The sequence below is a fragment of the Hydra vulgaris genome, chromosome 13 (assembly GCF_038396675.1).
Source record: "Hydra vulgaris chromosome 13, alternate assembly HydraT2T_AEP".
Taxonomy (NCBI): Eukaryota; Metazoa; Cnidaria; class Hydrozoa; order Anthoathecata; family Hydridae; genus Hydra; species Hydra vulgaris.
This window is the reverse complement of record NC_088932.1, coordinates 19,331,305-19,403,393: the sequence shown is the minus strand read 5'-3', so window position 1 is coordinate 19,403,393 and position 72,089 is coordinate 19,331,305. Positions and strand designations below refer to the sequence as shown.

The window sequence follows — 72,089 nt, the reverse complement described above, 5'->3', positions numbered from 1 at the left end:
AATGGTTCCCAAATATTACATGAAAAGCAATTGTGAACCTGGCACTTAAAAGTAGTGAAATTTTATAAAAGTTTAAAAATTACAAATCATATATTATAAAAACATCTTAAAAAAAATTCAGAAAAAAAAATCAACTTTTTTTTTAAATGTTAAAAAAAAAAGTTTTTATGCAATAAAATCTAAAATTATAATATTTATATAAAATAATTACTTCGTTTAAAATGTATATAAACTTTTGCTTCCTGTAAAAATAAATTTTAATAATATTAGGAACCTGATAAATATTCAAGAGACAGTTGGGACCCCTAAAAATATTTTTGAATTAACATTTTTTCAATTCAGTTTTATTTTACTATGTAGAAGAAAATCAGGGGTGTAACACAAGAAACTTCTAAAAAAAGTAGTTTTTACCCCATCCTAATATATATATATATATTGCCCCATCTTAATATATATATATCAAACTCTGAAAATATAACCAAATCAAATAAAATACGCACTTTTAACGAAACCAAAATAAAACAATTAAAAAACCAATTATCACTCCTACAGTGGAAGCATACTAACATTAATGATAAAGCAGACAAAATTTACGATAATTTTTTTGAAACATTTTATACCGTGTATGACGCTAATTTTTCTGTCATTGTAAAAACGTTTAATCCAAAAAATATAAGTTACCCATAGGTGACGATGGGATTTAAAAAACCATCAAAAATAAAACAGAAGCTTTATATAAAATATCTTAAAACAAATTCATCTACAAATGAAAAAATATATAGAGAGTACAAATACCTATTTAAAAAAGTTCGTAAAAACTTGAAAAAAATTACTACTCAAGACTCATAGATAAATTTAAAAATAACTCAAAACGCACTTGGCAAATAATGAATGAAATTAGTGGTAGACAAAAAAGATGCTCAGGTTATCTTCCCCAAACAATTAAAGTTGATAACAAACATATATGCGAATCAAGAGCTATAGCTCATGAATTTAATAAATTCTTTGTTGACATCGGTCCCAAACTAGTAAACAAAATTCCTTATACAAATGCTACATTTAGAAATTTTTTAGTACATGTGGATAATTGCACTAGTACCAACAAATCATCTTCTGAACTATCTTCTCAAGAGTTTGAAAAAGCTTTCAAAACTCTTTAAAAAAATAAATCAACCGGAGCAGATAACATAAACGGTAATATAGTCATAGAATGTTTTGAATACTTAAAAGATATTCTATTTAAGGTCTATGGAGCAATATACGCCAAGGAGTTTTTCATGAACAACTAAAAATTGTTAAGGTTACTCCAATTTTAAAAGAAGGTGATCAAACAAATATCAATAATTATTGCCCTATCACTGTCCTCTCCACATTTTCAAAAATACTAGAGCGTATTATGTACAATAGATTATACAATTATCTTCATTCTTATAATTTTTTATACAACTATCAATTCGGCTTTAAAAGAAATAATTCCATAGAACATGCAGTTATCCAATGTGTACGTGAAATCTTTAATTCTTTTAAAAAGTCTAAATATACATAAGGTGTTTTCATTGACCTTTCGAAAGCATTCAATACTGTCGATCATGAAATTTTAATACAAAAGCTAAAATATTATAATAAATAATAAATAATATAATAAATTGCAAATTTATAAAAAGATTCAAAAGTTATCCAACCGTAAACAATTTGTTTTCAGCAATAATGATCATCCAAATAAATTTCTAAATATTTTATGTGGCGTTCCACAAGGTTCCATTTTGGGACCACTATTGCTCTTGATTTATATAAACGATCTAAATAAAGCTTCCAATTTAATAAGTATCATGTTTGCTGATGACACTAACTTATTCTTTTCCGATAATAACATTTACAAACTCTTCTATACTATGAATGATGAACTTAAAAGTATACCCAAATTGTTTAATTGCAACAAACTAACTCTTAACATTAAAAAAACAAATTGGGTTCTTTTCCACCCAGTCTCTAAAAAAGCTTATTTACCCCAAAGTTTGCCTAAAATTTTTATTGATGATGTTGAAATTAAAAGACATAATGCAACAAAGTTCTTAGGTGTTTTTCTTTATAAAAACATCACATGGAAAACGCATATCGACTATATTAGTACAAAAATTTCTAAAAATATGGGAATTTTATATAAAACCAGAACATATTTATGTAAAAAAAGTCAACTTTACTATTCTTTAATTCATAGTTATTTAAATTATGCTAATGTTGCATGTGGAAGCACTGAAAAAAGTTAAAATGCCTTTATCGCCATCAGAAACATGCAATCTGTTTAATAAACTTTGTGGATCGATACACTCATTCCAAACCACTTTTTATTGAAATGAAAGTTCTCAATATTTATGAGCTTAATGTTTTTAATGTTTTGTGCTTTATAAATATGTGGAAAAATGGTATATCTTTACCCGTTTTTGAAGATCTCTTTTGTTTGAAACCAATAAATAAATATACACTTCGAAACAATAACTTTATAGATGAGCCCTTTTGTCGAACCAAGTTTAATCAGTTTTGTATTGCATATCGTGCATCTTTGCATGTCTCGTGTCTATCGTGTGTCTTTGCACGTTATCTCTGGAATAAAATTGTTTTGTCCAATTTCGACATACATTTTACTTTTCCCATTTTCAAATATAAACTAAAAAATTTAATTATCTTAATGGATGATGTAGTCAGGTTTTTTTAATTCTAATTTTATATTTTCTTTATAACTATTATTATTAATTACGTTTTATTTAGTTGATTATGTTTTGATGTAGTTTATATACACATGCTTGTAAAAGGTTCTGATGATTAGATCAGTACTATCTTTTTTCAGAAACCTTGTTTGTGTTTGTGAAAGTAATTTATTTACTACGACAACAAATATAAACTAAAGTAAATATATACAGTATTGGACAAAACATTTGCAACCAACATCGAACAATGCTAAAAAGTGTTCCTAATTTTACATGTCTTAAAAACGAAACGAACTATACTACTACAGCAAACAGTTCAGGAGTCTGGAGTCATAGCATGCCGTGACATGAGCAATCAGCTGACAGGTGACAGCACACAGGCAGAATTTCGTTGACAAGTGCCATTTTGCAGCGAACAAAACAAGTGCAACTTTTTTAGTTTGTTTCATTTTCTTAAGTCTGGTCCGTGTCAACGTCACGGAAGTTTTTTAATAATTAAAGGAAGTATCCAGAAGTTTCCAGAAGTATCCAGAAGCATGCAGAAGCTTGCAGAAGTTTCCAGAAGAAGCATCTGGAAGCATCCAGTAGCATCCAGAAATATCCAGAAACATTCAGAAGCATCCAGACGCATCCAGAAGCTTCCAGAAGCATCGAAAAGAAGCATCTAGGATCTTCCAGAACAGGTTCACACACGTTCATTTTACTATATAAGAGACATGTAAATCGACATGTAATTCAGTCAGTATATGGAAGTCAATCTGTCAGTATTATCAAGACAGTTTATCAAAGTGTTTTATCGAAGAACATCAATACAAGAAGTGAAATACAACAAGTGTTTCATTACATCAATACAGTCCACATCCAACCAAGACGTTGTGTTCCACAGAGCATTATTGTATCATCACAAGGTAAATGTAACACGGTAAGCCTTGAGAAGCGTGATTATTTATTTTTGTTACTTTTATGACTTTAAGTGCAAAAATGGTTCCCGACAGCCTTGGATTGGAACTAAGAAAGAAAATTATTGGCGATTACGTAAGTGGAATGTCACAAAAAAGTATTTGTGATAAATATCGTGCCGTGTACGTTGACCGGCCGGAAAACGCCTCAATTTACGTTACTGCCATAAGACCGTGAAGCATGGCGGAGGCAATGTAATGGTCTGGGGGTGTTTTTCTGCTAACGGTCTAGGTCAAACACATCGAAAAGATGGAATAATGGACCGTTTCATGTATAAAAATATCCTGAAAGATGTTATGTTACCTCATGCTGAATGGAACATGCCAACAAAATGGATTTTTCAGCAAGACAACGATCCGAAACACACTGCAAAAGTAGTCAAGCAGTGGTTTTAAGACAACCATCTATCGGTGATGGATTGGCCGCCTCAATCTCCAGATCTCAACCCTATCGAGAACCTGTGGGAGATCGTCAACTGCAGAATTAATCGTGAAGGTGTTTGTAATAAGGATCAACTGTTCGAACAAATCCAAAAGGCCTGGGCAGCGATTCCACAAAGTTTCATTGATCACCTGATTGAATCTATGTCTCGAAGAGGCAAGGCTGTGATCAACAGCAAAAGATTCGCCTCGGAATATTGATAGCGAAATACAGTTTGGTCAACATTTTGTCGAGTTGCACTTGTTTTGTCCAGAAAGAAATCAACTTTTTTCATAGTTATTTCTCTAAATTGAAACAATGCAGCACTTTTATATAAAGAAACAAAATTAGCATTATTTGGTTGCACTCGTTTTGTCCGATACTGTATATATATATATAGTATATATATTTATAAATATTTCTATATATACATATATATATATATATATATATATATATATATATATATATATATATATATATATATATATATATATATATATATATATATTTATATATATATATATATGTATATATATTATATATATATATATATATGTATATATATATATATATATATACATATATATATATATATATATATATATATATATATATATATATATATATATATATGTATATATATATATATATATATATATATATATATATGTATATATATAAATATGTATATATATATGTATATATAAATATATATATATATATATATATATATATATATATATATATATATATATATATATATACATATATATATAAAATTTATTTCGTAAAATAAATAGTATTAAATTAAACGCGATAAAAAAAAAGAATAAATATAATTATAACACAAAAATTTTAAAATATTTCCTGCTTCGTATCAACATTTTTAAACTTTATTGTCTTTCTTATTAACCTCGTACTGAACAAGTCTTTGTTCTATAACTATAAAATTTATTAATTAGTTAATTATGCACTTAAAAAAAAGTAGTGTCATTTATATTTATAAAAAAATAGGAACAAAAATCCTGAACAAAAATATCCTTACATAGACACGGTTTAAGGATCAAAGTTCACATTTTTCCTGCATTCTAAAATAAAAAAACTGAAATGACCTTGTTACAAAAAAAATAAAGCGAATGCATGAGTCAAAGTTAATACTTCGGTATAGAAGACTATGTTAGCGGGGATAATAAAAAATCTTTCTATTATTCAAAATGTTAAAATGGTACTTAATCACAAATGTTATTATATTTTACAAAAAGACGTGTCGAACCAAATTTTGTGAAATTATAGTCGAACCAAATTTTGTGAAATTATAATTCACTTTGTAATTATTTCAACTTTATGGTTGAAATAATTACAAAGTAATTAATAAATGGATAAAAAAATTGTACTAGCTGATTGCTAAATAGAATTCAATACATCGTTTTTAACATCGTTTTTAACAAATTCGGAAATAAATAGAATTCAATACATCGTTTTTAACATCGTTTTTAACAAATTCGGAAAAAAACTCATCAGCTGTATCAGAAAATGTGTACTAAGAACTCCGATTCAACCAAAAAAGACCAAAGTTATGAAGTCATTAAAAAATGAGTACAAACCATCATAGTTTTGGTTGTTATGATTTACTATAAAGTTTTACCAAAAACAATAAAATTGACATCATTGATGATAACATCAATGATGTCGATTTCATTATTTTCGATAAAATTCTTATCATCAATGATGTCGATTCCATTGTTTTCAATAAAATTCATTTATTAATTTAAGTTATTTAATTCACAAAAATGCTATTTTAAAAATTTTTATTTTGTCACAAAAACTATTTATAAAAAAAATGACGTCAAATTTCTTTCCAATAGTATGACAATATAATAGTATAGTATGACCATATTTTTTTATTTTCTTAAATAAATTGTTTGTAAGTTATTAATTAATGCGCTTAGTTTTTGTAATACAATAATACAAAATTTAACAGACAAGAAACAAATACAAAAAAACTCAGATTCTTGGTTCTAGAGCATTCATCTTAAAATCAACACCAATCTCAAGATCATTTTTACTAGTCCACGGTGTTTTTGAACCTCTTAAACAAAGGATAGTTGAGCGAAGTATCTCAAAAGATAACTTCGTTCTTAACACGTCATAACAGTTATTTTTCGTTTTGTTTTTCCGATAGTTTCTCGGCTAGTCTTCTAACAAACTTATGACATTCTTTACCCATACCTTCATTTGTACCAAACACTTGTGGTGTCAAACTGCCATATTCGACTTCACGAACTCGTTCGCCATATTCTCTTTTTTTTTCCTTTTAGTTTTTCTGAATCTAGCAGTTATATCCAGAATTTTTGTTGCTCATGGAATTGGCATGCGTAACTTTTACGTCAAAAAATGCTGTCTGTCCATTTTGCCAAAAACCGTTTGGTTCAATATACAAACGAGCTTGGTTACTTTTATTTGCTGTATGGAAATGAAAATTCTCATCTTTAAGCGGTATGAGGTGTGGTTCGGATTGAACATTTATGCACACTCTTTTTAGCAATGCAGTGAACAATTTTCTTATGTTATCATGGCGACTTGAAATGAAGCCACCTTTCTAACACGACAAAGCATGAGTTACATTGAAAAGTTCTCCGCATTCACAATTATTGTACCACTCATTCATTCATTGCCACATAAACTATGCGAATGGGGCTTGGGGTAGTGTTAATAAAAGTAAATTAGAACCTCTTCATCGCCAACAGAAACATGCTGCACGTCTTATTAATTTTAAAGACCGTCTTTCACATGCTTAGCCTCTTTTTATTGAAATGAATATTTTAAACATATTTCAACTAAATATTTTTAATGTACTGAGTTTTATGTTTAAATATAAAACTCGTACAGCCCCGGTTTCTTTTCACAATTTATATTCCTTAAAAGAAAAAAATATATATAATTTAAGAAATGATAATTTCCTTCTTCAACCAGTTTTCAAAACCAATTTATTCAAGTTTTGTATTTCTTTTCGAGGGGCGTTCTTATGGAACAATATAGTTTTGAAACATTTTAATTTTTCTCACGACTGGGACTTTTTCGCATTCAAAAGGTAATTAAAAAACATTATTCTCTATATCGAAAACATACTTACATATTATTAAATTTAGTTGTTTTGATTTATTTATAATGTTTTTACGAATTCTTATATAAAAAATATTTATTTGACTATATACATTATATATACGCGTTCTTATTTTATATGCAACAAAATTTGTAATTTTTTATTTATATGCATTTTCTTTCATTTATTTTATTGTAATAGTTATTGTGAAGAAATAAAAGAACAAAAAAAAAAAAAAAAAAAAAAAAAATTACGAGGGATATTTTTTAAGTCAAAATTACATCTTAAGCAAAGTGCATCTCGAAATTCTTCTTTGTTTAAAACAAAACCTTGGTTTTCTAGGGGTAAGACGTTTAACTAAGTGCTTGCACATTCGCTTCTTATTTGCTGTTTGTTTCTTAACATAGAATCAGGTTGGATTGAATCAACTGCGGTTATTTTCTCGGTGCCTTGCTTAAGTCTAGATGATATTTTTTCAAGATCTTCTAGAAAATTTCCGGTAGAGTTTTTTGTTTTTAAAATTTTGTCTTGATCTATAATTTGCTGTACAAGATTTTTAGTTAATTTCACAGATGATAAAAACTGGTACGGCGCTTCTTCAACTAGTATAGGTATACCCAATCCTCCATCTCGAGGAGTTAATGTAAAAAGTTTTCTAATGTGATCCTCAAAGAACGTATCTTTTCGAAAAAGAGTTGGCAACAACAAATGACTAAGTATATTGTCTACGGGCGCCAGATATTATTTGAATTTTGAAAAAGTTCTTAGAAAATAAGTAAATTTTGAACGAAATCTTTTTGTGAACTTAATAAAAGCGGCCAGTGGTTGCGACTCTGCTACTTGAAGTTGTTTTAACTCGCTTAACCATTTTGCTACTTTCTCATTGCAATAGTTGTCCTTAAAATTTTGCGAACCTGTTACTGAACCCAAATGTTGTTGACCCTCTGTAGTTATGTTGACCAATTTACCAAATACTATGCCTGCATTCTCTGCTAATAAGGGGAATTTTACAATTAAGCAGCATTTAAATTGGTTTACGTAGTAGCCACATTTACATCCATCATTAATAAGGTGTTGATACCAGCTATGTAAGTTTGTGCCTTCTTGGGATGATATTACTTTATCCCCAGCCACAAAAAGCCTTGACGGATTTTTATTAAGTAAATTGAAATTAATGGACAAATGATTTGGATGTTGTGTAAGGCGAATTATCGATTCATAAAACTAAAAGCATTCCTTGCGTTAATCAAAAGTATTGCATCTGTTTGCACATTGTCGAATATTTCCTTCATGGCATGTACAGCAGCTTCGGCTCCTACTCAATGTCCAGCACATGTTTGTAATGGCCCAGCTGCCTCTTTTATCTCACTGTTGAAACTCCAACTAATTAATTTACCTATAATATGCCTTAGTACTTCTCCTACTCTAATTGGTTTAATACCTGGATTTTTATCTAGAGGAATTAATCGACATGCAGTGAAAGCTTTTAGGAATGTTGGTTCATATGGTTTGGTTAGTAAGTTTTATGTCATCTTAGCAAATTTTTTTTGGAGTTCTTTACCTTCTTTGATGATGTTTTTAGAACATAAGATGCGACGATAAATGTCGGAATCCATTCCTGATGGTCCAGGAGATCCTTTAGTTGCAAATGCTGCTTTCATAGCTGGTTGCTCATCAATGCAATCGAAGAAAAATTTTGGGATTAAATCAATCGGATCAAAACAGTAAGTTATAATCTTCTACTCGCGAGGGTTCGGGGTGTTTGCTTTTTAAGGTCTTTTAATGTGTTGTCCGATAGTGCACAGTGGGCCAGAATTCACTTTTACTGGACAGAATTTATTGCTAACTTAATATTAGGGCTATATTGACTTAAATCAAGATGAGTAATAATATGATGTCTGCACTTCTTATGAAGGCGTTATTTTTTAATTCGTTGCTATGGATACCAAATTTCGGATAGCAAAAATCTAGTTTTGGCATTTGCAGATATTTTTACGAGTGCTATATTCACCAAATTTTAAATATGTAACAATATGAGGTCGCGCTTTTAAAAAAAGTAATTTATTTTTTATTTATTGCTATGGATACCTAATTTTGCTTACCAACAACTATTTTTTATTAGTTGCATATGCTTTATTTGTGCTATGTACACTATTTTGCATGTGTTTTATGAGATCCTCGCTTTGATCCTCGCTCGTGGAAAACGAAACTTGTTTAAGTTTATTATGATTAACTAGTGTTATTATACGTGCTGTTACACGTTGCTAGATAAACTAGTTTTCCTGTAAAAAAAATTATATTCAAGCATAATTAATTAGTTTTTCTAATTTGCAGAATTTACGAGCGTCTTGAGAACTTTATAAGCTTGTATGGGTTTATTGTTCTTATGCATTCATAATCACCAAAAAGCTTTAACAGTGCATGCTATAAGTAGTACAAGCTTCGCAAACAATAACTCATAAGAATATGAAACTGACAAAGTTGCAACTTTTCTTTTCTTTGTTTTAAATGATGATTCTTTAAATGATAATGTATATATATTATTGTTCAGTAATATATATATATATATATATATATATATATATATATATATATATATATATATATATTTTTATATATATATATATATATATATATATATATATATATATATATATATATATATATATATATATATATATATATTATTGTTCAGTAATACGTTTATTAAGAGTAAGGCAGTATAACATATTTTCCGCGTTTTTTTAAATTTTGTGCAAAAAAAAATTTTTGAGCGCAATCACAGATTTTTTGTTAATTAAAAGAGTTCAAACGTAAAAGAAAACCAAAGTGGCGCCTAGTGGCAGCCAGATTTATGAAATTATTAAAGCAAACATATATAAGCTTTAAAATATCTGAGTATAAAAGCAAGATGTAGCAATAAAAAATATATTTGTCAATTAAAATCAAAAGTTAGACAACAAAATATATTAGGCATATTTAAAATTGTTATAATTGTGTTAATTAGTTACCAATTTTAGTCTAACAACTTTTAAAATCCAGATAATTTATAGAGTTATAATAAAATATTTTGAAAAGCACAATGTTTTATGTAAATATTATTTATTTCCATCGCTTTTTTAAACAACATTTTTCTCTTTGCAACTTTTTTTGTTCTAATTTACATTCGCGTCTACTTCAACCTCATCATTAGTATATTCATTAAAACTTTAAGTGTATATGCACGGTTTTAATTTGTTTTATAATATCTATATAATGGTTTAAAACCATTTAGTCATCAAAATTTGGACTTTGGTTTTTATACTTTTGTCCAGTCACTGGCCCACTGTGTAGTGGTAGTATACCGGATGATGCCTCTTTTTCTAAAAATTTCAGCGCTGCAGTGATTTTGCCTTCCATAATTAATTTGGTAAATATTCTGGATATATTATCCATAGATCTTTTATTTTTGGAGTTTACAAATTTTTTTGTATACTTCGAACCTCTTTTAACAGTAAACCATGCGCTTAGTTACTGTTTAATGTGCTTAATTACAATTGTTAGCTATTCTCTCCCGTAACCTTTTTAGCTAAACGGTGAACTTTTAACCTCTTTTAGCTTCTTTAACTAAACGATCTAAAGCTTTTAATAGTAGTTTTAATTGTGGTTAAGCAAGTTGATAATAATCGTCGCCGAAATAAAAGAAATGGAGATAGGCGAGAGGAAATTAATCATCTACAAAATGTAGGAAATGCTGCTTGGCGAGCTGAGATTAATTTGAACCCTATATAATACACATATTACCCTCAAATTAATTTGAGGGTAATATGGTCGGCGAGTTAATGATAACCGTCGTCGAAATGAAAGAAATGGAGATGGGCGAAATTAAATTAATAATGAAATTAATCTACAAAGTATACAAAATGCAGCTAAATAAGGAAGAATAGACTGTATAGCAAAATGTAATAGTATTCCAAATTTAAATTTTTTAAGAGAATTGAACCAGATCTGTCCACATTGTGGTGCTAAAAATTTTCCTGATGAAACACATTTTTTATTTTGCCTTAATGAAAAAGTAATTTTACCCCCATTTTTACTACTTCAACAAGCATTATGAGATTTATTTACAAGTAGTTATATAGATCATAATTTTAAATACGAATTTTTTAAAATATATATTAGAAATTATAATGAGTGTCTTTTCTTTGCTTCATTTACAGCTAATGCTGTTCACTTTAGGAATCATGGACCACCATGTTTTAAAATATGCGGTCAAGTCTTTTTATTGTGTAGATAGTCTTAGGCCAGATCCAGATATTCCCCCAACATATTACCAACTGTATATCTATGATCCACTTGCAGCAGTAAATTTTAGAATGCAACAACATGACAATGATCTTTGCATACGTGATACCAAATTTGGATTCTTATTGAATTCAAATTTGCCCTGCATAAAAGTTGGAGTATTTAGCTAAAAATATCCTAAAGAATAGCAGAGCTAGGCTGTTATACTAGCCGGCTATTTTTTTTATAAATAAAGTTCTATTAAAAAAAATGGTATGAAGCAAAATTGCCTCCCTTGTTAGCCAAGCGGTGTACTTAGCCGAGGTGTGACAGCAGGTGGATAGCCGGATAAAGGTGTTATTGTTGTATATCTAGGTTCTATTGTCTAGCCTTTCATAATTGTATAGAAAAAACATATATGTTAATATTTAGTGTAATGTAATGTGGTTATACTAATATGCCATGCTATTTGCTATTGTTCTGCTTTATTGTCGTACTTTGTTATAATGTTTTATGTCAATAGACAGCTTGATTTGCCTTTCCGTTAGTGTCTATCGTTAAGAACGATTATAGGTAGTTTCATTAATCTACCTAACTACTTTTAATCAGTTTTAAAAGCCAAGACAATATTTAATATTGCTATAATCCGACTGTTTTCATTTCTAATTCTTTTTTTTATTTTATAGTGTTATGAATAACTTTGCTCTTTAAATGAGATATTATAGTTGGTTTTTCATTAAAGAAGTTGACTTTAAAATTGGTTCCAAAAATTTATTGAATTTTTTTTTTTTTTAAATCTATTTTATTTGAGATTTTTCACTTTTTTTTTTTTTTTTTTTCTTATAATGTCTACTATGGAATTACGTTATTTTTTTAATTCATGATAAATTGTCGTCCCTATCGGTAATAAATATTTTTAGATATATAAATTTAAGATTTTCTCTTTTTAAAAATTTGTTAAAAGGTTTTTTGAAAAAACAAGTTTAAAGATATATTTTTTGAGATGCATCTGTTTTCTAACCTTTTAAGCCCATAACCTACACAAAATTTAAAGAAAATTTTGATTAAAACTAATGATTTTAACGCAAAATTAAAGCGAAGGCAAGGCAAAATATACTACTTTTTGCTAATTGTTTTCCGCTATAGTAAAATATGATTCGGATAAATGCTGAAATAAAAATATGATTGGCATACGTTAACAGCTCTAAAGTAGGTTGATATATTCGCTTGCTGTTGTTTTTTTTTTGAATTTCTTCCGCATTATAAAATAAAATAAAAGTAAATAATAGAACAGAACCAAGTTGAAAAGCTTACAGTTGAAAAAAACACCCACACATAAAAACAAAGACTTTGATGATACAGGCCAAAAAATTTAAGTCAACTTTTGTATTTATCAACTTCGCTATGCTATATGCATAGCGAAGTTGATATATACAAATATATTTTTATATTATTATAATCGGACTTTCTAGTTTATTTAACGTATAATATTATTGACAATAAGATTTATAATATAATACGGGGAGGACTTCAAAAAGATTGTAACAGCGTTATTACGAAGCCCTTAATAATAAAAACATTAAAATACCTTATGAAATAAATATATACCTAAAATATATAACATTAAATATATCATAAATTAAATACTGTACAGGGCTATTCCACGTTGTACAAAAAGTTTAATATAAATTTCAAATCCTAGAAAATAAAAAACTAAATGTATCATTCAAAAGTTAAAGGTTTGTAGTTTCTAAGAATAAGTAACATGTAGAACTGGTTTGTAGTTTCTAAAAATATGTAACATGTAGAATTGGTTTGTAGTTTCTAAAAACGCGTAACATGTAGAACTGGTTTGTAGTTTCTAAAAACATGTAACATGTAACTGGTTTTCGAAGAATTTTAGGATTTGATGCTTAAACTTTAAACAAAATTTTTTAGACTTCAATATTAAATTATTTTTCTAGTTAATCATTTTGAAACCTTCTTTTTTTTTTAATACTTTTTTAAATTTCTATGCAGATTTGTCTCACCCAAAATATAGATGGGGCTCTTGCTTTTCAAATTGAAAACTTATTATAATAATTAGATACTCTTTTATTTAGAAATTTCTATTTAGTCTTCTTTAAGTTTGTCACACTGTGACATGTCACGCCATGACACTAATAGTAACATTTTACATTCTAGCGTAAGAATATTTATTTATTTATTTTAAATGAATATTTATAAATTACTTGTAACTAAAATAGGACAATAAATATCAATAGATATTTAAATTTAAATATTTTTAGTTTTTGTGTTATGCGTCTTAAGTTTATGTCACGTTGTGACGACACGGCGTGACATTTTTTTAAATTAAGTTTTTTAAAGACTAATTTTTATAAAAATGTTACGCAACAACATGTTGGTTTAACGTTTGGAGTATTTTTATTGCTTTTTATTTGTGGATAAGTTTTGAAACCTCCGTTAATATAACTAACATTATTTTTTTTTTATTAAACTTGTAGGTGTACCTGTAAATATGTGGACATATTTCACTAACACCATTGTAATCTAGTTTTTCTTAAATTTTGTCGCGCCATTGCTGAAGTTATTCTGAATGTTTATTGTTTATACAATTCTTATAAAAACTAAACTTTCACAAACAAATTGTTTATTTCTTCGTTGAAAGTAATGAAAATGCCTCTGACACATGCTGAACGCCAGAGAAAGTATAGAGAAAGACAAATGCAAAAATTTGGTCCGGATTTTATAAAGGAAAAGGACTCGATGCGGAAAAAAGAAAAACGAAATTCTAATGTTGAATTAGCACGTTTAAAAGAAAAGTTAAGAATAAAAATAAGCAGAGTTTCTTCATCTAAAATAACATCTAACATCTCTCCTGCTTACAAATTATCTTGTACACTTGGTAAAGCTGTTAAAAGCAATACGTGCTCTCCCAACTTCTCCTCTTAAAAAATAAACTGTTGTTAAACAACTTGCAATTCAGTTTAACAAAGATTTACCAGATATGCAACCAACACATGGACCTAATGCTCTTAATGATGAAACGAAGCTAAGCGTCATTAGTTTTTCTTTAACAAGATGGTATATCCCGTCAGGCACCTGGAGTAAGAGATACAATTGTTTTAAGAAGTAATAAAGAAAAAAAGAAAATGCAAAAAAGGTATTTAACGATGAATATAAGTGAAGCATATCAAATATTTAAAAAACGAACACACTGATTTTTCAATCATTAAATCCAAGTTTGCTAGTTTCAGACCAGGCCATATACTTTTATTAAGCTTAATGCCTAGAAATGTTTGTTCAAGTCAAAAACATGAAAACATTATCCTGTCACTCAAAGCATTACATTTTATCGATTTAAAAATTCCCCTTTATTCGCATGCTTTACCAAATACTTTAGCGTGTGACGAGAAGAATGATAAGTGTTGGAATAATCTTTGTGAAGCTTGTAAGGGCGGAAAGTTATTTCTCAAAACATACCAATTAGATGAAAAAAACCACGATAAAGAAATTACCTGGTACCTTTGGGAGAAAGTTACGCAACTTAATGGAACTAAGTACTTCGAAAAAGCAATAAAAAAAGACAAAGCCATAATTTTGTATAAGAATTTTTTGCAAAATGCTCCCCAAATTTCTTTTGCATTATTTTATAAAAAGAAAACAATCAATGAGTTAAAAAAACCAAAAAAAAGTTTTAAAAAGCAATCTTGATTCAGTTTTGTTACAAGTTGACTTTGCAGAAAACTTCTCAACTTTCTGGCAGGATGAAGTTCAGTCAGCACATTGGAACAAAAAATTGGTAACATTATTTACTGCTGTTAGCTGGCATGGTGACTCTTGTAAGTCTGCCGTTATTATTTCTGATGATTTGAACCATTCAAGAAGTTCAGTTATTTATCTTATTGACTTGTTAATAACTAACCTTATTAGAAAGGATGTAAAATACTTGCAAGTTTGGTCTTATGGTCCTAGCAGTCAATTTAAAAATTGTTACATAGTAGCTTCAATTCCATGGCTTGAAAGCAAGCACAAAATTAAAATTTTCTGGAATTACTTTGCAACCTCTCATGGTAAGGACCATGCGATGGTATAGGAGCAACCATAAAAAGATTAGCAACACAAAAAATTGATCGAAGAGAAGCTTTGATTAATGACGCAACAGCATTTTATAAAGCCGTCAGAGATGAAAGTCAAGTAAACGTTTTCATGGTTGCTACTGAAAAAATTAAAACTGCTTTTGATGGCGCAGAACTTGGAAACATCATTAATAATGCTTGTAAAACGCCTGGAATATTTAGTGCCCATTGTTTAAAACAGTTTAATGATAAAATGGAAATGAAACCTTATTCAAGTGCATCATACTTAATTAACTAGATAAAATTTAATAAAAAAACGTAGTTGAATTTTACAAGACTTTTTTTGAAATTATTGTAAATAAACTGTTTTGTTAAACGTTGTTGTTATACCAATCTTACAAAAGTCCGAATAAATTGGTTTTTTTTTGTTTCAACTGTCTTTTTGATAATGTTATTGTCTTAATATTCAAAGATTTTGTACTGGTCACACCGTGACGTCACGGTGTGACTTTAACTCCGTTGATATATTTATGTGGTGTCCCCATTTAAATTCATAAAACATTTTAAAAATTTTATGAAACTATTATAACACCTTTTAAGTATCCAAGACATAACAAAAAAATATTTCAAAATATCTACAAGAGCTGAACTACTGTCATTTCTTCTAATGACGGAAAATGCAAGGTAATTTTTGTCACGTCGTGACGCAACCTTTTAATGCGTATACCTAAAAGTCCATAAAATATTAAAACTAAATAATTTTGTTTTTAGAAACTGTAATGTATATGAAAATTTTTTAATATCTTTAATTTTTAAATTTTTAATTTTGAATGCGCTAAAATCTGATGTTTTTCCCAAAAAAAAAGTCAAATGTCACGCCGTAACAACGTGGAATAAGCCTACATACTTCAATAGTGAAACTTGAAGTTAGTGAATCCAATTTTTACTGAAAAATGATGTCAGGAATTTTCGGAATTACATGAAATGAAATTTGGAATTCCGATAAAATTCCAGAATTTCAAAAAAAAATTTGTTAGAAAAAAAAAGTTTTTAAGTACTTCAAATTAATTAATATTTAATTTTTTTTAAGTATCTCAGTAAAACAAAACAAATTCAATTTTTTTCTGAAGGAGTTTCGCCAAATAGGGTTCAGTTTACTTTCTATTTTTTTCTGAAGCAGTTTTGGCAAGGAGGGTTCAAGTTCAGATTCTAATTCAGGATCAGACTCAGAATTCGTTGAATTGATTTTCGGAGAAGTTTTATTATTAAAACGTTGGGACAGGGTTAGATTAAAGTTTTTCCATTTTAGAATGAACATAAATACTCTTATGAATTTTTTTCTCTTAATCTCCATAATGCAGATACTGTAAAGCATCAGATAAAATAGTTCTTTTTTAGTTAATTTAGATTAATAGCTCTTTTCTCCATGCAAAGTCAATTTTGTTACCCTCGCCTAAATTTTGTTTCATAAAAGTAAATGCGTCCACAGAAATTAAGTTGGCGTCAACAGCAAATTTTACTGGCATCAAATTTTTTACTTGGCATCAAATTTTTTGACATCTGTGATACTGTATCCCATTCCGTTTCATATAAAAGTTAGACAATATTTCGTCTGACTTTTTTTCCCGTTAACTTTGGGAAGTCAGACGAGAAAACCTTGGTTAAAAAATTATGCAGAAAAATATTTAATAAACATATTTAGTGGTAAGGGTACTAAACTGCTTTTGTAAAATTTAAATGAAAATGTATGAATAAAAAGAAATTTATTTCATACTCTAAAACATCTTTTTTTATTACAAAGCAACTGTAAAAAACTAATTTAAAACAAATTTAAATCTTTTTAGAGGGCTAGAAAATAAACAATAAAACCCCCTATCACTACGCAATATTCTATTGTTTTTTTATAACATCAAAGTAAAGCCGCAGGAACCTGTTTGCTCCTGTATATAGTAAAATGCATTAGCGCAAAAAAAAAAGTTTTCTTGTCTACTTCCCAAAGTTCACGGAAAAAAAAAGTCAGACGAAATATCGTCTATATAAATGTCCGCATTATTATAAATTAGTGTTTTTTTAATGAAGATTTTAAAACATTTAAACGATCTAACATGAACAACATGCTACTCCATCTACTTTTCAAATCTAACACAAGATTTAACTCTTTTTTACGACTGTATTTTTGAAGCACTTCATTTCGGATTAACAACTTTTCGCATGCTCGTAGCTGGAAATTTTCGGTTGTTTTTATAACATTAGTTTCATTTATTATGTCTACCCACGTTCCATTTTCATCAACCTCGTCATCAGTAAGATTTTCTTCATCGGATTTAAGATTTAGGTCACTTTCACTATTATATTCCTCTTCCTCTAATTCAGTTTGCTTTTTAAAGAATATATTCACTATAGCAATTTGAATTGCAGGGGCAAAAAATAAAATTTGTTCGCTGGGTAGCAACCTTCCCACCTTTTGTATCGTTAAGGTATCGTCAGTCACAATGCACAAAATATCATTGTGAATATTTAATTGGCAAGTTTCAAGCTTCTTTTCCAACAACTTACATAACCCTCAACCACAAATCGGCCATTAATACAAGACAGCCCCAAATTCCAAACATGACCTCCTAATCCAAGTACATTCATAAAACGCCGGTTACGAGAAAAAGTCCACTCGTCAAGTGTTACACTGAAAAATACCTTCTTTTTGGAGGAAATTATGTCTGCAATTATTGACTGACAAATCATTTCGCTGAAGTCTATTACAACTAGTGATGTGCGAAACTAAGATTTTAAGTTCGAAACGATTCAAAACGAAACTAAGCCACTTTCGTTCGAATTCGATTCGATTCGAAAGTACGCTGCACTGATATTGAAATTTGGTTTTAAAATAGTAATAATTTATAGTGTGTGACAGAACACAGAACAGAAATGAAATATTATACATTTTATATTTGATAACCAATCATATTGCAGTTTTATAATGTAAACAAAATACTAAGCAACACAGACTAGACTCTAGAGTCAAATAAATGTGAATGAAATCAAATGAGACTAGTATCATACAATACAATTACAATGTGTAATAATTCAAGTTAAAAAAATTAATGTCAAGTACTTGCAATGCAGTGCATAGAATAAAGACTAGGACTAGTATTATATTTATAGTTATAGTTTAACAGATAATGTAAAACAAGTAAAAGTACAATGCTATAATGAATGCAAATACTAAACAGTTATGTAAAGTAGTAGTACATGCATAGGCAATTGTTCCAGAAAGTCCGAGACCTTAATCTACAGTGTACTGTACTGACTGCGGCTGGCAGGGCAGTCTGGCTTCGGTACGCTACTGCTATGTGCTATACTACAAATTTTCGTGAATATAAGTTAGTTCAGCCACATGCTCAGAGAGTAGATTACATCGTCTTCTTGTAACAATGTTACTAGACGTCGAGATCAATCTCTCCAAATTTACAGAAGTTGCTGGAATAGCCAATAGTGCCCTCGCTATCCTTGAGAGTTTCGGCAGACGGTGATGGTTAACTTTCCACCAATTAAGTACATTAGCGTTCCTTCCAATAGGAGGTTCAATCATATACATTCTGACCTCTTCTTGCACAGAAGCTGCATCATCAACTGGCAGCATCCTATTCGCAGTTGCTGTTGTAAGCATGCTGTCGAAGTCATCCCATAAACTACTTGGCTTGGAGGTTGCAGCTGATGTCCGACCAGGACCTGAACCAGGACCAGCACTTCCAAAAGCAGGAGCGGGAGCACCATCACTAGCAGATGTTCCTACAAAGTATTATATAATATAAATAGATGTAAAACTAAAATAGCAAACAGAAATGAAAACCTATGCATTATTGTTTTATTATTCATCTGTAATTAAATTAAACCACAATGCAGTAAATCTGAAAGTTAAATCTGAACTGCAGGCCATTACCATTACCATCAAGTCTTAATCTGTGTTAATCACGTAACATAAAACGTTATAGTTTTGGAATTGTACCTTGAATTAAGTTCGTGTCACGATCGCTCGAGGCACAATGTCCACCTCCACCAACACCAGTACTGCCATGAGATCGGAATTCCTTAGAGTACTGATGAAGACTTTCTACAACAGTAGCTTGCTGTTGTTCAGAGAAGAAGATGGATTTGTATTGTGGATCAAGAAATGTACATGCTGCATCAGGCAAAGCTGATATGAGTTGCGGAAATCGTCGGTCTAGTTTTAACTTTAATTTTCGAGCAATAAGTACACCACAACCCTTATGTGAAGGATTATTAATAAATCGCTGCAATTGCTGATTTAAGCCATGCAAAGCCGGAATTTTCATAGACAACGTTGGGTAGTTCTTGCCACTTAATTCTCTACTTGCTTGTTCAAATGGAGCAAGAATTGTGTGATAGCCTTCAGCAAGCTTCTAGTCTGCATTAGTCAAGTTATCAGTTTTTTCACTTATTGCTAGCTCTGCAGATATAGCCTCTTTTTCTTCGCATAATCTCTTCAGCATAAAGTAATCCGAGTTCCACCTAGTAGCAACGTTGATTTTCAGTTCTCATTCTACCTTTCCTAATCGCTTCTGCTCTCTGTGCAAATTCTGTGTAGCCTGGCAGCTATGGTGATAATGTGACACAATACGACGGCTTTTGGAATAGAAAACAGTCTTCATTCCATTAATTTCACTCACGGCATCATTGATGGTTAATTGTAAAGTGTGATCAAAACAAGAAAGATCATATAATGATTGTAAGAGATTCATGGCGCTTTTCATATTACTGCCATTATCACGCAACGCATAAATTGGAACAGTCCGAGGAAGCTCCCAATTATCAATAGTCTTGTCTAAAGATTCAAGAATGCTTTCGCCGGTATGTTCTCCTGGAAACGGCTTGTTTTCTAATGCAAATGTCTTTAGCTCAAATTCAGGGCTTACATATGACAGACGGAAATAAATAAATGGATCTTGCGCCCTCGAAGTCCACAGGTCAGTCGTGAATGAATATGAAGGAATATCTTCAAAATCTCGATATATTTCATTAGCGGTTTTCTGTTTTACACTACAATATAACTCAGGTACAACTGATCTTGAAAACGTAGTTCTGCTTGGCACCAGATATTGTGGTTCCATTAATTTCATCAGTTCTTTGAATCCTCTGCCTTCTACAAAGTCGTATGGCAACATGTCTAGAGCAAGCATGCGACCAACCGAATTCGTTATAGCGATGGCATTTGGGTGACTTGACGACCAATGTGCTTTCTTATTAAAAAGGTCATCAGCTTTACTTTGCTTCTTATTTTCATTTTTCAGTTCTTGTTCTGCAAGTTTTCTTTTACGATTCTCTTCATTTCTCGCTACACACTCTTTATGCGCTTTCGGATGAGCAGCACGTAAGTGAGCATAAAGACCTGTTGTTGCTCCAGTTGGACACTGAACAGGTAACTTGCATGTTCCTATTTTGCAAATGTCTATAATTCTATTGCCATTCGTTTTTTGTCTACTAAAAAATTCCCAGACAATACTTCGACAATTACCATTGTTACTATCCGCCATTGTGGAACTGTATAACTTTTTTCTTTCACTTTTAAATGATAAAATTCGATTAACTTTGGGTTCGCTTCGAAACAAAGATACTATACTTCGAAAATTCGAATTGTTCGAAACTAAAAAAAAAGTTCGATTCGAAACAAAACTAAAAGTCAGTTTCGAATTCGCAATCGAAGTTTCGAATTTCGAACATCACTAATTACAACCTCCTGTATAATGGTAGGTGATTTAGGAACATCAAATCTGCGCATTATTAAACATTTTCTTAAAATCGTCTGAAGTACACTAAACGTGAAACAATAATCCGTTTGAGGCGACCATTCTAGATATTACTGCAGCAAAACTTTTGCCTACTTTTGAATTAGAAAAATCTTTTAAAGTTTTGCTTTTCCTATTTAAATTAATAGCAATCACACCAGCAACACTTAAACCATTACCAATTTTGTTTAATACCTTGTTGTGCTTTGCTTACAAATGGGTATGATTGGTGTGGTACATCCACCCAATATCTTTAAAATATGCTTACACTGTATACATTTCGCCACTTAATTATTTGTCCCACGTAAAAAATAATTCCACGCCAAATTTGATGAGTTTTTTTTGGATACATCTACAAAAATTTCTTCCTGCTGATCCGACATTTTAGAGATTAAAATTAAGTATAAAAAATAAATATATGCAACGTTAAAACCGATAAAACTTACCTGATATGCTTTGAACTGAGCTTATTTAATAAATATTATATAATAAATATTACTAAAACTAGTTTAAAATACTATTTTGGATTTATAAACTGGACTTTTTTTATGAAAAATACTTACATTGAACATAACCCCCCCCTCCTTTTTATTAACCTCCAACCCCCCACCCCTCCTCCCCCTCCCCCATTCGTTTATTAGATCTGAACTAAAATTTCCACCACACTTTTATTTCCATCCCGCATTGAACGTTTATTTTAAGCCTCTCATAAAATGTGTAAAATCAAAAGTTTGTAATACCATTGTGTTATTGTTTTTGAGTTCACTCATATATACTAACTATATAACTAACGCAACCTGCTTGTTCATAATTTCAGTACAAAATCTTTTCGCTGTTGCTTCAATAAAAAAAAATGAGTTACAGTTTTTTCCTTTTCGCATTGGTTTTTGCCTTTAAGCACACAAAAAAAAAATTCGAGTTCGAAAAAACCTAACTATATGAAAATCCGAATTATCCGGAATTCGGTTTCTTTCTATTCCGGAATTTCAAAGTTAATAAAAAAAGATGAATTTGGAATTCCGAAACTCCAAAATACGGATTTGGACTCCCTACTCGCAATAAAACATAACAAATCAAAATGCAGCATAACAACAGAAAATGTTTTTAAAAAATCAAATAAAATCATAGACCATTATGCGGTAGTGGTGTAGTGGTAAAGCGCTCGCTTCATAAGCGAGAGGTTCCGAGTTCGATCCTCACCACGTCCCTGGTAGTACCGCGCTCAACTTGTTTCTCCGCGCAGCGGCCTTGTTCGTCAAGGTTCGTGTTTCGGAGTTATAGAGTTGAGAGAGGGTTATAACCACAATTAAGTAGCCTCCTCATCTGTAGAGGCCTTCTGGGCCTTGGGGAGGTGAAATAACAAAAAAAAAAAAAAAAAAAAAAATATGGTAGTGCAGTTATATTATATTTTAAAAATTCCGTTAAAAGTATTCAAGTTATTGAATCTCACGAATCTAGAATCACGTGTTTAAAAATTGTCTAAAAAATTGGTCCTATACTGTTGATAAATGTATAACCAACAAATTATAACAAAGAGCACAGTCTCCAGAACTACATTGATTTATGTTTCAAAATAAATTCTATTACATCTGAGGCAGATGTTATCCATATTATTATTGCTGGCGACTTCAATAGCGAGTAAGGTTCTAGATTTTTTGATGAGTTCTCAGATCTTGCAACAGAAAATAATATGATTAAATCCGACTTAAATCGTATAAATAACGCTTTTTATATATGTTAGTGATGATGGAAATTATGTTTCTTGGTTGGATCACATTCTGTGCTGCCCGTCTTTTGATAATCTGATTATAAATATTTCAGTACTGACAGATATTATTGTATCAGACCATTAACCAATAACATTCTCTCTTTCTAGCTCGATAGAAAACACAACCGAAATAAAAAATAACAACCCTTATTTAAAATTCTCTAGCAGTACTACTAAATGACAGACTTGCAATGGTAAGTTATTAGCTGTTCATGAAAAAAGGTTAGACACCTTATTTCAATGTATATATGTACCATTTAATTTGTTTACTGATGACATAGAAAAAAATCTATAAGGCAGTTTATATAGACTTGTTTTATAGTAACCTCATGAATTGTATTCAATTTGTTGTGGTTGACACTATACAACAAATAGGGGCAAAAAAATAAATTTAATACTCGTGGTTGGAATAATTTTGTTAAAGACAAGCATGGTATTGCTAGAGATGAATTTAAACTATGGATTTTGCAAGTAACAAACAAGCTGTGAGCCACGTTGCTATTGTGGGAGAAACCACAGGTGACAATGATATAGCTCAAATGTGGACAGATTACTTTCATGCAATGTACAACTTAATAAAATATACAAAGTACAAAGTCCACTTTGCCGAGAAAATGCAGTTACCTGAACTAGGTAATGTAAATATTAACATAACTGTCAATGAGGTTTTTGCTGCAATAAAAAATCAAAAATTAGGAAAAGCAACTGGTTTTGATGGTTTATGTATGGAAGCTTTTATATATGGCAGAAAAAGGTTACATCTTCTAATTAGTATGTTTTTTAACCTCTGTTTAAGGCATGGATTTACCATCCCAGTTTTGTGGATCCTCAGTTATTTATTTGGTAAAGTGCAACCTTACTGATGTGAACAATTACAGGGTGGTTGCATGATCCCCAGCTGTATTAAAAATATTTTGTAACAAAAAATAAATAAATTAGTCAATTTAGATGATTACCAGTTTGTTTTTAAGCAGAAGCATTATAAAACTTTATGCACAAGTTATTTGAAGAAAGCTATTACAGATACTCGTCTAAAGGTAGTTATGTGTTTCCATTGTTTATAGAGTTTAATAAAGCATTTGATAACATTGATTACTGGCTTTTGCTCTGTAACCTATTAGATCAAGGAATATCAAAATATATAGTAGTCTGCTTGCATTCTGGTACAGTGACCAGGAAATGTGTATTAGATGGCAGAAAGCTAAATCTCCTGCTTTTAGTATAAGCAATGGTGCAAGACGAGCTGGTATTTTATCACCATTACTATATAGATTTTACATTAGCAATTTAGTATTTCAACTTTCAATTATGTTTATTGGGTGCAATATAGAAGGGATTTTTCTGAATATTCTTGCTTATGCTGATGACATAGTACTTATAGCTCCATCTTGGTTCTCTCGGCAGAAATTACTGAATGCAATTAATGACAAAGCTTTATTAATTAATGTCTTTTAACACAAAGAAGACAGAAAAACGATACGAACAAAAACTGTAAGGTTTTTTTGGATTAAAAATCACACAGTTTGTATGGTTTTTAATCCAAAACAAAAATCAAAAATTGTGACGTTGTCATTTCCAAAATTGAGTGTAAGAGATTGCAAACTAGAATTCTCTAACAGCTTTAAATACCTTGGTCATATGGTGAAAAATGATCTATCAGATAATATGGATATAAAAAAAAAAAAAAAAAAATTTATATACTCGAACAAACATGTTAATAAAGCTCTTTTAAGGCTCTAATATGTTAATTAGGCTCAGGTGTTTAAGCTTAGTTTAAGTTAAATAAGTAAAATTATTCCAACCACATTGTATATGCTTATATAATGCTTCACTGTGGTGCAATTTTGTTTTGTGGCACAAGAACATTAACCCACCTACGAGGTTGCTATGTCCACACCTACAATATTGTTAATATGCATAAATGTTTTATGGAAACGTAAAATATTGCAGCCTCACTCGGTTATGCTTTTAGAGTTAAGGCTCCCATCTTTTGTCTAACTCAAGGATCAATTTAAAAAAAACTGCTCATCAAATGTGCCAGAAGGAGTTTTACTGTTGGTTCGGTTAACAGAATGTTATGACTGTGCTACTTATTTAAGTTGCGCTATATATTTGTTTGCGCTATATATCTGGAATGTTTTTAGAGCATACTTTTATTAATTGGTCAGGTATGACTACACTCCTTTGGTTCAGACATCCATATATATGTAAACCGGTCTTGGATTGTGACTTTTAATAAAGTAACTGCTGAGCTGTAGGTATATATACTATGGGCAGAGTGGAGCATTTATATCAGATTTATAATGTGTTCACTCCCAAATTAAAAGAAAGATTTACCAGCAAACGAAAAATAAATGAATAAAAATTAAAAAATATATATATTATTTTACTTATTCTTAAACATTATTTTAAAAACACTAATTCTTTATGTTAAATAGTGTCTAATAAACACCAGTTCTCAATGTTTATTACTGTGCACCGAGAAACTTATAAGGCGTTGTTGTCTTATCATTTGAATATTTTTGTATATGTTTTCCGGGATATACGTTATTGGAAGGTAACGATTTGGAAAACAGAGAAGTGAAGTACATGTGTGTCTTAAATACAGTCCAACATTACAAAAGCACCAATAACAATATTTAAATTATTTTGAAATAAGTATAGCTCCATCCTGGTTCTCCATTTTGCGATAACAGTTAGTTAAATAGTCTAACGTACATCATTTTAGTATTGTTGATGTTGTCAAATAATCAGCTAGAATTATTCAAACATTTTTTATTATGAAAGTATAAATAAAGCAATAAATAGCGTAATATTGACTTTTCTGGCCTTTTCTGAAAAAAATTTGTTAATCGCTGGTATAAAATATTTTGATCTAATTATGTCACTTTTAACAAAGCATAATAAAGCCAGATTATTCAGACGAGGTTGTCCCATTGTTAAACTATGTTTGTTCTTAACTCTTTTGATGACAGAAAATGTTCTTACTTCGATACAGTTTGTGACCATAAGAGGCAAATAATTAGAAAAGTGTACATTTGCAGTTAAACACAATCAGTTTGATTGGGTGGTGACAATTTGGAAAACAAAAGAAGTGAAGTGAATAAATTCACCATGACAGTTAGCTTCAACACCTTCAAAGTATGTTTCACATACAAATGAAAGATGATCTCTCATAACATCATTGAACAAAGATTGTAGATGTTTAAAAAAGATCAAACTTTTAGCTGTTAGTGTCATATGTTTATGAAAAAAACTACAATTCCATTTACTAAATCAAAAAATGTTACAACGTCAGAACAATATCCTACAGCATATTGACCGAGATGTTTATTCCAATGATCACAGCATGATATGTATTCAGCTATATTATTCTATTCTTTTATTTTTGCTTGCATTTCATTAAAACGGCCACTCATTTTGCAGGCATTATTGTAGGATTGACCTCAACAGACTTTAATTGAAATGCCGATTTTCAATAAAATCGATTAATTTTGTTGCTAATTTTTCCCCAGTGTGAACGTTCAATTGGTCCTTTAGAAGAAATGTAAAAAAATAGATCGATAAAAAATAAAAGCACGAGGGACTCGTTAAGAACCGTTAGGTCTTGTCGTCGAGAACCGCTTTGACTCTCCTCCCCCCTCCCCGTACTTTGCTATACTTTTTGTTGAGTACCATCCACCTCTCTGAAAGTACCTACGCTATAAACCTACCCAACATTTTATGATATTTTTGTAAATTTAATATCTCCTTACTTTTATAATTTACCCCCTTATAATTGAGCCTACGTAATACGTACGCTCAATTATACGTAATTTAAAAAAAACTTGAAAAAAAGTTTTCAAGACAATTTTGTTCCATAAAAAAATGGCCCTCAAAAAGCAATGCAAAACTTACTATAGCTTGTTTGAAAATATGGCTGCCTAATAAAATTATTATTGCGTATTTATTTTTATCTTTTGTCAAATACAAATTATGAAAAGAAACCGGGGAAGAATTGATTTTGCTTAAAAACATAGAACGAAGAACATTATAAACATTAGGTTGATATAAATTTAGTGCATTCATTTTTTTTAATAGAGGCTTTGCATGGGTCGAAACGTTCACTAAAATTTATTAAACGAGATACATGCTTTTGATGACGATGAAGAGATTCAAGTTTACTTTTGTGGGTAGTAGCCCATGCAATATTTGCATAGTTAATATGGCTGTGAACAAAAGAGAAATATAATTGAGTTAGAGTTCTGTTATTCAAAAAAATTCTTACTTTATATAAAATTCCTATACTTTTTGAAGTTTTGTTGAATAAATTTTTCAATGATACTTTTCCAAGTAAGGTTATCGTTAATATAAATACATTAAAATTTTTAAAAATTTACTCTGTTTATTTCAACATTATCAATGAGAATGATTTTTATTTCAACATTATCAATGAGAAGAACATTTCCAGTTATTCCGTAATGTTTGAGTTTATAAAAAGAATTTCATCGTCTAAAGCATCAAAGACTTTAGATAAGTCAATGAAGATGCCTAAGGTATACTCAGATTTTTCAAACGATTCAGTGATACTAAGTGTTAACTTGAGAATCGCGTGTTCTGTAGAGTTGTCTTTTTAAATCCATACTGATGGTTAAATAACAAATGATTGTCACTAAGATGTGTGTAAATTCTGTTATACATAATTCTTTATAGAATTTTTGAAAAAACTGGAAGAACAGATATAGGGCGATAGTTATTAACATTTGTAAGATCTCCTCCTTTGAATATCGGTTTAACTTTTGCTATTTTAAATTAATCAGGATAAATTTACGTTTATCCTGATTACGTCACTTATTGATCTAAATCTTTAAAAGTTTCTCTAAAAATTCTTCCGAAATATTTTTCAGTTTTTTAGTAAAAAATTATTATTCATTTTTGGCGGTTTTCTTATTTTTGTTTCAACTCCCTATTTTTTTTATTTTATTATTTTGCGTTGCTCATGGTTTCTTCATAATGGTTGTTTTAACTTTTATTATTATTATTACTATTATTATTATTATTGTTATTATTGTTATTACTACTATTGTTATTATTATTACTATAATTACAATTATTATTATTATTGTTATTAGTTTCGCATAAAAATGTAAAATTATACTGATTTGAAAAAGTTACATAGTTATTTAATAACATAATTTATTTGAATCAGTATAATTATAGCCAATTAATAAAAGAATATTAGAATCTTTGTGTTTAAAAGATTTAATTAAAAATATATATATTCCAAAAGTCCCAGGGGCCCTGTGAAGAAAGCAGTTAATAAACTGTAAAATAACATTGTATATCACACTTTTTTAAATTCGATTTGAATTTTTTTTTTTAGTTTACATTATTTACATGTCGTTATTTAAATGTAATATAAACATATAAACTTGGAATCTATAAGAAGATCATATCGATCTTGTCGCCAGAACCATATAAAAATTACAATATAAATGTAATATAAAATAATACAGTTTATAACAAAATAACAATCCAAAACATTTGAAATAATAAATGGTTAAAATAATATCTCAAAAATATTTCAATATATTATCCGTTGAAAAAATAATATTCTTCAACTTGTTTTTAAAAACAGAAAAAGAGATAGATGAATCTAAATTAGGCTGGATAATTTATTCCAGAGATAACGTACACGATAACCTATACAAAATTGATTAAACTTTGTTTGACTAAAGAGTTCTTTTAAATAGTTATCATTTCGCAAACGATATTTATTAAACATTTAATAAAGGGTTGTTCATACAACAAAACGTAAAACATAAAGTATTAGACATGAAGACATTCAATGCGAATTTACTATGAGTAAAATCTATCAATAAAAATATCTGGAAAAATACTTAATATAGTAGAAATAACTATCTACAAATAACTTATAATAGAAATAACTATCAAGAAAAAATATATTCAGTAGCATAAATGAAAACATTCGTTAATTGCTACTTTAAGTTGCCATATGTGTTTTTATTACGGGACTATGCGTCGCATCAGAAGGCAAAGTAATTCCAATATTTTGAATTGAATAAACAGTTTCAACATTGGTAACGCAACTTAATGAATAAGAATGGATAGAGACAAAATATTCAAAAGTGCATTTATTACAGGTACATTCTTTGTAGTAGAGGACAATGCCCTCTGATGAAATGGTATAGAGGTTAGATCTACAGCTTTCTATTTTTCGAAATTTTCAACCCTGAGAAATTGCTCTTTAACTGCTCATCTTCTATCAACGCCATAGTAAACAAAATAAAAAATAAACATAAAGATATACATATATAGTTTTATCAACACTATAGCAAACAAAATAAAATATAAATGCAGGGGCAGATCCAGCATTCATTGATAAGTTTTAAATTTCATTGTAAAATATTTTTTTGTTCAAAAATTATGACCATAAAATGTTTAATCTTACCCCCTCCCCCTCCCTCAATATGAGGGGGTTACAAATTTTTTAACGATAATTTTTAAACGCTGAGAGATTATGATATGAAACTTAAAATTTCTTGATGAATAAAAATCTAGTTTAGAATAGTATAAAAAATATTTTATCAACTTGTTGTTCTGACAGGGGGATTGGGCAAAAACTTCAGTACTTTTTTGTTCCCAGGCTCCAATCAACGCAATTTTTTGAAATGCATCCTTATTTGACATAAGTATAAACATATAAATGTTTGGAGTTTGCTCCATGTCTGAAAGTTAGATATCTTAAATACTAAAAAATGCTGGATACGCCCCTAAATACACAAAAAAAAAAAAGTATATAATATTATTTTCTTTAGATTTATAATTTTTGATAGAATATAATAACTTTAGTCTAGATTTAATATCTTGACTAGAGTTGTTATCAGTCAGAGTTGTTAGCCCTTGGCTTTGGCCTCGACCTTGCCTTAAGGACAAAAATTAAGGCCATGACCTTGGTCTTGGCCTTGAAACTGTTGGCCTTGGCCTTGGTCTTGGCCTTGGTCTTGGCCTTGGTCTTGGCCTTGGTCTTGGCCTTGGTCTTGGCCTTGGTCTTGGCCTTGGTCTTGGCCTTGGTCTTGGCCTTGGTCTTGGCCTTGGTCTTGGCCTTGGTCTTGGCCTTGGTCTTGGCCTTGGTCTTGGCCTTGGTCTTGGCCTTGGTCTTGGCCTTGGTCTTGGCCTTGGTCTTGGCCTTGGTCTTGGCCTTGGTCTTGGCCTTGGTCTTGGCCTTGGTCTTGGCCTTGGTCTTGGCCTTGGTCTTGGCCTTGGTCTTGGCCTTGGTCTTGGCCTTGGTCTTGGCCTTGGTCTTGGCCTTGGTCTTGGCCTTGGTCTTGGCCTTGGTCTTGGCCTTGGTCTTGGCCTTGGTCTTGGCCTTGGTCTTGGCCTTGGTCTTGGCCTTGGTCTTGGCCTTGGTCTTGGCCTTGGTCTTGGCCTTGGTCTTGGCCTTGGTCTTGGCCTTGGTCTTGGCCTTGGTCTTGGCCTTGGTCTTGGCCTTGGTCTTGGCCTTGGTCTTGGCCTTGGTCTTGGCCTTGGTCTTGGCCTTGGTCTTGGCCTTGGTCTTGGCCTTGGTCTTGGCCTTGGTCTTGGCCTTGGTCTTGGCCTTGGTCTTAACCTTGGTCTTGGCCTTGGTCTTGGCCTTGAAAATTTTGGCCTTGACATTGATTGTTTTGGCCTTGGCCTTCAAAAAAAAGTACATAAAATTAAAGAATTAAAAGTTTTAATTTTTTATTTTTATGTATTTTTTTTCGGCTTTCATATATATCTACAAGTATATTTTCTTATTGACTTTGTTGAATTTTGCGCATAACCTTGGTTTCTTTTTATAACAAGTGGTTTTATTGTCACAGCAATTATCATCAACAGATTTGTTAATAATTGGCCTTAACGTAAGGTAAAAATTTAAGTCTTTGGTCTTGAAAATGTTTGCGTAGGCCTTGGCCTCAAAACTCTTATTCCTTGGCCTTGCCCTTAAAACTCTTGGCTTTGTCCTTGGCCATGTAACTTTTGGCTTTGGTCTTGGTCTTGGCCTTGTAACATGTGGCGTTGGCCTTGCTACTTTTGACCTTGTTAATAACTTTGAGTTTAATTACGAAATAAAACTATTTTGCTTCATACGAAAATAACGCTTAACGCTTAAGTCGCACTTGCTAAACGAGCTCTGTCGCTAAACGACGTTTTGAAGTCTATAAAGAAAGTTTGTTGGCCAAACGTAATTTATAATTGTAAAAAATATTTTATAATTTTAAAAAATAAAATTTGTATATACCAAAATGTTTATAACAAAATTTTATATTCAGTATTGCAACATATTAATATTTTAAGGTTTTATTTTTTGAAATAATGATAAAAAACCAAATTTCTTTCGAAACAACACTATTTCGCACCACAACCTGTTAAATACAGTAAAACGGGGTGACTTTGATACGCGGGGTGACTTTGATAATTTTGCCTGTTAGTTACAAAAGTATTGATTTGGAGATATAATTGCAAAATTAGAATTTTTTTTTTTTTTCTTGTAAATTATTATCTTCTGCTTATATTTTTAAAATTTTAAGGATTGTGAAGTGATTTTAACTTGTGCAAATGTGTTGGGATTAACATGACTTAAACAATAAAACAACAATTTTTACATGTACCAAAAAAAGGCCAAAAAACATATGATTTTAATTTTTTGGAATAAATTTTTTTCTAAAAATCTATACTTAGATGTTCAAGTGGTATATTCTAGTTATAATACCACTGTAGTATACCACTCATTTTTGGTTACTCCCAATTACATTTGCAGAAAATTCAAAACAGTTTTATTTTTCACTTTTTCAAATAATTTTCAATATTTGATATTTCAACCTTACAGTGATTACTTAATGTTTCAAACAATTATTTCTAGTTAAAAAAGACATTAAAACAAAAAATATCAAAGAAGAATTGCAAAAGAATTCACGAGAACTTATAAACGTAAATCAGGTAATCGATCCTATGCATTGTATCCAGCAAAAGCAATGCAAAATGCCTTGTTAGATATCTCAACTAACAGAATATCAATTTTTAAGGCATCCAAAAAATATGGTATACCAAATGGTACTCTGTAAAACAAGAGGAAACTAAGACATTTGAAAAACTTTGGAGGGTAGACCAGATTACAGCCCCATACCAAAGAAAAGAATCTATAAATTATTAGCATCTTGACAGATTGGAAGTTACCTTTGACTCTGGAACATTTGAGCGTTGGTTCAGGGAAATTTTTATTTCTGAAACAGCATCTTTCACAGGGACTAAAGTTGTTATTGGGGATAATTTAACTTCACATTTCTCATTTGATATCATCAAAGCATGCTTGGAAAATAATATCCGGTTTACATGTTTAATCCCAAATGCCACACATCTGCTACAACCGCTTGATATTGTTGCTTTTAGACTCTTGAAAGATGATTGGAAGAAGATTTTACAAACATGGAGAAGAGATTGACGAATCAAGGCTTCTATTCCAAAAAACCATTTCCCAGCGCTCTTGATAAAGTTGCAAAATACTCCGAAAGCAGGCAACTTAAAAGCGGGATTCGAAGCTTCAGACATATATCCATTGAATCGAGAAAATGTATTAAAACGGCTTCCAAATGTCAACAAAGACTATGGCGGAGAAAGCATAAAAGAAATATTAAATGAGGGTGTAGATATTCTCACGAAGTACTGTGGCAATGATGCAGCAGGAAAAACCAATAGAAAAAGAGGGGAAAAAATAGCACCAGGAAAATCGATCACAATAGATGAAATTGATTAGACAAACATCAAAACTGAAAAAATCCAAAAACAAAAAATAAAAGGCAAAAAATCAAAAGTAGCTTCAAAGGATGTTGAATCTTTGTCTGAATTAAAAGACATTGAAGTTGGTAGTAGTGGTTATCCCAATGAAAGTAATGACAAAAAAGATGTTGATTTAAATGAGTCTAATCAAGAAGAACCTTATGTCAACAGTTTTCTAACTACAGGAAGTTGGCATTTTGTAGTCTACCCAGGAAAAACTAAAAAACTTGTGAAATTGATTTGCATTGGACAGATTGTTGAGGTTTTACCAACACACAAAAATATTTATATGAGATTCCTAAGGAAAGTAGAAGGATCCAAAAATCTATTCAATTATCCTGTTGCACAAGACATTGTTTTTGCTGTACATTTTTCGAGTATATTGCAACATCTTCAACCACCGAAGAAAAATAATAGTTATCATCTAGAGTTTACAAATGTAAAAAATATTAAAAAATCTGTTAAGTGAATTGGATACGTTATCAGAAGATGTCAGAAATATTCACTAAATGATTGAACTCAGAACTTCTCATTTAAAAAAAATTAACACTTTATCTTTCAAACATTTATTTTACTAATTAGTATCCTGCAGCAGTTTGGAGGTACTACACAGAACAACTAATTCCTAGTCCGTTTTTAACACCAGTTGTTGTAAAATTTTCAGAAAATATGATTTTTAGGTTTTTTTGTTTTGGTATCTTTTTTTTATTTTAAATGAAGTTAAACAAGTAAAATGCATTTGTACTTAATATTTATATACAATTATTACTTATTATTAGTACTTTTTTTTGTTAGTATTATTTTATAACTGCTAATTACAATTACCCTAATGATGCTATTAATATATTATACTGCTATGTTTGGCATATTAACACCAAATTGTTTTTTGTTTTTTTGTCCATTTCGTGGATATATTCGATAACCAATCTTGTTGTCTAAATTGATAATTTTACTAGTAAAATCTTAAAAATATATTTGTAAATTGTGTTGTAATTTAGTAAAACTCCAGAAAAGAGTATTAATGGCACTTGTGAAGATGACTTAATTAATAAGCTTTCAAGAAATAATAAACTATCAAAGTCACCTCCAACGAAGGATTGAGATTGATAACATTTTTGAGTTAAAAAATATATATATTAGAACCAAAAAAAAAATTATATTTAATGGAATCCTATAATGGAAAGGTATAATGTTATGTTAAAAAAATAAAATTCAAAAAAAAGTTTACAAGAAAGAGTTTATTTCCAAAAACGCTCAAAAACCTAGTCGTCCCAGTTTTACGGTATTTCTTAACGGAAAAAACCTTACAAAACGCGGCGTAATAAATATATTTAATTACGTTTTATGAATCAAATCCGTATAATTAACTAAGTAACTAAAATACTAATTATTATATGATATATATATATATATATATATATATATATATATATATATATATATATATATATATATATATATATATATATATATATATATATATATATAAATTAGGGTGGGAAGGGCACTTGCTCCTCCTTGTATCGTTGGCCCTGGAAAATGTTTTAATATACAACATCGCAGCGTTATTAGGACTATACAGCTGCTGAATGTTTTAAAGCTCTAGCTATTTTGGAGGGTACTCGGTATAGTTAAGGCGATTTAAAAAACATTCAAATTCTTTTATTCGAAAAAATACGAAAAAACTCAGACCAAAGGTTCTTTTTTTTTAAACAAAAAAATCTTCTTAAAATCACAATCACTTGTCCAAATTTTAATAAGATTTGAAATAAATACATTGTTTAGGTAAAATGAACATCATAGTTTAATAATAAGATCTGCTCTGATTGCTTATTGGGAGTTTTTCTTAATTATAAGCTCTTTCTTGATTGGAAATCTAATATTGTAAAAACTGATATAAATATTGTATTTTGACTACTATATATAGTTAATATACGTCAGAACCGATTAGAACTAGGATCTATAGAAAATTAAGGCACTTTTTCAAAAGATTTTAACTAAATTCATGTTAAAGCCAATGAGCAAAAGTAATCTAAAGACTCCAAAATGGCGTTCTTTAGGTTCATTATTAGGGGTAGTAAAAAGGTTTTGAAAATTATATATAAAAAACGAAAAGTTTCTTTAAATATTAAAAAAACCTGAAGCAAAAAAATATATATACCATTTAAAGCTCTTGTTCGGGCATAATACGCAGATAAAATCATGCTAATTCCAAATTAAAGAATTCGAATAATTTGTAAATCGCTTTAACAACACCGAGTAGTTAGATTTTTCGTCGTTTTCTCAAACCAATTTACTTGGACTTAGCGCATTTTGCAAATGGGATTCTCATTTGATGAAAATGATTAATTAGAATTAAAATTTCTCATGACTATCAAATCGTTTTCAATTAGTTGCTGCATGTTGCAACCAGTAGTTATTGGTTAAGAACAATTATAAACGAATGAGTCTAGATTGATTAAATGGTGGTTTAAAAAACTAAATCAGGCAGACCAAATAAATTACATCACCAACCAAAATTTTGTACGGTTTGCCGAGTTTTATAGTACAACCGGTATTTTGAAACGGTTATAAAAAATACAATTAAGAAAATTTTCAAAAACTGTAAATTATTGTTGAAATTAATTATTTTATTATAAAAAGTTTTATTGAAAACCTAAGAAAAGCCGTTAAGACAATTTAACAGATTTTTTTTATTTGTCAGTTTAACATTGTTGTCCACTAAAAAAGACTCCAGTGACTGGCATCTTATCGACAAAAATGGCACACATAGCCAGTGTAGCTAAATCTGTTCCCGTTTCTAAAGTAGTCAAACCATTACTCTCTGTTACAAATAATGAAGCCAAAAGAAGAGTTTTGAATCTTTATAGAGCATGGTGGCGTGAGGTATAGTCTTTAAAAAAATTTTTTATAAAAGTATAAATTGTTTAAAACAAAACAGAAAATTAACTAGTAGTTTCGTCCAAGTCCCTAATTTTTACCATAACATGTAAACTTTATGTTTTTTTTTAAAAAAAATTAATTTATAAGACCTGAAAAAGTTTTTTTTAGTTTATGTTCTACCTATTTTTCAGTATGAAACAACACTCCTCACATGTTTTACCTATTTGTCAGTATGTACTCCTTGCATGTTCTACCTATTGGTCAGTCCATGTAGCAACCCTCTTGTTCTATTTAGTTTTAATGTTCTATTTAGTTTTCATTCGATGTAGCAGCACATTTTGCATGTTTTGCTTATTTGTTAGTTGATGAAGCAGCACTCCTTTCATGTTCTACCGGTTTATCAGTCGATGTATGAAAACAGTAAAAAAAATAAAAATAAAAACAATTGGAATGTTTCTATTTTTATTTAAAAAAAAAACATTCCAGTTTATGAAGTTTAGTTTTTATGGTTTAAAAAACAATAAACTTATTTCCCTCATTTAAATTTAATGGTTTTTACAAAGTGTCCTTAATTTTGTCACTTTTAAAGACAAAGAATTGTTATGAACTGATATCAATCACAAACAGTATATTTTGTGCACATTTTAGTTTTATGCTTTAATAAAGATACTCTGCTTAAAGCAATTGGCTTTTCTAAAAAAAGTTGAAAATTGCTGGTGCCTGATATATATATATATATATATATATATATATATATATATATATATATATATATATATATATATATATATATATATATATATATATATATATATATATATATATATATATATATATATTAGAGTGGTGCAAAAAAAAATATTTTTAAAATTTCTTTGATGGTACCATTTTATTTTGTGACGTGTAGAAATAACAGTTGTGAAGTTTGGGCGTGATCGTATAATTTAAAAAGGTTGCTCATCAACATTAAGTTTTTTACTTTTTGGGTTATTTTGGTCTTAGATCTCTTTTAGTTTGCAATCCCAAATTATAAATAAATTAAAATGCAACATTGCATTTTAACTTTTGCTGTATACTAATCAAAAACCATGCACTATTTTTAAAACTAAATTATTAGTAATATTGTTTACAAATTTAATAATTAAAGAATAAAGTAATAAACTTGTGGTCTATAGTAAAGTATTTGTGTTCACTAAAGTAAATAAAAATATTTTAGAAAATCTCAACAATAGTTCGAAAAAATTTTAATAGTTAGTGTTTCAGATCTCCTTTAGCTACTTTGTTACATTTTTTGAGAACAGGAATACCTTTTGCATTACTAAAATAGTAATATAAAAACATCAGCCTACGAGTGGGAACATCACAAAGAAACATTGTTAGTTTCATCAATTCCTTGTAGTCATCTCAATATTGTTAGGCAGATTCGAGAATTGTTTTCAATTAAAATAGTGTATCTTGTTTAAGTATGCTGTGAAAAGCCAAAATGTATCATCAAAAACAATCAAAACTTGGTAAAAAATGGCTTTTAATTACTTTTTGTCATATAACAAGACAGAATTAAGAACAGTTTATGTCAAAACCATTAAAATTAATTAAGGAAACTAATTAAAATTTTTCATTTTTTGAAAAACTGCAAATAATAGACTAGAAATTTTTTTTTAAATCATACAGAATGCTTTTATTTTAAAAAAAAAAAATTTTCTGAATAATTTTATTTAAACTGTCACATAAATTAACTACAACAAGGTAGAACATGCGAGGAGTGCTAATACATTGACTGGCATATAGGAAGAACATGCAAGGAATGTTGTTACATTAACTGATAAATAGGTAGAACATGTAAGGAGTGTTGCTACATAGACTGATAAATAGGTAAAACATATGAGGAGTGTTGCTACATTGACTGAGGGTTTAGTTTGAGCAGTGTATTAACAAAAAAAAAATTTTTAAGTTTTCAAACTTTTTCTGGTCTTTAAAATTAATTTTTTTAAAAAAAAACATTTTTTCCTAATAACAAGTTGCATATTATGGTTAAAATTAAAGACAACCAAGCAAAAGTGTATATCAACTCTTCTCCAAAAAGGAAAGCAGGCATGTGTCATATGACCACGCATGTAATATTTTTATTTTAAAAAAATGCACCAAACAAACAAATTTAAACTTAAACTAAATTTAAGATGAAGTAAACCATAAACTGAAAAGAGAAATAAAAACTAAAATAAAAAAAAACAAAACCTAAACTAGAAAAATCAAAATAATAATGGCTGGTAAAATAAAAGATAAATTAGAAAAAATAAAAGCATAAAATTTTATTTTGATTATTAGAAAAGATTGAAGTTTTGATGTTATTTAATCAAAGTTTAAATACTTTGAACTTAATTATTTAAAAATTAAAAGCTTTGACATTTTGTGTCTACTTTGCAAACTAAACATAGTAAAAGTTATCTGTTAAAAGAATCGATGAACCTTCATCCATCGCCACACTATCAGTCGCTGTCTCAATACATTATTTAATCATCCTAAGTGCTGCACAATGGTAATGATATTGAAGCAATTATCAACTTTATCAAATTTATACTATTAATTAAGGGGCTTCTAAATTAAAAAAGTATATTAGTTTTATGTTTTTATTTTTAATGGTTTATCTTTTAATTGTTTTATTATTTTTTAAGATTTTGTTTCTCTTTTCAGTTTATAGTTTGTTTCTTTTTAATTTTCTTTTCTGTTTAGTTTTTTCAGCGCATTTTTAAAACAAGTAAATTATCAAAACATCCAAAGCATTGTGGCCAAGTTTTCAAAACAAAATACTGTGTGTGTGGTCATATAAGACATGCAATTGCAGGCCTTTCCTGAGTAGGCTTGGTATATAATATATACATACCTAATTTTCTAATTTTCAAAATTCTAAGCAAACATTGAAATTAAAAAATGTTAATAAACTCAACACGCTTTTTAAATTGTTTGACTTAAGTTTGCATGTTTATTAATTTGTTGAACCCTGTATTTATTAAATCTTTAAGTATTTATTTTATCATAAAGTGTAAATTTATGTATTAATAACACCAATTTAACTTTAAATGAATTTTCAGATCCCGCACACATGCGAATCACATGGATTGGATATAACAGTTAAAACTGGGCGCAGTAAAGTTCGTGAAATGTTTGAAAGAAATCGACATGTAAAAGATATTAGAGTTATTGATATGCTTGTGGTTAAAGTAAGAGTTCTTTAAATTTTTGATTGCTTTCTAACTTTCATGGTATTAGATTGATTAAAGACCTTCTAACTTCCATAGTATAAAATTAGTTGCAGACTTGCTAGCTTTCATGGTTTTAGTAATGAGAAAATAAAAATCATATCTCATGATGGATTGGTTTTTTGTTACTCTAGCATTTTTCTCAAGCTTTTTTTCCAGTAAATCTTTAGGTTTCAAAATAAAAAAAAGAGAGTTCTTACCCAATTCTCTTCTTACACCACCTTAATCTTGTGTGCAGGATCTTTGGCAGTCAGCATAGATTTTCTAACAGCTGCATAAACACTAATTTTTTTCCTTAGTAAAATGTTTCTAAATGAATTTACAGAAATATGTTTTTCACAGTTTTCATTTAATGAGTTGGTAAGTTCATGAGAACTTGGATCGGCTCTTTCTTGACAAAATGTAAGACCTTCTTAACTAAGTAGTTTTTTTTTTAACCTTCCTGATCCTGCATGATGTTAAATGTTTTTAGAGTATATCTGGCGCAATTCTCTGAAATTATTAATTTTCCTACTATTTCTCTATTACTGATCATTAAGCCATTTTTTGTACCTAATATTTGCCACTTTGTTGCTTCAGTTACTGACTTTCAAACTATTGCTGTTTATCTTAATTTTTAGGTTTTACCATTTTTTTCAGTATACAATCTGGAAATTTACAAATAAAAACTATATGATAACTATAACTAAAATATCCTAATATTTGAAAAACCTCCTAAAAAAGACCTAAATTCTTCTAAAATATACTTGAATTTCAAAAATACTTCTAAATCTCCTAATTTAAACTTGTTTTTTGAACTTGAAGTTTTCTTTCGAACATTCAATTTCAACTTTAAAATTTTTTATTAAAATTTTTAAATATTTAAATTTTGGAAAAAAAAAATTATTAATTCTCCTAGATAATATTAATTTTTAAAATAGTTTTCCCAACTTTCCCCATAAAATCAAATCTCCTAAAAAATCCTTCAAAATCTCCTAAAATCTCCTAAGTTCTTCCAATTTTTTAACTCAAAAAAAGTTTTGTATTGTATAGTATAATTAACTATAACAATAAACTATAATATAATTAACTAAAACAATAGTATAAATTATAGTATAAACAAGCATAACAATTGCAAAAATAGGTAGTGGTGTAGTGGTAGATCACTCGCTTCAGCTAGAGGTTCCGAGTTCGATCCCCACCATGTCCCTGGTAGTACTGCACTCAACTTGTTTCTCTGCATAGCCGCCTTATCAAGGTTCGTGTTTCGGAGTTATGAGTTGAGAGGGTTATAATCACAATTAAGTAGTCTCCTCGTCTGTAGTGGCATTTCGGCCTTAAGGAGGTAAATTAACAAATAAAATAATAGTAATAATCATAACAACAATAATAAAACTATTATTTCTACAGAATCACTATCATTATAAATCAAAATAAAAAAAATCTTACAATAAAAAAAAAGATTTTAAAATTATAATAAAAATAGTAATAAAGGTTAAAAATAATAGCATAAAATGAAAAATACAATATTAATACATTAATATATTGAAGCAAAAATAATTTTAAGAATATAATTAATGTTCATTAGGTATATAAAGTAAAGATTTTTTAATTTATTTTCTTATCTAATTAAAAATCAAGGAGTTTACAAATGTCAAAAATGAGGTAAAGAAAAACAGCAGGTAGGCATTAAGTGATTACGAATCAAAGCAAGCTAATGATCAGGACAATCTGAAAAAGTTCTTTGCATATATTAATAGTCAACAACAGAGTAACAAAAGCAAATATTTTCAATAACCACTTTTAATCAGTTTTGCAAAGAATCATTGGTTCACCAACAATGTTCAGCAAAGGTTTTATTTTAAGATATAATTGATCAAATATTGTTCCCAAGTACCTAAAAATGCTTGATGAAAATATGTCAATGGGCAATAATAACATAAGTCTGTTTGTTTTAAAAGCATACATCAATGGCAGTTTTCCAACTTTCATGACAACAAATAAAATCTGGCAAGGTTCCATCATCTTGGCTAACAGCTAATGTTACACCTATTTATAAAAAAGGCAGCAGAACAGATCCAGCCAATTACAGACCAATATTTCTCACTTTTATATCATGCAAATTAATGGAGATAATAGTCTTAATCCATTTATTTGGTAAATAAAAAAATGCTTTTGCTAAATTGCTAAGTTCAACATGATTTTATTTCAAAAAAGACTTGCATTACAAATCTTTTAGAAACTTTTCTTGGCTTAAAATTTTTCTTGACTTTTCCTAGCCATATAATAAAGTTTTGCCTCTTAGCTGCAAAAGCATAAAATGTAGTATATAAATAACAATCTTCTAAATTAGATAAAAGTCTTTTTGACAAACAGCAAGCCTATTGTTATACTTGGAGGTTCAATGTCTGACTGTATTGATATAATCAGCAGTGTTCCGCAAGGTTCTATTCTATAAGGTCGAAACTTTTTGTTTCATTTGTTAATGACCTGCCAATTCATGTCAAATCAGCTGTTTGCAAATTGTTGACAAATTACACAAAACCATAAAAGTTTGCAAAAAGGCAGGGCAAATTTACAATCTCATCTAGATAAAATTGTTAAATAGAGGCAAATCTGGCTAATGGAGTTAAATGTAAAAAAATGTAAATTCATGCATCTTAACTCTGGAAAAATATAATTTTCATACTTTATGGAAGAAATTAAAGATAATGGTACAACCCACAGAGTAGTTTTAAAAGTCACATATTCCAAAATAGAACTTAGAATTCTAATCTCTGAGAATCTTAAATATTCTTAACACATAGTAGCAACATATTCATAGCAACATATTCATAGCAACATATTCATAGCAAATTATTTATAGCAACATAGTAGCAAACAAAGTAAACATCATGCTCAGAACTCTTAAACATTTTTATCAAGAGACACTGACATTTGAAAAAATCTTTATACTGAATATATAGGACTAAATATGGAGTTTGCCATACAAGCTTGAAACCCTTACCTTGTTAGTGACATAAAAAATTGAAAAGGCACAGCACAACTCCACAAAAGTTTGTCAGGCTATAAAAAATAAAGAATACAAAACTTGATGTAAATTAATTATTTGGCTTATTCAACAGTAATATTAAAGGAAGGGTGAATCTTTTTTTTTCTTTTTTTTTTGATGGTGAAAAATAATAAATTCAGTTCTATTGATATTTAGAGAAACGCTGTTACTGTTTATCTAATGACACAAATAATAGAGATCTGAAATTTTTATAAAACTACTTAAGTGATTTGTTAATGCTTAGAAGATTAGTGTTGTCAGCAAAATGATAAACAGTTGAATTAATTATAGATTTAAGAATATATATTAAAAACAGTAAAACCCCAAGAACTGTGACAACACTGTGAGACTCCATTATTAATAACTTTGTTTGTAGATTCAAACCTGTTAATCGAGATAAACTGAGAACAATTTTAAATGTACAGTGAAAAATAATCATTAGCAATACCCTGTATGCCTTAGTATATAACTTTTTAATTCTAATTTTGTGGTCAACTGTATCAAAAGTTTTTCGGAGATACATAAAGATGCCATAAATTAAAAAGCCACTATCAATCATATCTCAAATCATTTTAGTATTGCTAAAAAGAGTACAGTGTTTTAAATAAAATCAAACAATTGATAGAATGAGGTAAAAATTTTCGATATGAAGAACAAGTTAAAAATTTTCAAGATTTCAACCGGATTTTTTATTTAGTTAATTTATTGAGATTAAAATTGCTGATGTAGTCCATGGTTTAAGGCTCCAACTGAAGCCACAAAAATTTGTTTTGTTTTTTATTTGCGCGTGTTTGTCTAGAGGTAAGTAATGCAATAGGAAACTCTGTTCGCAGTATATATATATATACTGTGATGTATATATATATATGTATATATACTGTGATGTATATATGTATATGTATATATACTGTGATTTGTATATGTGTGTGTGTGTATATATATATATATATATATATATATATATATATATATATATATATATATATATATATATATATATATATATATATATATATATATATATATATATATATATATATATATATATATATATATATATATATATATATATATATATATATATATATATTCACCTCCCTGTTACTCCAGTGTCCACTACAGTCAAGGGAGCTACTGTTTTTTAAAGACATTTTCTCTCAACCCTTAACTTAGAAACACTAACATTTTTACACAAGAGTGCTGTGCTGAGAAACAGATTGAGCACAGTAATTTTAGATATCACAGGGTAGATTTGAATCTCAACCTCTCGATTGTGAGCCAAATGTTTTACCACTAGTCTACTACCACATTAAGTCTATGATGTATAAGGAGACTCCTTCAAATATAAATGATGTTAATTAATTGAATTAAATTAAAAACTTGTTCAGAAAATTTATGACTAAGAAAAATCACAATAAAAATTATTATGGCAACTGGGTTATTCAAACTTGGTGAGACAATATAAATGTTGTAAACTTTTTTTTCGTACTAACATGTTCAACAACAGCATGTAATCTACAAGTTTCTAATATGATGCTGCAACTTGGTAAATTATTGTCAATTAGGATGACTATGAACACTTTTTAAACATTTTTGCATCATAGAAGAATACTGATAGCCAAATTTTTTCATTTTATATGATTATAATCTTATTTTTAAATGGGGTGAGAACGATTAGTCTGTTTGGGGTGACATTGAACACAACATGGTGTTTTTATTTTAGATTATGGATAGATTTGTTTTGCAGGGGGATTTGTGTCTAAGATTGTTTTTAAGAACATCTAAAATAGATTTTTTAACAACCTGGTAGTAAAGAACCACTACGGTGTCTTTACACCGTAGTGTTTCTTTACAAGACACCGTAGTGGTTCTTTACCGCCAGGTTGTTATTTTTTTCTGGAAGACATTTTATCACCTCAGTTTTGTTTCTCTTATCGGTCATATAAGTAATTGTTTGAACAAATAAACTATCAAGTCTGGTTTGTCCACCATGTTTTTTTTAAACTGGATCCCCAAGTTTTACTTTTTTAAGTAGTATTCCTTATGGAACCTTTTAAGTTTTTGCAGCCTTATGGTAATTTGATGGTTTTTCACTTTGTTTAGAGCTGTTTCTAGGTCTGCTTAAGTGTAACTTATTTTAAACCATCAGCTGTTTTCCTTTCTTTTGTAAAAAAAAAAAAAAAAATTTCAAGGCAAATTTTCTAAAATTAGCAAAAATAACTTGAGTTTTTGATAGGGGCCATCCTTAAAGTATGTATGCAAATATGGGGGAGGAAAAGTTTCCCAAAAGCGTATAAGCACGTACAAGGGGAGGGGTGTGTTAAAGACAATGAATACATACAGGGTTTGACTATCTCTCCTAAATTTGATTTTTTTTTTTTTTTAAACATTGAATTTTATGTGTGTAACAAATCAGTATTGTGTTTTTTTTTCTGACTTCAATCACAATTTCTTTATTAATAGGAGAGAAAAAAGGAATATAGCGACAATCATTCGAAATAATATTTTTTGTTTTTTGCAATGTAATTTGGTTGGTAGCATGATGAGAAGCAAAAAAGCGTCAAACAAAAGCAAACTTTTTTTTAATTCTTACTGTATGCAATCTGGTTTTTATAATTTCTCTTAAAATGTTAAAATATGTTGTAACATTTTAAGATTTAAATAAGTACATTAAGTAACACTTTAAGTTTTAATTAAGTACAGAGAAATGTCAAATAAACTAAATGTTTTATTTAACATTTCTCTGTACTTAATTAAAATGGGCTTTATTTTAGAAAAAATACCTTAATAAGTCAGTTAACTGCCTGAACTCTTGCTGTTTATATACGATAGAGAAAAGCTGAAAAAGACAAGTTGTTTGTGCAGCCAAAAATAAGCTTCTATATATTATATTTAAACCAACTGAGTCAAAATAACGTAATATATAGCTCTGTTGTGTGTGTTTCTTCACCTTTCAGTAAACTTGATCTTGATGTTGATTTTCACCCCCTGTTCTTAGTCACCCCCTTTAATGGTACATGTTGTAAACTTGCAGCCGATATAATATTTTTAAACCTGTAGACAGATGACATGAGTATTATCAACAAGCCCTGTTTTTGTGAGTGCATACAAGTTTCCATCATGTTCTCTTATCTTATTATTATAAGTAAATGAGAAATAGAAATTTAATGTGATATTTTTTAAGAATTTTAAGAAAAATAATAATTTTTTCTTTAAATAGCTCAACACTTTTTTTACCAATTTTTCATGAAATAAAAAAAACTAGTAGTCCTTTGAAGATAATTTCCATTTTATTTATAGACATTTTTTATTTCAAAAAAAAAAATTTAATGTTTTTTTGTTTTAAAATGTTATAACAGATTTAAAGCTGCAATTTAACTCCCTGCAAAGTTTTTTTTGAAGCTAAACATACTTAATTGGTGGAAGCATTAAATAATAAATAATGCAATGGCCTTATAAAAATCCAATAATTATAACAATTAACATAAATTTTTTTTACCATTTATAATCATTTTTTATATTAACGCCTTTAATACCTTTTCTGTGTTTATAACATGTGATGCTGCACTGCAAACTTCTGCAACTTTGAATTTTGCAACAATGAAATTTTTTTTTTTTATTTACAGGATATTTTAGTCTTTCAAATAATTTTATAGCAATATTGCACTAAATAAGGCATTACTTCACAAAATTACTTGAAAAATAGATCAATATTAAGTCACTTATTTTTTGTACATCATAAAATCCAATATAATCCTTAAAGATTTTTTTCTTCGTGCTGATTTTCTAGATTAGTTAAATTATACACAGATTAGTAACAGGTTGTTAATAAATAGTGATAAATATTGTTGAACTTATAAAAATACGTTTTATTTTAAAATCAAAAATATTAATTTTAGTGCTCTTGCTATAAAACGGATTATATCTTCATAGGAACCTGTTTACTCCAGACATAGCCTACCTACCTTCCTTTAGACTTGTTTTATTGAGTTTAGATCTTGTGGGATCTTGTTTTATTTGTTCTTTTCTATTTTTTATTATGTTTTATTTATCGTTTAATTATATTCGTAAGTCTATTACATGCACTATATAGATATACTTAAAACATAACTAATTTACCTCTAAAAGGTTTACTACAACGTGAAACTTATATGTGAATATAATGATATGTGAATTAGATTTGTTTATTAAATGTGAAGATTTTTTTTGCCGAATATTTTTGGAGTTTGGTTTTATTTTTTTATTATTATTAGGGAAAAATGGAGCTTGAAGAGATGCATGCTATGTGGAAACAAAGAAGTCATGTAATGGTTTACTTTAATGAGAACGAAGTCCCCGATCGTCCCAAAGATTTCTTAGCTAGATTTTATGCAGGTTATGATTAAGTGATGTGAATAAACGTTGTATATATGCATAGTTAAAGAACAATAAACAAAATTTAAATCGCTGACATCTTTTTATCATAATCATAGCGGGTATACGCATACACTAAGCAGGTTAAATAAACTTAATTAGTAATTGCGATGTAATGGCTTGCCTTTGCGATTGAAGTGCGTTTTCAACCCCGTTTCTTAGTTATTCATGTTGAAACAAGAAATTTTTCAAAACCCAAATCTATTTTTACTGTTTTTGTTTATTTTGTGATTTTTTTACCAACTCTGATTATAAAAAGTTGTATTAAATTTTTTTTTTTTTTTTTTTTGTTAACATTTTTTTTTAAATATATTAAACTTTACTAATATTACAGATATATTAAGAGGTAGACCACTAACACTAGCTTGGACTCTTTACTAACGCTATCTCAAATCCTTCATAAATTACATTTAAAAATAATTTACAAGTGATTAAAATTCACATATTAACAAAATATAAAAATCTTGCAGTTTAAAAAACATGGTACCGGAAACCCCAAAATACGGCTTTATATATTTTGAGGTATTACCCACAACAAAATAAAATATTTTGTTGTGGGTAATACCTCATAATTATAAAGAGTTGCATAAGTAAGTAAACCAATTTTTCTCAATATTAGGGGTGTCGCGAATAGAGAATACGGCTGGATATCCGGGTCGTTTTTGAATACTATTCGGATAATAAAATAATTAATACGTTTGGTAATTAACAGAATGAGAGAATCTGGAACACAATTTCTGAAGTGTTAATCTTTTAAAATAATTTAATGTTTATAATTTAATGTTGATTTTAACGGAGAGAAATGAATATTATTTCTTTTAAATCTATACATACAGGCGGCAGATCAATAAAAACTCCTTACAAAAGTTACAAGACTTTTTAAAATATAACGTTGATTAGGATCTCATAATGCAATCGAATAAATTAATTAATGCAAATGAACTATTTCTTTTGTTTTTTTTTGGGAGCAATATGAAAAAGCATCTCCTGAGTCAAAAATTGTTATAAATACCAAGTCACATCAAGCTGACGGTCTGAGCAAGAATATGAGCACGTTTTTTGAACAAAATGTTATCAAAATAGGCATTAAAGAAAGAAAAAAAATAATATTGGCGATCTAAACATGAATTTAATTAACTATGAGAATAACTGTAAAGTTAAAAAATTTTACGATTTAATATTTAAAATAGGAGCAATTCCCCTAATTAATCGTCCAACTCTCATTGATAGCATTATTAAAACTTTCATTGATAGCATTATTAAAACTCTCATTGATAGCATTATTAAAACTCTCATTGATAGCATTATTAAAACTCTCATTGATAGCATTATTAAAACTCTCATTGATAGCATTATTAAAACTCTCATTGATAGCATTATTAAAACTGATGTCTTCAATAACAATATATAAAAAGGTAAATTGAAAGCAGATATATGTGATAATTTCCCAATATTTCTATCATTCAACTCAAAAGCTAAAATTAAGACCAAAACTAATAATAAATTAAGTAAACGCATATATTGCATGAACAATATTGAACAGTTTAAAAAACAATTATTTATTTAATTGCTGCGGTGAGCAAATGCTTACTGAGTGGCAATCCACTTTAGCAGCAAATTTAAAAACTACAATTTGCAATTTTAATTCACATAATAAATTTCATCAAGACTTTTTTAAAGCTTAACACTGACTAATTAAGTTCGGCTTCAAATGTCAAACTGTTCCAAATTGGAATAACACGATTGTAAAAAAAATTCCTTTTACTTGAGTGTCTACAGATTTCAGAAGTATACCTATGATTGCGGATATAGTCACGAACACATCCAGTTGGTTGACAAAAGTTTTTTTAGGGAATATACTGTATTTAGCTGATAAGAATCATTAAGACATTTAAAAAAGTTAAATAAAGTGCTTCTTTTTCTTCTCATAGATAAGGTTGTTAAATTAAGTATATTTAATCTTTCCTCATCTAGAAGCTCTGAATATCCTGGGATTAGTTGCTCTATGTTGTACTCCTTCAATAAGATTAATGTCTTTTTTAAAAAATGGATTCCAAATAGAAGATGCATATTCGAGATGAGGGCGTACTAGCGAAATATATAACAATTTAAGTAAATCAGCATTTAAAAATGAAAATGTGTGTCGGATAAGACCTAAAATTCTATTTGCTTTAGAAACACACCCAGATATATGATGACCATATTTCAGATCGCTTTTAAACATGATATCAAGATTATTTACACAATCCACCGTACTCAATTGATGATCAGAAATGTAATATTTATTGATATTTTTATTTAATTTATTAATTTTATTGAAATGCATTATTTTACATTTTTCAATATTTAGTTGCATACTCCAGTCATTGCACCAATTAAAAATGTCATCCTATAAATCATTACTACTGTTACCACTGATTATGTGGTAACAGTAGTAATGTAACTTTGCATTCATCAGCATAGAGCTTGCATTTATTTTTTGTTTAATTGGAAGATCATTGATATAAATTAAAAAAAAAGATTGGTCCCAGTACAGAGCCTTGCGGTACACCACTTAAAACACTAAGTCACGTAGAAGCAATGTCTTCAATAACAACTCTTTGCCTTCTATTTGATAAAAAAAGACTCAATTCACTTAAGAATGATTCCCTTTATACCATACATTTCAATTTTTAATATAAGTTTTCTATAGTGAACTCTGTCAAATGCTTTAGAAAAGTCAGTAAAAAGGATATCCATAAGATAATCTTGATCCACCGCTAGAGTTACAATATTTTGGCTTTCAAGTAAATTTGTAAAGCAAGATTTACCTGGTAGAAAACCATCCTGATTCTTATTTATCAAACTATTATTTAAAAGATGCCGAATGATGGTTTTTTTTAATATCTTTTCTAAAATTTTGCATATAACTGACAAAAGAGAAACAGGTCTATAGTTTGAAGGATCAAGCTCATCGCGATTTTAAAAAATCGTAATTATGTTTGAGTCTTTCCATGCTTTTGGTACCACTCCCGATTTAAGAGAAAGCTTAAAAATATGTTCAATAGGAATACTCAGACTTAAAGAACAGGTACTCAGTACAAATGGATGGACTCCATCGTTCCCACAGGATTTATATTTATCCAATGATTTTAATTGTATAAGAATTTCTTTTAAACTGATTATTTTGTTTATATCATTTTCACAGTGAACATGAGTAATAGGATCAAAACTCGGTAAGGCTTTGTTATCGTCTTCAGTAAATACAGATTGAAAATTTGTGTTTAACAAATTTGTAATATCTAAAAGGTTATCACTCACAGTTCCATTTTTAAAGTTCAAACTTTAGTTCAAACTTTAAAGTGCAAATTCCTTCTTTATACTTTTGTTTTCTATTCATGTATGCATAAAATCTCATAGGAACTGATTTAGAACTTTTAGTTCTTGTTCTTTAAGCCATGTTCAAATTGTTTCAAAGATAATTCAATAGAATTTCGAGTCTTAGTTTTAATAAGTTTATATTTTGATAATAATTCGAGATTCTTTCTGCCTAATGCAATAAGCTTAGACCATATTTGTTTTTTTTCAGTAATTAGTTTCTTTTTACCAGATGTAATCCAAGCTTGTCGTGGTTGACTGTTTTTTTTTAGAACGTGGGATAAACTTGTTACAGGCCACCGTAGATAATTCTAAAAATTTTTCATAACACTGATTGATATTTCTATCTTCAAATACTGCTTTCCAATTAATTGAATTAAAATATTTTAACATATTAACATTATCACCTTTTTTATATATATAACTTGAAATAAATTTTTTATTGATAATATTAGCGCTTATCAAGTTGTTCCAAGTCAATATCATATGAGGGTGAACAATCTTTCTTAAAGGAGGATTTGATGTAAGTTCAGAAACACAGTTTGATTTTTCTGTAAATATGAGATCAAGAATGTTAGTCGAATCTTTATCCGTTATTTGAAATGTTGGAAAAAATACATTTTGTGACAAAAAGCAGTCGTTTACAGTTTTTTTGAAATGAAATTCTGAACTATTTAGATCTATAATATTTAGATCTGAGCATGTACCAGTGAAGATATCATCAACCCATTTTATATTCGGATAATTAAAGTCCCCCGTCAACAAAAAACCTGTAAAAGCACTATTATCGTAAACACGTTTAGCCGCTAGAATAGATTTACAAAGGTTTGAGCTGTTTGCTGAGTTAGGAGGTCTGTAGACCCAACCAACTAATATTTTTTCAAATTCATATTTGAGTCCACACCATATTTTTTCAATATCTGGATAACACAGTTCAATAGAGTTAATTTCAAAAGCTATAAGATCTTTTCGTGTATAGATACAAACTCCGCCACCTCGTCCGTTAATTCTGTCCTTTCTAAAAATATTAAAATCATCCAGGTTTGACATTGATTCGGCATTAAACCACGTTTCCGTCGCCATTATAGCATCTATTTTATTTAACTGTACTAATACTGAAAGTTCATTAATTTTATTATTTAATTAGGTTGCATTTGTGTATAACATTTTTAGGTTTTCTTATTGTTGTTTGTTAATCTTGACAATCTGTTGCCTCCGAATCTCATAAACAAAGGTATCCGTATTTTGAAGAGAGTTTTTTTTCCTTTTTTTTTTTTGCTGTCTTAAAGCATAATCAAAGGCTATTTCGGAAAATGTTTTATCTGGGTTTATGAAAATATCCTTCAAATTTTCATGTGAGCTTTCTTTGCTGCCGCAAGTATAGTATTTATTTGTGTTTTGTCCTTAAAGCGAACATGGTTTTCCAATCGTATTAAATATCTCTTTCACAACATTAAAATCATTAGCTTGTTTTTCGAAATCACTTTTTGCATCAGATTCTGTTACACCAAATTATATTAGTTTCCTTATTTTTTCGTTCATTTTGTTTTATAATTACGCGTTTAGATTGATTAGATGTGTTGCACTTTTTTTTCCACAAACAACAACATCTGCCCACGAGGGATTAGATGCTGTTTTTCCCTTCAATGCCTCAATTTTTTGTTAATATTTTTTCTATTATTTCTTGTTGAGCACGCACTACTACGGTTAGATAAGTAGCTTTTAAACATTCATTTCCTTTTAATTTATCCATTGTTGTTACAATTATTGAAAATATTAACGATGGAAACAGTTTTAACGATGCACTCTGACGTAAATCACAAGTTTTAGTATTAATAATTTAAACTTTTTAACTTAATTTTTAAGTTTCCCACTCAAAAAATTGTTTTTTGTTATTTTTTCCACCAATCAAAAACAATTTAAAAAAAATGTATATTAAGTTAAATCTATAACGTAATCGAAAAAACTTCAAACAAAAACAATAAAACCAAATATTCACGACTTAAAATACTTCTTGTATATATTGAGCATCCAAGTCAAAAACACATCTTATCACTTCAATAGCGGAAGTCTATTCCAAATCAAAAAAAACATCTTATCACTACTTCATTGGAAGCATACAAATTTTAATGACGACGCAAATATTTTTATGGAAATTTTTTTTAAACATTTTTTTCTGTCTAAGATGCCAATTTTCCTATTTGTGAAAAAACAATAAATCCAAAAAGAGAAATTGGTGGAAAACAAAAAACTTGCTCAGGTTCCCTACCGCAGGTGATTAGAGATGATATCAAAGATGTTTTTGAACCTAGATTAATAGCACATGAGTTTAACAAATATTTCATTGACATCGGTTCCAAACTGGCAACTGAAGCTAATGAAATAAATGGAAACATAGTCCTAGAATGCTTTGAGCAATTGAAAGATATTCTATTTAAAGTTTTCAAAGCGTTAATAACAAGGAATTTTTCCTGATCAGTTAAAAATAGCTAAGATAATCCCAATATACAAAGAAGGAGACAGAATTAAGATTTGTAACTACCGACCTCTCTCTATTTTATCAGCATTTTCAAAAATCTTAGAAAAAATTATTTATAATAGATTATATATTTATTTTAAGAAGAAGAATTTTTTTTATAAAAATTAGTTTGGTTTTAAAAAGAATAGTTCTACTGAGCATGCCATCGTCCAATTCGTACGTGAAATCTCTAACTCTTTCAAAAATTCACAATTCACTTGGTTTTTTTTTAGATTTATCAAAAGCATTTAATACAGTAAATCATAGAATTTTGATTCATAAACTAAAATACTATAGAGTGAATGGCGTAATTTTGAAATGGCTTAAAAGTTATCTAACAAACCGAAAACAATTTGTTTCTTTTAACGATCTTTATCCAAAAAAAAAATGTTTTAGATATTTCATGTGGTGTTCCGCAAGGATCAATTTCTTCTTTTTTTAATCTACATTAATGGTTTGCATAAAGCTTCTTATCTTTTATGTATTTTGTTTGCGGATGATACTAATTTATTTTTATCTGATACTAATTTATTTTTATCTGATAACAATATTAATAAACTCTTTACGACAATGAATGAAGAACTCAAAAATATTTTAAGCTGGTTCAAATACAATAAATTTACCATAAATATTAAATGGATTCTTTCTCATTCGATAACTAAAAAGCGTTATTTACCCTAAACTCTACCTGATATTTTTATTGACCAAATGGAAATAAAAAGTGGTTGTATCACAAAATTTTTACGCGTATTTCTTGATGAGAACATCACATGGAAGCAACATATTAACTATGTTGGTACTAAAGTTTCCGAAAATATTAGAACCCTTTATAAGGCCAGAATCTATATAAATAAAAAAGTTTTATCCCAACTTTAGTACGCATTCATTTATTCATAGGTATATGAATTATGCAAATATTGCTTGGGCAAGCACTAAAAAAAGTAAGTTAAAATCTCTCTATCGCCGTCAAAAACATGCAGTACGTGTAATTAATTTTGCTAATCATTTTTCTCACTCTTAACAACTTTTTTCTGAAATGAGAATACCTTATATTTACGAACTTAATATTTTTAATATTTTATGCTTTGTATATATATATATATATATATATATATATATATATATATATATATATATATATATATATATATATATATATATATATATATATATATATATATATATATATATATATATATATATATATATATATATATATATATATATATATATATATATGTAAAAATAATCTCCTGCCGTTTATAAAGGTTTAGTTACCTTGAAACCTCAAACAAATTTCAACCAATTTTAAATTGATATTGTGCACCCCATTTTTGGAATAAAATAGTTTTGCCAAATTTTAATTTTGATCTACTACTTTGCCTCTTTCTAAAATTAAGCTGAAAAATCTTTTACTCTCCCATGTTATCAGAATTTGACAATAATATTTATATTATAGAAATATTTATTAAACCTTATTACCTATACTGCAAAGTAATATGTGTATGTATATTTTATTTTGTTGTACTTATAGCTTACTTTATAACCTAATATTTTGTTTACACTAGTATAAGGTTCTGAAGATAAGATCTTACTGACCTTCTTTCAGATACCTAGCTTTTCAAATGTTAATAGTATTTGCTTACTTTATAAATTGTAATAATTTTTTATCTACTCTTATTATATTGTAAAAACGAACCAACAAATGTAAACTGAAATGTTTAAAAAAAAAAAGCTTCTTAAGTGTCTTAAGGTGTAAAATCCTAAAAAAAAAAAAAGTTGTATGAAAAGTTCATTAAAAAAAACAACTAAAAATTTATAATAAAAATTTCAAGCTTTATAAAAAAATATTTGAAAAAACTAAACTACAATCAAAAAAATTTTACTATTCAACATTGTTAGAAAAAACTAAGAAAAATTCCAAAAAAACGTGGAATATAATTAAAGATATTATTGACATAAATAATGGAATAAGTATTGAGCCTAAAAACGCTTAGTAGATAGTAAAATAATATATTTCTAGTCAAAAATAGCTGAAAATCTAAACAGCTTTTTTCTTAATATTGTTCCAAGCTTAGCTTAAAAAATTCCATCAAGTTCTTAATTGTATAATGTTTATATAAAAACGTATCATAAAGTTATGGGTAAATCTAAACTGGATAATAATGAGTTGCGATCTGTTTTAGATAATATTAAAAACAACGCAAGAGTAGATTTTATAATATTACCACAAATGTTTTAAATTATATTTTCATATTATAGAAATCCCTTTACATCACATCTTTAATCTTTCTCTTCAAACTGGTACAGTTCCAGAAAAACTAAAAATTCCACGAGTCTTGCCTATTTTTAACTCTGGTTTTGATTCTTCAAATTATAGACCCATATCAGTTTTATCATGCTTTTCTAAGTTACTCGAACGTATAACGTGTAATAGACTAAACTGCTACTTAACAGTAAACAAAATGTTGTACAGCAAGCAGTTTGCCTTTAAAAAGAATTAATCAACTGATCACGCTTTGACTGAGTTAGTAACACATGTAACCAATGCCTTTAATAATGACTGTTTTACATTAGAAGTCTTTATTGATCTGTCTAAAGCCTTTGACACAGCTAACCATGTCATTCTTTAGAAAAAAACTTGAACATTATGGAATGAAAAAACATTAATTTACTATTATAAAAAATACTTATCAAACAAACAACAATACATTCAATATGGAAATGTTAAAACGACGAAATCTATTATATTCCACAAACCACCCAAAGTAGGAAACCTTTTTTAATATTACCTAATCTTAAAATCAATCACATAAATATTACTAAACAAACATCTGTAAACTTTATAAGTGTTATTTTAGACGGAAATTCTTGAAAAATTTCCGTCTCTTGAAAGAAAACTTTCAATAAACATTGCAATGATGTATAAAGCAAAACCATTTCAATATATTTGGTCTTTAAAAAGTTTATACTCTTCCTTTATACATCGCTATTTAACTTACAGCTATATTGTATGGACATGCACCATCTACGCTAAGTTAAAAAAAAATATTCTAAACAAAAACATGCTTGTAGAATTGCATTTGGAGAAACAAGAACTGTGCTTTATTAGCCACCTCCACGTAAACGCAATTCATTAATTGCGTTCAAAAACAACATATTCCTAGTCATAGAGCTCATGTATAAAATAAAACATGGACTGTCTCCAACGATATTTTATCCTTACTTTAGAGAAGTAAACCATAATTACCTTACCAAATTTTCAGAAAATAGTTTTGTTACTCAAAAATATAATCTAAAGTTATGCTCTTTTTTTGTTTAGTACCGGGGACCTGTTTTGTGGAAAAATGTTCAGTATATTGTTACTACCGTAACTTTGGGTAACTTTGCACAACCGTGGGTAACTTTGCAAGTCAAAAATATTTTACTCTCTAGCAGTACTATAAAAAATGGAGTCTTGATATAAGAAATGAAGTCTCTTTTTTTTCAAAAGTGTTTATACAAGTATTTAGGGATTCAATACGTGTGGCAACCCTCATTAGGATAATAATAAGGTTATTTTATAAATAATTAAATATCAGTATTGAAACAAATCATTACAAAAAAGTATAATATTTTTGACGATATTAATACATAAATACAATTTAGCAAAAACATAATTTTTTGGCTCGTGTTAATATGTCGCCAATGGCACACTCAATGTTGCTTGCGTCATAACCAACATAGTCACTAACAATAGTATCTAAAGAAATAATATTTATTACAAAGTTTTCTGTAAATCATAGTGCATGTTTTAGAAAATCAAAAATAAACAATTAAATTTAAAAGCAAAGTAAAGAAACTTTGCTTTTGAATTTAATTGCCAAAAAGTTAACAAAAAAGTTAAAAGATATCCACAACAAAAATTTATATCTAAATACTTGTTATTAGTTTTGGATAGTCATACATAAAAAAACTAAACTAAAAAAGTACCGCAAGTATATTTGCAAATAATGAATAGGAGAAAATGAGCGATGTACTACTGTTTCACATTCTGCTATTTACTGTTTACAAAAATGTTTCAGACTTATATAAGATGCAACAGCTACAAACTCGCATTCAATGCTCACCTTTTACGCATTTATAATGAGTACTCGTAAATTTACTTGCTGCTTTTCTTCCATCCTCGCTAAATAATGCCGGTATTCCACAATAGCATTCAAAAAATTTTTAACTGTTTACCGTGGAGTTGCTCCACCCACTCCTCTCATTTGAGTAACCTTAAAAATTATAAAAAAAAACTAAAAGCATGATTTAATACTGAACCAAAATTAAATACTATATAGAATTACAATATATTGTGAGCAAATTAATCACCTTTTTTCACAAGTTTTTATAAGTGCTAATATATATATATATATATATATATATATATATATATATATATATATATATATATATATATATATATATATATAAACTTTTAGCTTTCTACTGAACACATAACTTAAACACCAACCCTGACAAACCAGGAACCTGCCGCTGGGGGAGTAAAATTTAAAATTTAAAAATCAAAACATGCCTCATAAAAAAAGATATGAAGCAGTTTTTTCATAAAAAGTTTTAGTTCTAACTTTAGAGCCGTGGGGTCTAAAATTGGACTTTTTTTGTGGGCTAGTCGGTGAAATTAAACGCCTACACACTAAAAAAAAAGGTAGAATTTTCTACCTTAGGGTAGGATATGTGATATACCCTTAGTAAGGTATAATTTTCTACCTTTTAAGGTAGAAAATTATATTAAAAACAATTATTTGTCATACAATTTTCTAACTTAAAGGTATAATTTTCTACCTTATAAGGTAGAAAATTATACCTTACTAAGGGTATATCACATATCCTACCTTAACTAAAAATTTCTACCTTTAATTTTTAGTGTGTATAAGTTGGAATCCTCAATTTATCTTTAGATATTATATTTAGTTTCAAGAAAGAAAGTATCTAATAATAAAAAAAAATTATAAATTTAGAACTAACTAAATTGTTTATGTTTGAAAAAGGAAAAACAAGAGTCTAAATTGCAAGTTATCCTCATTTTAAACGCTATTAAATACTTATTTTACGCTTATACGCCTTTGTTATTGACTGTATTTCTGAAATATTTCTAAATGAAGAACGGGCTTTAAAAATAGCACTATTTTACTATTAATATTGCTCGTTACAAATTTTAGTGCCAATATACTTGGTACTTTGAAAGACTTTTACCGTATCTACTTTTTTAATAAAGAACCGTGTTCATACCAAAGTACCGAGTACCGTGACAACACTAACATGAATAACAAAAAAAATACAACTTTAACTTCACTAACGTGAAGTTAAAGTTGTATTTTTTGAATTAATTTAATGTGGTGATAACAAGAATCAGTATAATTAGTATAAATTTATATGTAGTAATTAGTGGCTCTCATCTAATAACAAAGCTATTAAATTTTTTGCGTTTTTGAAAATAATATCATCACGCATGAATAAATCTGTGGTGCGTAACTTTGATGCTAATATAATAAAATTTAATTTTTCGTTAAGAAAAGCCAGAAATCCTTTCCATTTTTGATTGAAAAACAATGCATAGAAACATTAAGTTTTGATTTTATTTAAAGGTAAGGGAGAGTATGCACCCATGATTCTAAAAATCTATCAGGCCAATTTACTGAATATATATTTTCATTTCGATCCCTAAAGTAACAGTACATGATAGCAAACTTTAAGCCTTACTATAATTTCATAATCATTTTTTTACCAGAATACTTAGCTAGATTTTAAATTAAAAAAACTAAAAACACTCAATTGGAATTAAGGGTACAAAAGCTGGGGCATGAAAAATAGTAGAAACTGGATCAACAATATCTGGATATAGGTTAGCATTAAAAGGTTCTGGACGGTCTTTTACATATGAAGCCAAAAACTCATTATCATAAAATATGTTAGGATTGAAGAGTTCAATTCCTGCTACAGCAAATCCTGCAGAAATGTTAGATAGAGTAAAAGCTTGTGTATAAGCTTTTCTTACAACCGAAGCTATATCATATATGGTCATTGGTCTGAAAATAGATTCAACCCAATCATTGCAGGCTGCATTTCTACGGTTTAGAAATGCGCTTAGAAAGAGTCATTAAAATTCATAGGCAAGTTTTTATGTTGTTTTGGTTGACAACCCATAGTGAAGTTTTGAAGCCCTTAAAAGATTTTCGGATAAAGATGTTTCTTTTTTGTTGGTAAAGTTTGCATGGTAATAAAGTTAGATTTGCAGACTGTATTTAGATTTAATTGACATTTCTTTACATATCTTATAAGCGTCATTAAATTTATTCTTCTTTCCTTAGATACACGATAAACTGTGGCACCATTAAGAACTGTATTAATAGCTGGTCGCATTTCATTTTCATTAACTTTACCTGTGATCTATTGGTTTTTTCTTTTTTATGGTACACCATGCTTAACTGTAAAAAAAAGAAGCATCTTTATATAATTTTACTATATTCTTAATTTTGGTGAACACTTATGATCTTTATTTATAAGGATCTTTACTAATAAATACTCACAGATATATATATATATATATATATATATATATATATATATATATATATATATATATATATATATATATATATATAAATATATATATATTTTAGTTTTGCTATTTAGATGCCCCAAGAAGACCTTACAGTCTTGTCATAGAGCACTGCGGAAGTGCATTTAAATAGGAAGTTCACGCCTTCCTCCTTACTGTGACACGAAAATATGTCCACAGTTCATTTCGAACCTGGATCTCCAGCTTCTAAAGCAAGCGCTCTAACCACTGCTCCACGGCCGCTTTTAGATATATACATATATCTAAAAGCGGCCATTAGCCCACTCCATTTTTACATTCTTTACATTCTAACATTTTTAAAATTCTTTTTTTGACATTAGATGGTTCTATATCTTACTAAAAGCAACCATACAAAAGGTGAGTGTTTAGTTACAAAATAGCATAAGCAAAATTACTCAACTCAATAAAATATTAAAGATTTGAGGTTCCTTGTAAAAGTAAAAAAATTACTTTCTGTCGTCAAAATTAAACTTTTTAGAAATAAATTTAATAGTAGCCTATGCTCTTTTTGAAGATGCAATGTTTATAACACGCTATAGGATTAAAGGTGTTTACGGATTAAGGGTACAAGTTCTTCCCTACCATTTTCGTGTAATGCATGCAAATTAACCAGAGTTTTTCATTGAAATTTCCTTCTTTAAATTCCTAAAATTACAGTGGCTTTAATTGCATTTTAAAGAAAAACAAAACATAGTAAATTTTTTAATATTTATCAATGCTAAATTTTTTTTTGTAATTTAACTTTAAAAAAATTTATGATTTTATTGTTTAAAGGTTTGAGGTAATAAAATCGATTTTTTTTTTTTTGTTGCGTAATACAAAGTAGTATTGTATCAATAAAATGTGGATTGAAATTTGATCTTTTGATGATAAGTTAAATTAATAACGAATCATTATATTCCACAAATTAGTTGTAACTGTCTGGTTGCTATTTTTTTAAATAATTATTGTTACTTTTTTGAGCTAATTTAAACTGCTCATATTACTAAGTGGTCTGGGTGATATGAGCCCTTTTTTTACTATTTTTAAAACCTCTGTGTTTTAAAGAAAAAATTTCGGTTACCCGAATATCTAAGTAGATCATGAGTAGTGATTCCTAAAAACTGTTTATTTGCAAAAATTTTAAATCCAGCATAATTAATTTTGAAAATATTTTAATTTTCGTTTAAAGTGCTCATAATACCCTCATCCCCACCCAAGTCCCCATTCTTCTTCATTCATTCATTCTAATCCCTGCAACATTCTTTTTTTACTATTTTTATTTTTAAATATTATATCTTTTTTTTATCATTTTTGAATTTATTATTAATATTAGTCGAAGTTTTTTTAGCTATATTTTCTGCTAGATATATTTGCCATACTTTACTATTATATTTATGATCTGTATGAAAAGATAAGATTGGCATTTTGTTTTCCAAATCTTCTTTGAGCCTGATTAACAACTATTTATTTGTAACTAAAATTTTTTTTTAAATAAAATAAACTGAAAAATTAAAAAAAAAAATCTTGTAAACTTATTTTGTAATTGCAAAATATTTCACTAAGCTATTTTGTATTTTTTTTTAAACAGATTGAAAAAGAAAGTGAGAAAGGCTCAAGCTACCCAAACTAAGTTTGTTTTTTAAATAACAATTTACATTTACTCATCAGACAGCAACTTTACCTACTTTCTACTCTACTGAATATGCTATTGCTGAACTTGTAAATAAAACTCCTACTTTTTTGATAAAGTTGAATTAGTTCTAGGAGTATTTATCAATCTCTCCATACCATTTGATACAAAGTATTTTACTTTCAAAACTAAGCTTTTATGGGATTCAAGGCCTTACATATAAGTGGATTCAAAACTATCTTTCTAACAGAAAACACTACGTTATGGTGCAAAATCAGGAGCTCTCATTTTAGTGTGCAGAGTCTCACAGAGATCAATCCTAGTGCCAATATTGTTTTTAATATACATCAATATATGAATAAAACATCATTTAAAATATCTTCTGTAATGTCTACTGACTATACTAACTTGTTTTTGAATCACTTCAATTCAAATGCAATGTTTGAAACTATGAATTTTGAACTCGAAAATTTTAATTTCAGGTTTGAAACTTATTTTTGAAAAAACAGTTTTGCACTTTTTCAAAAATAAGACAAGCAATTAACCTTCCAGAAAAGTTTCCAAAATTGATTATTGATAAAAAAAAGAAAAAAAAAGAACTACTTCGAGAAAATAATTTAAAGTTTTATGGAATTGCAATTAATGAAATTTAACATGAAGAAACCATATAGGTCTCATAGAATCAAAAATATCTTCTGTAATGGGTGTGTTGTATAAATAAAGATCTTAAATCGTTTCAGATTCTTATATATATGTATAAGTTTAAAATTAGTCTTCTACCAAACATTTTATCGAATATTTTTTTGTTAAAATTTTCTCATAAGTATAACCTTTTATAAAATATAGCGAAGACTACTATTAAGACTTGACTAGTTCCAAAAAGTATAAATTTTCATTGATGATTTAAAGTCCGATATTATGAAATCAAACGATATTATGAAATCAAACGATATTATGAAATCAAACGATATTATGAAATCAAACGATATTATGAAATCAAACGATATTATGAAATCAAACGATATTATGAAATCAAACGATATTATGAAATCAAACGATATTATGAAATCAAACGATATTATGAAATCAAACGATATTATGAAATCAAAAAATATTATGAAAAAATTATCAAAAACCGTAATTCTTTAAGAAAGATTTTTGCTGGGGACTTTATGAAAAGATTGTGATAATATAATATCATTCGTTTCGTTTTAAGTTTCTTTCTGTTTATATTTTTTATAGTTAAAATATGAAATTTTAGTTTTTTTACATTTTTATTATATGAAAACTTGGATACAATTTTCTTAAATAAAAAGAGAAAAAAAAAATTTTTCTGCTGTTATTAAAAATTATCAGTAAACTAGAAAAAAAAAAAAGAGTATTTAATCATAAAATGTGTTTTTATGATTAAATACTCAAGATTTAAGGTAAAAAGTACACAATAATTATCAAGCTACTTAGTCGACAACTATTTAGGGTTGCCACCTCTCCCGGATTGAACGGAAGTCTCCCGGATTTCGATATCAACTCCCGTCTCCCGGAAGTAATTTGAAAAAACATCGAAATCTCTCAGAAAACGAAAATGTCCTAAAATTTCATATTTTTTGCAAATAATGTTTTACATGTTTTACGCATTAGAAACACAATTCTCTAGCAAAACACGTACCAACAAGATGGTTATCCTTATTTCCAGCACTGGAAAGAATTCTTCTGGTATGGTCTGCGTTGCGGTCATATTTTGTATCAAAGGGAGAAGAAGAGTACACAAAGTAATATGGGATGCATTTCAAGATGACGAAATTGAGTCCATTCCTATGCTTCATTGCAGGTCTTTCAAAGTAGTGTACTAAGTACTAAGTGTACTAAGTTTAGAGTTGGATCAAACTACTTGTTCCGAGATACAGGAAATTATGGTGGTAATAAGAAAGAAAATTGCAGATTGCAAACAAGACAAATTTTATGGACATGCTGCTGCTCAATTCCTGAAAAGAATACCACAAGTGAAAAGACAAAAGTTTGAAAGAGACGTTGATGAATTCTACAGCAAATGCTTAAAAACTCAGATAAATGGTACAACTTCCATAATTCAGAATTTCAAAGCATGAGTATCTTAACTTTAAACGAACCAGTGGTCTGGAGCTTATTTGATCAACTAGCAGTCAAATTTCGCATTGATGTCGATCAAAATAAATAATATGAAGACTACTGTATTCTGCGTAATGTCCAAACAGCGCTGGTAGAGACCAACACAAATGTGGTAGATCGATGGAGTAGTGTTTTTTACAAAACTTGCAGAAAAAAAGTGTGGTGAGGGTGGCGAACTTTTCAAAGTAGTATCCTTCGTATTCTCAATACCAGTTTTAATTCTTCATGTAAAGGAACTTTCAGTGTGATGAATTCTTTGTGGCCTAAAGAACGAAATTGTCTTGGACTTCGTGTCTTGCGAGCTGAGCTGCAGGTGTGTGAAAATATGAAGTACAAATGTTCACAGTTTTCTAACTTCTTAATGAAGAAACCCCAATAGTTGGCTGTTGCAAGATCTGATCAGAAATATACTTTTAAACGCGAGTAGTTTTCATGTTTTTATGACAGTACTGAAACCCTATTGTAATCATTGCAATAACTTTATTCAATCAAGTACACAGCCATTACTGTACTGCATATAATGTAAATAAAATATAATGGCCAGCCCCCAAAACCCCAAGCAGAGCCTCGCTCACCGCTCCGTACTTAATTTATCGATTATTGGTGGTCACTCGTTTTAAATAACAAATTACTTTTTATTATTACTATTTTATTTTACTATTGCTTAAAAATCTTTTTTTAATTTACCATTTTTAAAAGTTTCAAATTAAAACTTTGTTAACAAAACAAATATTCGGGTTTTTTTTCTGAGATAAAAACACTCCCCTAGGGAATCGTTATACTTTAGCAAACAAAGTTAATGATGTGTTTTTTCCTTTAAAAATTTGTGAACAAGTTTCTTTCTGAATAACCATAAGTTTATTAATTTAAAAATATTTTTTTCTGAATTAATATGACAATGTTTATTTTTTACAATAAACTTTTTCGGATAAAACTTAGTGTCTACTTTAATTATATTGTCGATATAAAAACAATTCAAATTTTTTTCTTTGAAAGGGTCTTGCACCGGCCTTTAGGGGGCAAAGTTGTGCGAAGTAAATAAAGGCGGAGTAATAAAGTAGCAAAGTAAATAAAGTAGCAAAGTAAATAAAGGCGGAAATTTTGTTATTTCACATGTATTTTTGCAATTGTAAAATAAAATTTTTTATGTAAAACGTTCCTTTTTATGGTGTGTGAATTAAACACTTCACTGCGATGTATTTTTTGAATTTAATTTGTTATTATTTTTCATGTCACTTATCCGCAAATTAATAATATTGTCAGAGGCGGCCTTAAAAAATTTGTACAAGGGCAGCAGGAAGGCTTAGTGCGGCACTGAGGGAAACTCTTTGCTATGACCCACCCAACTTATATCTAAATCCAGCCTGACTTCTCTAGTAAATAAAATTTGTTTAAATATTTTTTATTTTTTGCTGGATTGAATTTTTCGCAAATTAAAAATAAATTTTTTGCCTAAAACTTAATTGAGGTTAATGATTTTACCATATTTGCATTGGCTTCTTAAGAAGAATTCTAAAACATTGGTCATTAAAAATACAGAACATAAAATTAGTTTGAGTTATTTATACATTAAAAATAGATGCTGGTAAATTTTTATTTTATATAATTTCATAATTTTTATACCTCTTATCTAGAGTTTAGCATGCTTTCCTCTTTTTCTTCCCTATATAATATATATCGTATGTTTTTGCAAACTAAATGTTTTTGTAAGTTTTGTTAGTCAATTTAATATAAGCATAGTTAATAAGGCAGTGGATTGAAGAAAGCTATATTATTTTAGACAAGTTGTGTTTACATATAAACGAGTTCAGTAATTCAGTAAGGTATACTTACTATGTTTTTACAACGTTTAACGAGGATCTAGTTGCCATATATCAATCATTTATCTTATTTAAGTCAAAATTCATGTCTGTATAAAAGGTTTTGTAAAGTATTTTTATTCAAAAAAGAAAAAGTATTGTCTAAAAATTTCTTTTAAAGTTACATAAATTAGTAAATAAACATATGATTTTTTTTGCAAAAGTCTTGAACTTTCTTTTTACAAATTTCATAATAACCTATGTTAGAAGACTTTCCATAAGCTAAGATTGATCAAGAATTATTGCAGATCCATACTATAGGACAAAAATAAAATATTAAAAAAATATATAATTATATTTTTTATCAATACTTATGTCTATATAGAACAAAGAGGAAATAGTGCTATACTAAAACTGTAAGTTTATTTTATTTACTTAAGAGTTAACTCTACTTCACAGGGCCGACAACATGGATTTTGAAGTGGGGGCAATCATCAATTTGCATAAAAAGTCTTCTATTTCTAGATTTTTTTAAAATTCACCGGGGGGACCCCCAGCCCCCCGGTGTCGTCGGCCTTTCTTCAACGGTTGTTATCAAAATTAAGAAACACTTGCTTCGTATCCTTTTTAAAAAAATGATACAAAATAATTAATACAATTATTCAATTCAAAATTACAAAATAATAACAAAACTAATTCAATTTTATTCAAAACAGTAACTTGTTATAAACAGCTCATGTCTCCACCGTAATAATCCTCGTTAATTACTTCATCTGAAGTAGTATTACCAGATTCAGCTATTGTGTTTGCATGAGTAACCCATTCATGCGGTTTATCCTAAAATATACATTATTGAAAACTTATTTCTACAACTAAAAAAGTCTAAAAATAAGTAATAAAATACAAAATAAAGAAAAATGTACACATTTATAATTTTAAGTTGACAACAAAAAACTTTAGAAAAGATTAATTCAAACTTATTTACAACAACAAATCAATGTTTTTAAAACGGGTGGATTTGCTCAAGAAGTTTTGAGTGAGTCTGCTCTTTTAAAAAACACTAATTCATATATAAATTTATAGTTTATAAGTAACTAAAGTAAAACCTAGGGTAGATTAGGGTAATATGAGCACCTTGGTAATTTGAGCATACTTAAAGATTCCTTATATGTAAACAGTGAGGTTAAAGTTGCTTTGTATTTTTTGAATCGACTTTATGTAGTGATAACAGGAATCCAATTAGCGTAAAATTATATGCAGTAGTTAGCGGCTATCATCTAATTAAAACGCTGTTAATTTTTTGCGTTGTAAAAATAATCTCATCACGCATGAATAAATCTGTGGCGTGAAATTTTGGTGTTAAAATAATGAAATTAATTTTTTCTTAAAGGAAAATATGTTTGCTAAAAATCCAATCCAATGTTCGAAAAACAATGCATAGAAACAAATAGTTTTGACTTTATTTAAAGATGCCATTTTTGTGTAATATGAGCATGCTCAAATTACCCAGTATTTTTTATTGAAAATACCTAGTTTAAAGTCCTAAAATAGCAGTGGTTGACTTTTGAATAAAACAAATCAAATCAAGCTTCAATTTAAATACTAGATAAAATGCGAAATTCAATTGCGGACCAATATTCTATAGGTATTTCATGTTGTAACAACTTTTTAGACCGTTTTTAGATAATAAAAACAGCAGAACGTTGAAAAAAAAGAATTAAATAAAAATCAGGAAATAATAGGTTTAGCATTGCAAAAGTTTTAAATATTTAAATTTGAAATTAAAACCAGATTTTTATAGTATTTTCTTTTCAGCTTTCTTTTATGGTAATTTAATCATGACCGAGGATTAAACAGAACCGTAAGACTCCTTTAAGTTTAAAATTCACTTTAAAAAAAAAGTTTTTTTCATAGGGTTAATATATATATATATATATATATATATATATATATATATATATATATATATATATATATATATATATATATATATATATATATATATATATAGAATAACTACAAATAAAGATTATTGCGGTTCAGGTAAAACATCTACCATAAATAAAAGGTAAAAGCATTAAAAATTGTTTTTATTTTACCTTTAAAAAACAAGTTTTGCTCAAAGTATTGAACGTAAATGCAACACATCCTTTAACTAATTGACATATTTCTTGACATGATTTAGAACTATTAGTATTTGCCGAACACAAGCCTAAGATTGTATGCGTAAATTCAAATAAAACCAGTAGAACAATAATACACTTCATTTTAGATTACAATCTAAAATAAAAAATAAAAAACTTATAATGATAAAATATGCATATTTATAATTTTACTTTAATGTATACGTTACTAGATTTTATAAGATAACTGTTTTTAAAGCGTTAAAAGGTATTAACCTAATGAGACTGCGTCAAGAAAACTAAAAAACCAATTATCGAGTCTTGTAAAATAGGTTATTAAATATAAAATACCACCCCACAAAAAAGTCAACAATTAAAGATAACAATTGTTTTAAATAGTTTTAAATCGATTAAACACCGATCATCACAACTCCACTGGGAGCACCTTAAATATAAAAATGACGCTAACGTTCATTGATTGTTTTAATTTTTTTTTAACCTTTTATTTTCTCAAAATATCTAAAAACGCATTCCATAAAAGTGAAATACAATATTAATAACAATAATATTTTATTAACTTAATAAATTAAATAACAAAAGTAACAAAAATATAGTTTGTCAATTAGGTTTTATACATTAAAGCATATAAACTTTTTTTTTACCAATAGGATTAAGACAGTTGAGATACTTATAGTACAAAATATTATCTTAAATAATTAAAGATTTAAAAGCCGATATGCGAAAGAACCGTACAGTTGCAAATGAAGTCACCGATTCTCTTCTTTTTTATGAATTGGCTTTGCAGCAAATTCTTAAAAAAGAATATTAATAGACACAGTGTAATGAAATTTTGTATCCAATGAAATTCTGTATTAACCTTTTTTATCCAGAACAATTTAGTAATAAAATATTACAAATCCGAAATAACAACCTCAGTTATTTTTTGAGATAATTCTTTAAATAAAATTAGAAAAAAAATTGGAAATCGGTGCCGAACGAATTTTTAAACTAATAAAATTAAAAAGTTCACTCAAATAAAAGAAATTTTAGATATTACACACTACTGATATGTTTCAACGATAAATTCGAAAAAATGGAGCAAAAAATACTAGCATTTCAAGAAGAAAGTAAAATCTTAAAACAAGAAGTTTATGAACCTAAAAAATCGGTGGAATTTGTAAGTGATAAATGAGAAAATATTTTAGTTGATGTTGTGGAACCAAAACAACAACAAATAAAAATAATTGAGAGTAGTGAAGTAAAGGATAAATTAGCTGAACTGGAAGCTCGATTCAGCGAAATAACTGAATCAACGACTTCATTAATTGACAATATCATAACGAACAATATTTTTAATCATTCTCTTAAAAAATGAATCATTAAATGCGATATCAAAGATCATTTTCCGATTTTTTCTCCATAAATACGGATACTAAATTAATACTAAATAAAAAAAAAAGCTTTTGTAAACGCATTTATAATAAAGAAAATTTAGCATCACTTAATGGCAAATTATCAATGCTTCATAGGCAACATATCGATCGTCTCAGGACGCAAACTTAGCTTAGAGCAATTTTCTTAAAACATTCTACGATATTTATGACGCAAATTTTCCTAAAATTGAAATAAACCAAAAGCTCAAAAAAAAATCCCCAGGGATAACCAATGTGCTTAGAAAATCTTTCAAAATTAAACAAAAATTATATATTAAATACTTGAAATCTAAATCAGTTGAATATAAAACTATTTACAAGAATTATGCTAGAGAATTTGAAAAACAAAGAAAAAAAATTTTAAAAAATACTATCTTGACTTACTTGAAAAAAATAAAAACAACTTATAACGCACTTGGCAAGTTTATAAAGAAATCACTGGTAAAGCTAAAACTAAATCAGGCGCTTTGCCTAACGGTATTAGTTATAAATATATAAAGTTAATGATAAAATGTTATATTCTTCAAGCGATATTGCAGTTGAATTAAATAAGCATTTTATTTTAGCGGGGCCTAACTTAGCAAAAAATATTCCGTATACAAGTAATTCTTTTGAATTTTTACCTCAAAAAACAACAAATCTTAATTGCATTGAAATATCCTTTAAGGAATTTGAAGCTGCTTTCAAAACGATTAAACTAAATAAAGCAATAGGATTCGACGGTTTCAACGGAAAAGTCGTTATAAATTTTTACAACTTTATTAAAAATATTCTATTTAAAATCTTTTCTAAGATTTTTTTAGCCAAAGAGTTTTCCCTGATCGACTTTAAATTGCCAAAGTAACGGCGATATTCAAAGGGGAAGGAGGAGGGAGGACGGGGGATGCAACTAATGTAAATAATTAGCTCCCTATCTCTGTTCTCCCTGTATTTTAAAAAATTTTAGAGAAAATCTTATATAACAAAATCAACACTCATCTTTCTGTAAATTTTATTTAATAATCAATATGGTAATATTTTATTTAATAATCAATATGGTTGCAAAAAACTCCACAGAGCATGCAATACTTCAGTTTACACGTTGTAATAACGAGTCTTTTAATAAATCTGTATATACATTAGGAATTTTTATTGATTTATCAAAAGCTTTTGATACTATTGACCATCAAATTTTATTATAAAGCTCGAATTATATGGAATCAATATGTACACAGTGACAATATATCACCAAAAACGTCACAAAACATTACTTGTGGCGTGCCACAAGATTCTATACTCAGACCTCTCCTTTTTTTTATATATGCCAATGATCTCCCTAAAGCATCCAACCTAAGGACACTAATGTTTGCCGACGACACAAATTTATTTTTATCGCTCATTACTATATTATTTGAAATTATGAACTTAGAACTTAAAAAAGTTTCCGACTGGTTCAAAGTAAATAAACTTTCAGTAAATATTAACAAAACTAACTGGACTCTATTTCACCCACTTTCCAAAAAAAACTAATACCATACGAAACGCCATCTATATTCATTGATAATATTCTAGTAAAAAGAGTAAAAACTACTCAGTTTTTAGGAATATTTATTGATGGAAATCTTACATGGAGACAGCAGATCGAAAATTGAAACATCAAAATTTCAAAAAGTATTGGAATATTATACAAAGCTATTTAAACATGCACACTTTAATGCAACTATATTATTCACTTAATCACTGCGATATTAAGTATGCAAATATTGCATGTGACAGTACTAACAAAAGTAAACTAGAGCCTCCTATGACCGTCATCAGTAACTTATAGCACTTTTAGTCGATTCTTGTGATCGACAAACTCATTCAAAGCCTCTCTTGAGAAAAATGAATGTTTTAAACATATACCAACTTAACGTATATAATATTCTTTGTTTTACGAACAAATGTAAAACGAAATCTCCGTCTCCTTTTCATAGTTTATTTATTACAAAACAAAAAAATAAATATGATCTACGAAATGATGATTTTTTGATGCAACCTTTTTCGAAAACTAATCATTGTAAATTTTCCATATCATTTCGTGGACCGTATCTTTGGAACAAAATTGTCTTAAATAACTTTGACTTTTCCTTTAAATGGAATTGCATATCTTTTATAAAAAAGTTGAAAGAAGTAGTTTTTGAAATTGACAATATACAAATGTACTTTTAAAACCTTTTGAAATTCTTCTTATCTATTATTTATATCAGTTTATATGATTTGTAATGTATGACTTTTCTTGATATGATTTGTAACTCAATTATTTATAATCTGCAAGTCTATTTTGCTATTATATTATCTGTCAAATTATCTTTGAGAAAATTTTTGTGAACTTTTAATTTTTTTTATTTAAATCTTGTTATATATATATATATATATATATATATATATATATATATATATATATATATATATATATATATATATATATATATATATATATATATATATATATATATATATATATATATATATATATATATATGTATGTATATATATATATTAAATATCTTCACTTGTAATTGTTTATGTTATTTTATTTTAACTTAATGTGAAATAAAATAACTTAATGTGAAATGAAATGTTAATGTGATGTTTTTAAGAGCCGTTTTTTCTAAGAATCAGGCAAATTCCTGAAACTGTGGAAGTCCTCCTCCAAATTGCTTGAATTTTTTATATATTGATCAGAATATAGAAAAAACCTGTTGGGGAAAAAAAAAATTTTCAAAAATGTTTCGTTCACTCGGAGTCTGGGCTTAAATTTTTGAGATTTTTTTTAAAATTTTTAGAAATTTAGTTTTTGCCACCTTTGAACCCATTTTTTTGGCAAGGCAATTTTTTTGGCACCATTTTTTTGGCAAGGCAAAAAGTTGCACATAGCTTTTGTAGTTAATATCAGACGTAACTCAAAAGCTCTCTCCAAAAAATATAAAAAAGTTGCGTGACACTGTGCGGTTGGCTAATTATCATAGTTCAAAAGTACAAAATCAATCAGTTTTGTCAACTTTTAATCGGAGTTAATTCTAGCGGCGAAGTGTTGCACACAATTTTTCTTTTAGGATTTGAAATTATCAAAGGTATTGAGTCTAAAAATGCAAAGAAAGTTATGTGATACCTAAGGCCTATTAATATATTAAGGCTTGAAATTGGAAAAAAATGTTTTAGTATACTTACAAAATGAACCATTACGGCAGAGGCGCTTAGTTTTGTAAAAATGTAAACATATCCAACTGTCAATACAAAAACGTCCTAACATAATAATAAAAAAAATTCGTGTGATTTTGTCACACGCATGATATAACATGAATTAAAAACTGAACAAAAATCTAACATCAAGATAACTATATTGCTAATTAAATAAAACATAAATCAAACATTTAAATGTTTTTCCATTTAAAAATTAGTTTTTCATTTATTAATAGAGTCATTTACACACATTATCCACCACATCACACATAATTTCTACTCTGCTGCAGTAAGTTTCTCTAAGAATAATGATATAACTGTATTATAGTCTTCTTCGGATAATGAATAATCACCACAACCACTGATTAGAAAAGGAGCATTTACTAAACAGATAATTTTATCAGTTTGGTTATTTATCTCCTCGGTAGTAACTGGCCAGCGAAAAGTATTCTTCTCTTGCCCGTTAATCATACAATTAACTCTGATTCCAGTTATAGATACCTAAAAGTATTAGCGCAACATTTAAAATAATATAATAAAGAGTTTATGATTTGTTTAATTTTGCTTACATTCAATAAAACTTGTAAAGTCTTATATAATGTCATTCTGAAATTATTTTTACATTTTATTTATACTCCTTTTATTTTAGAGCACTGTTTTGTAAAACAAAATAAAAACTTGAAACTAATATATACTTTGAATAATATTACCTCCACAATATATCCAATATTCCATTGTTTTTCATATGCAACAGCAACCCAATCATTCACTTTCCATACAAGACAA

General features: G+C 28.3%; 3 protein-coding genes and 2 long non-coding RNA genes across 5 annotated transcripts in view; 1 reads left to right on the top strand and 4 right to left on the bottom strand.

Moving 5' to 3' along the window:
- Positions 1-18,888: 18,888 nt before the first annotated feature.
- LOC136089717 (zinc finger BED domain-containing protein 4-like) lies at positions 18,889-21,082 on the bottom strand. The gene is made up of 3 exons (XM_065815784.1): positions 20,096-21,082; positions 19,537-19,951; positions 18,889-19,319 (listed from the first exon to the last, which is right to left on the bottom strand). The coding sequence occupies exons 1-3, from the start codon at positions 21,080-21,082 to the stop codon at positions 18,889-18,891; spliced, it is 1,833 nt and encodes a 610-aa protein (XP_065671856.1).
- A 14,468-nt stretch (positions 21,083-35,550) lies between these two features.
- Positions 35,551-46,514, top strand: LOC100214281 (NADH dehydrogenase [ubiquinone] 1 alpha subcomplex subunit 6). The gene is made up of 3 exons (XM_065814961.1): positions 35,551-35,786; positions 38,873-39,001; positions 46,325-46,514. The coding sequence occupies exons 1-3, from the start codon at positions 35,661-35,663 to the stop codon at positions 46,454-46,456; spliced, it is 387 nt and encodes a 128-aa protein (XP_065671033.1). The 5' UTR covers positions 35,551-35,660; the 3' UTR covers positions 46,457-46,514.
- A 2,931-nt stretch (positions 46,515-49,445) lies between these two features.
- Positions 49,446-50,924, bottom strand: LOC136089716 (uncharacterized). The gene is made up of 2 exons (XM_065815782.1): positions 50,135-50,924; positions 49,446-49,765 (listed from the first exon to the last, which is right to left on the bottom strand). Exons 1-2 carry the CDS (start codon positions 50,922-50,924, stop codon positions 49,446-49,448), a joined length of 1,110 nt encoding a protein of 369 aa, XP_065671854.1.
- Positions 50,925-65,158: 14,234 nt separating this feature from the next.
- On the bottom strand, positions 65,159-67,037 carry LOC136089343 (uncharacterized). The gene is made up of 3 exons (XR_010642964.1): positions 66,943-67,037; positions 66,643-66,823; positions 65,159-65,380 (listed from the first exon to the last, which is right to left on the bottom strand). It is a non-coding gene; the product is annotated as an uncharacterized LOC136089343 (long non-coding RNA).
- A 4,568-nt stretch (positions 67,038-71,605) lies between these two features.
- Positions 71,606-72,089, bottom strand: part of LOC136090208 (uncharacterized) — a 1,371-nt gene continuing 887 nt past the window's right edge. The window contains exons 1-2 of the long non-coding RNA XR_010643257.1: positions 72,014-72,089; positions 71,606-71,804 (exon numbers count right to left, since the gene is read on the bottom strand). The exon at positions 72,014-72,089 is cut by the window's right edge and continues 887 nt beyond it. This is a non-coding gene — a long non-coding RNA (uncharacterized LOC136090208). The remainder of the gene's footprint in view (positions 71,805-72,013) is intronic.

Bases quoted from the DNA above. Each gene is read 5' to 3' on its own strand.
- LOC136089716 (XM_065815782.1), bottom strand. From the start codon at position 50,924: ATGGCGACGGAAACGTGGTTTAATGCCGAATCAATGTCAAACCTGGAT. The intron at 49,766-50,134 runs GTAACAAGTTTA...ATAACCTTTTAG, and splicing joins AGAATTATCTACGGTGGCCT to ATATTACAAATTTGTTAAAC.
- LOC100214281 (XM_065814961.1), top strand. From the start codon at position 35,661: ATGGCACACATAGCCAGTGTAGCTAAATCTGTTCCCGTTTCTAAAGTA. The intron at 35,787-38,872 runs GTATAGTCTTTA...ATGAATTTTCAG, and splicing joins ATAGAGCATGGTGGCGTGAG to ATCCCGCACACATGCGAATC. The intron at 39,002-46,324 runs GTAAGAGTTCTT...TATTATTATTAG, and splicing joins TTGATATGCTTGTGGTTAAA to GGAAAAATGGAGCTTGAAGA.
- LOC136089717 (XM_065815784.1), bottom strand. From the start codon at position 21,082: ATGGCGGATAGTAACAATGGTAATTGTCGAAGTATTGTCTGGGAATTT. The intron at 19,952-20,095 runs GTAGAATGAGAA...AATGCAGACTAG, and splicing joins AGCAGAAGCGATTAGGAAAG to AAGCTTGCTGAAGGCTATCA. The intron at 19,320-19,536 runs GTACAATTCCAA...AATACTTTGTAG, and splicing joins TGACACGAACTTAATTCAAG to GAACATCTGCTAGTGATGGT.